The sequence below is a fragment of the Phyllopteryx taeniolatus genome, chromosome 4 (assembly GCF_024500385.1).
Source record: "Phyllopteryx taeniolatus isolate TA_2022b chromosome 4, UOR_Ptae_1.2, whole genome shotgun sequence".
Lineage (NCBI taxonomy): Eukaryota > Metazoa > Chordata > Actinopteri > Syngnathiformes > Syngnathidae > Phyllopteryx > Phyllopteryx taeniolatus.
This window is the reverse complement of record NC_084505.1, coordinates 467,544-530,035: the sequence shown is the minus strand read 5'-3', so window position 1 is coordinate 530,035 and position 62,492 is coordinate 467,544. Positions and strand designations below refer to the sequence as shown.

At 42.0% G+C, this 62,492-nt stretch overlaps 1 protein-coding gene and 3 long non-coding RNA genes across 4 annotated transcripts; 2 read left to right on the top strand and 2 right to left on the bottom strand.

Annotated features, from left to right (window-relative positions):
* Window positions 1-17,878: 17,878 nt before the first annotated feature.
* On the top strand, window positions 17,879-20,419 carry LOC133477370 (uncharacterized). Its single transcript, XR_009788319.1, has 5 exons — window positions 17,879-18,970; window positions 19,053-19,231; window positions 19,321-19,617; window positions 19,704-19,847; window positions 19,920-20,419. It is a non-coding gene; the product is annotated as an uncharacterized LOC133477370 (long non-coding RNA).
* Window positions 20,420-22,225: 1,806 nt separating this feature from the next.
* On the bottom strand, window positions 22,226-33,931 carry rpl23 (ribosomal protein L23). The gene is made up of 5 exons (XM_061771993.1): window positions 33,858-33,931; window positions 31,504-31,587; window positions 28,984-29,112; window positions 26,158-26,271; window positions 22,226-24,998 (listed from the first exon to the last, which is right to left on the bottom strand). The coding sequence occupies exons 1-5, from the start codon at window positions 33,868-33,870 to the stop codon at window positions 24,916-24,918; spliced, it is 423 nt and encodes a 140-aa protein (XP_061627977.1). The 5' UTR covers window positions 33,871-33,931; the 3' UTR covers window positions 22,226-24,915.
* Window positions 33,932-35,272: 1,341 nt separating this feature from the next.
* Window positions 35,273-40,520, top strand: LOC133477305 (uncharacterized). The gene is made up of 2 exons (XR_009788290.1): window positions 35,273-35,366; window positions 37,097-40,520. It is a non-coding gene; the product is annotated as an uncharacterized LOC133477305 (long non-coding RNA).
* On the bottom strand, window positions 39,728-41,834 carry LOC133477304 (uncharacterized). Its single transcript, XR_009788289.1, has 3 exons — window positions 41,181-41,834; window positions 40,490-40,571; window positions 39,728-39,864 (listed from the first exon to the last, which is right to left on the bottom strand). It is a non-coding gene; the product is annotated as an uncharacterized LOC133477304 (long non-coding RNA).
* Window positions 41,835-62,492: the final 20,658 nt, after the last annotated feature.

Here is a 62,492-nt window from a genome sequence, read left to right as displayed (position 1 = left end):
TTGTAATATTTCTACAGAGTTCATAAGATATCAAAACGGACATGTTACCTCCCGTTAACAAACATCAAAGGCCAGTCCACGGGTTTGAGCTTGCAGTTCCTCTCAACGCCAGGGGGTGGCGCCTTACTTCTATTTTCTATTTCTGTTCTATTTTTTAGAAAAAGCTTAATGGCAGCTACTTTAAGAACTTTAGGAAACTCACCTGACTGAAGTGAGCAATTGATTATTTGCTGCAAATCAGCTTGCACAGACTTCGTAAAAAGTCAGGTGGTATTGAGTCAAGACAGCTCGTTGATTGTTTCAGCTGCTGAACCATTTTCTCTATAGTCTTTTGGTCAACTGTATCAAAGTTTCCTGGGTGGCTACAGGTGTAGTATCATTTTGTTGATTTGTGCTGATATTTAACCTGATGGATTGTAATTTTTTCACTAAAATGACAAGCAAATTAATTGCATTTATCAGCTGTTAGGAGTTTTGGAGCTATCTGATTCGGGGGGGCTGTGAGCTTGTCAACTACAGCAAACGAGTATTGCTGAAGTTCTTACTGATGATTTCAGAAAGGTTTTGCTGTCTAGCCCTGACTAACTCTTGGTTAAAATTACAAAGACTTTGTCTGTAGGGGTCAGTCAATTTGGAGCTTAGTTTTCCCACACTTTGATTTAGAGGTCTTTACCATCATAGTGCTCCTCCACAGTGTTCTAGGTCACCTCAAGATTTTAGTCTTAGTTTTAATAGGAGTGACAGCATTCATGACATTAGACATTTTCCAGGTGAAATTATCCAAAAGTTCATCAACTCAGCATTCACAGTTTGTGGCACAGCAATGGTCTTCATAAACTTAGTGGTGGTACTCTCATTAATGTACCTTTTCTTAATAGACATAGAGGTTGTCTGAATTTTTGGAATAATCTGTAATTCAAAGAATACACAAAAGATTGTCAGAAATAGCCATATCCTTAACGTCAATTGATAGAATTTCAACATCCTTATAGATGACCAGGTCTAAGATGTGAACTTGAGTGTGGGTTGGACTCTTAATATGTTGAGAGAGGTCAAATGTGTCTAGTATAGCAGCGAGTTCTTGCGATTTTTTTTCACCATGTTATTGTCAACATGAATGTTAAGGTCTTCCGTTATGACAAAATAGTTGTAGTCAGTACAAATAACTGACAGCAGTTCCGAAAAATCCTCCATAAATTTTCTATTGTATCTTGGAGGTCTATAAATTATTAAAACAATAACCTTTGGGTCACCTTTAACTAAAAAACAGAGATATTCAAAATAGCTCAACTCACCCAGTATAATTTCTTTACACTGAAATAATGACTTAAAAATAGCACCATTACCACGGCCTTTTTTTCCTATTTATGAAATTAAAATTTGCTGCTTCATTTGAAATTACAGCTACTTTATGTTAACCACATTTCCTTTAGTAGTTTAAAGTCTCATACTCTAGGTTGTAATGATGTCATGACACGTCCTTTTTTTCCCTATTCGACATTTGTTCATAAAATTTAAATTGGCTGGTGTTCCCTCATTTAAAATGGTATAACAGCTACTTTCTGTTCCACATTTAATTTAACAACAAAAAGTCCAGACCATATGTTATAATGATGTCATTAATTAACATTAATTTATTACCCAGTGACCTGATATTGAAAAGAGCTAGTCTCGCAGAGATAACTGGAGACAATGATAGATAGATAGATTCACATTTTATCCTCACTAAGTTTGTAGTTCTACTTTTTTTGTGACATATTTCTGTCACCAACTTTCTGTCCCTTGTAATTACAGGGATGAAAAATGCCTGATCTCCATAAGGGTCTGACTTATTCTGGAAAAGACCCCGCAGATATCAGTCAGATACGCAGATAAGATTCTTCATGGGTGGAGGAAGGGCCCTTCGCATCTAAGATAGCTACCCTTAGAAAAAAAAACGATGGCGGCCCATCTAATTTTCCAGGTCACACTGAGAGCAAGCGCATCATCAGATTTACTTCAAACTTCACAGAAAATAATAATAATAATAGTGAACCACATCCACATAATTTTCTTTGTGTCCAAATGCTATAAACGTGTGATTTTGGAAACACTTTTTGCAGTAACGTAGATCACAATGTAAAATCACCCCATAAGATTCTGAAAAGTTTTCCTGTAGATGTCATCCTATCAAGTGAGAGGTCTGTCGACATTCTTTTCGTTGTTGTCGTAAGTGATCTATTGAACAGGGGGGGGGGTAGTGTGAATGTCCCCTCTCCAGTACCACAACCAGCAGCTAGGAGCACGGCCTGTGGTTGTGGCTCCATGTAAGGAATGCAGAGGTGTGGTTCGAGGGGGTACCTTTGGGCAAAAAGCGGCTGGGGAACAGGACCAGGAGGTACATCCACAGCCTGTGGAATAGAGGTTGGTTTAGGGGTTCCGTCAGGCAGGGTGGGACCAACATTGGTGTTGGTCGCTGTCTCTGTGGGGACTACTGTAATGGTGTGGGCCGATGAGTAGCCCGGCTCTGCCGGTCGCTTAGACATCTGGACGATGTGACCATCCAGGGGCCTGGGGGCACTCCCGGACCAAGTAGCCCGGTTGTCCACAGCCCTAGCTGTGGTCTTAACTGTCATCCTCCTTGTAGTGAGGCTGCACAAACCAGCTGAGTTAGCTCCTCTGCACAGGCAGGTACAATTGTGTCCATTACAGCCCCACCTGCAGCCCTCACCCTCGGTGAATCATCCACTGCGGCCACTGGGGAGCAACACACAGCATCTCCCTCTCTGACGCAAGCTGGGCAGGGATGAGTCCGTAATATCTATACACCCAGGTCGGTTGGACGCAAGCGCCTGGAAGAAGTGGTGCTAGGTTAATTCACTTTGGATGGCAGGAGACATGTGGGCATTGGTGTGGTGAGCCAGCCCTTTAATCCCATGAGCAAGATCTCCCCATGTTGTCTTTTTTGGCTGCGCAATTCAGAGCGGAACAGGCTGGCTGCAGTGCAAAGTCCAAAACGCGTCTGGAAAAAATAATACTATCCAGCTTCTGTCAAAATGATGGATGGCCGGAAGTGACATCATCATATTCTGGAAGTGGCGTCATCATTTGTTGCCAGAAGTATGCCAGAAGTGGCATCATCATCGGTTGCCGGAAATGTGCCGGAAGAGACGTGATTGTTTTTTGCTGGAAATGCACCGGAAGTGTACTGGAAGTTGTGTTGTGTGTTGTTGCCGGAAATCAGGGTGGAAGGTGCGAAAGTCCTGAACGTGTTCGGATATGTTCAGAACAAGTTCTAGACTTGTCTCGTTCCCCCCACCACCCACCATAAACACCCCACCCTTCTTTTTTTCTCCCACTCTGAAACATGCCCGAACATGCCTAAACAATGACATGACATGATGAAAACTATGATTCAAGCCTTACAATGAGAACAGTTCCGCAACTATGATCAGCGAGGCGTGTGTCAGTATCATCCGAGGATCTAATCCAGATACAACCTGTAAATATCAGTTGTTTCAGGGTTCAACAACCTCCGACAGAACTGCTTCAATGTGAATGGTGTCTGAGTTCTGGCGAGAGTGTCTCTACATGGGGTTACAGATTCTATCACGAAATTCTTCTGTACATGAAGAATCAAGACCATGAAAATGCTTTACCGGCCAATATGGGGACATTGAATTCCAATTATTGGGCTGTATTGAACCAGGCCGTGCCAGAAGTCATCATGAAAACTATACACTCATCAGAGGCGTGGACAAACCTATCTATAGTATGGAAATCTAGATCTTCAGCATGTGGGGATTGGTTTTTCGATGTTAAAATAAAATTAATCGAGGAGAAGGAGGAAGGTGAATGTGTGAAGCAGTCGGATTTAGAGTTTGCATTATCATCCTTCAATAGCGAATGTAGAGTGTTTTACAACATCTTAGTCTTACCATTGAGTGAATGGTCTGAAAAAAAGCACTCATTTCCAAAGACATCTCCTCCCACTTTACAACCAGCCGTCAATGGAAGAACATTGTGAGTGTCAAAAGATAATTATAATTTCCATAACTACGGCGCTAATCCAACCCCTAGCACTCAAAAAAATATAAAAAGGTATGACTCAGCACGCACACCAACACTTTTTCTCTGGTGCAACAAACCCTCTGTAAGAAGGAGAATGAAGGCAACGAGCTCCACTCCGAGGCGTCTGGCGACCCGTTGGGAACACCTCGATAAGGGAGATTACTATTTAAGTAAACACTTCTATCATATCATACCAGACATCTGCACAGAACACTTTCTACCAAGTATTCATCCACCATCCATTTTCTGAGCCGCTTCGCCACACTAGGGTCGCGGGCGTGCTGGAGCCTATCCCAGCTATCATCGGGCAGGAGGCGGGGTACACCCTGAACTGGTTGCCAGCCAATCGCAGGGCATATAGAAACAAACAACCATTCACACTCACATTCACACCTACGGGCAATTTAGAGTCTTATTAACGTAGCATGCATGTTTTTGGGATGTGGGAGGAAACCAGAGTGCCCGGAAAAAACACCAAGAATTCACTATATGTTAAATCTATGTCACCTGACAACGGATATAAAGACTGTCAAACTGACCAGATTTGAGGAGTTGGATGGCAACAGACACAAGCTGGTGGTTGACGACGAAAAGCGGAGTTTGCTGGAGAATTACATCAGTAATGGGGAATCTGTTGAGAAAATGTTTGACTCCCCGACAATATGTGGGGTTTGACATTTTGGATAGAACCATCAGGTACACAGCAACCTCAGATAAAGACATGGAAGTTGAAAAAAAAATTGTTAATTATGCAAAAAGTCAGATTGGTCTCAGTGTTATTGTTCCAACAACCGTGGGAATCTTTTGTAGACCAAGTCATATCTGAGCGTGATTCATGTTTGTCTGACACATTTAAAAACATTTTGCAAAGTTGGGAGGTTGATATCGGAGTAGGTCACTTGCTGGCTCTTTTCAGTTTGATCATCAATACCCTAAAATACCGTTTGCAAAACAACCAACCTGTGGACATACCCTATGAAATGATGACTTTCCAAGCTGCTTTAGAGTTAAAAGTCCATCCTATGGTGTTATCTGAGACATTTACGATTATCAGATCGTAGACCTCAGCTCTTACGTATTTTTTTCTTTGTTTTACTAAGACTGCATGTTTCATTATTACCTTTAGAACCTATGTAGACATGCTCTTTAGAACTTTATTCACTTGATTTTATGTGTGAACCAATAAACAACTTAAAGCCCTGTCTGTGTGTGGTAATAAATACTTTTACAAAACAGTATTCTACATCATATGTGACCATGAGTGAGAAGAGGTACATGAAAAAGATATATTACAACATAGCCCACGCAGCAACCTTTGGAGGTGTAGATCGCCTCCATACAGCTGTGCAGCAGGAAATGGAACGAAAAGTAAATCGGGATAAAGTCAAAGAGTTTTTAGCAAGTCAAGATGCTTACACCTTGCATAAACCAGCCAGAATTAATTTCCCTAGAAATAAGAGTTTTTATTTCCAGACCTCTAAATCAGTTCCAAGCCGACCTCTGTGACATGAAAGCTCTAGCAGAGTACAATGATGGATTTAAATATCTACTGACAGTCATAGATGTGTTTTCTAAAAAGGCCTTTGTTCGAGTCTTGAAGGATAAGACAGCTCCGGAAGTCGTAAAAGCATTTGAATCTATTTTATTAACTAGCGGTACACCCAAAAAGCTACAAACTGATGAGGGGAAAGAATTCTTTAACACAAGTTTTCAGAATTTCATGGTATTATTCATTTTCCTACAGCAAGTGATCTGAAAGCCTCTGTGGTAGAAAGGTTCAACAGGACTCTGAAAACTAGAATGTGGTGATATTTCACAGCTAAAAACACGTTATATCGATATTGTACAAGATCTAGTCAATAGTTATAACGAAAGCTATTGAGGTGGATTTTTTCACCTGTGGTTCCGAGTCGGCGGTCACCCGGGAGAACTCCGACATCCGTCGGGCATGGGATGAATGAAGACTTCGAGACACTTGGCGTTTGGGCTAATTTGATTTATTGAACAAGCCTTCGTGTCATAACAGCTGCTTACATTGCCAGAACAACGAAAAAGCCCCCGAAAACACCTGGATCTAAGTTTATCAAGGTTTCCTTTGCTGGGCGTGGCATTAGTGCCTCCCTGGGTGCACCCGGAAGGATGGTGCTCTCATGACCATATTTGGAGTGTTAAACTGGCCTCCATGTTGCGCTTTGGGGGCATGAAGTAACCCTACCGGCCTGCTGGCATCTCTTAGTCTATAATGAAAAACAGTCCTCTTTGAAGACCGGGACGCCTGTTGTAAACCTCAGACAGGTTTCGGTCAGGGAGGAGCAGGAAACCCCAATAAACATATAGCTGGTTAAAAGACGTCCTTTGATGTAGAATTACAAAGAAAAGATAGTTGGTGTGAATACAGGTCTCCAACCATTTGACCCTTGCAAAGGAACTCTGATTGTGTTACTATTAAAATATACTACACTATAATAAAAGTATCAAAATGAAACCCAATGAAGTGCATTCAGCTAATACTTTTCAAGTTTTTCAAAACCTGTACGGTAACTTTCCCGTAGGCGTTAGTGAGAGATTAAAAATGAAACTTAAAAAAGAGGATATTGTAAGAATATCCCAATTGAGAGGTGTTTTTGACAAGAAATATGAGCAGAGCTTTACAGATTAATTATTTACAATTGCGGATTGATATAAACCCTTTCAATTTCGCCATCATAACTTGGAATATTTAGCTCTATGTCAAGAGGGTCGACAAATTCCAGCCAAAGCATTCCAACCTCATTTTAACGCCGGCAATGCTGTGCGCGAGTATCATAACCTTTTTATAGCTACAGGTCGATATCTGAAAGACCAACCTCTCTGTATTGATCGTGAAGAGTTTCTTCAAGGCTACGCTCTTTATGTTTAATTTGAACCCTAACGATGACACGGGGGCTCTAACCGGCAGTTTAAGGTTAGAGATGAGATTCAGAATACCCCTCCCCCATACTACCACTCTCATCGTGTACGCTTGCTACAACTCTATTCTCGAAATAAATTTAAAAAGACAGGTTTTGGTGTATTATTACTGAAAAAATAAACGGACGTGATCTTGAAGCCCTTATGAAATGCCTGCAAGGCATATTATTTGGCAGCGTGTATGCTTCTGACGAGTTACAATTTTTACAGCCTACGCCCCCGTATTCTACATCGTCAATACTCATCCGAGAAACCTACCGGGAGAACATTGGTTGGCTCTCAACTTAGAAAAAGATGGGATAGGTAATTTTTTCGACGGATTCAATTTTTCCCCCGAATTTGAATATTACCCACAGACTATAAAATCATTCTTGGAAGACCATTCTGAACGTATATTATACCATAACCGTTATCTGCAACATGAGCTGTCAGTTACTTGTGGTCAACACTGTGTTTATTACTTGAGCAGTAGAGGCTGTGGTCTGTCTTATCAAGATGTAGTGGCTTGTTATACCGATGATGTAATTAAAAATGATGCAATGGTATCTGAGTTTGCTAGATGTCATCAGCTTTATCCACGCCCACCATGCGGCGGTCAGATGTCATGTTCTTTTCAAAAAAAATTTTAAATGCCATTGTCTGTAACCATTTTGTTGCTTTTCGAACATTTTTATTCAATAAAAAGACAAGAAAATGTACAAAATACGTTTTGTCTCATTATTAAATAATAACCATCATTAAGGGGAAAAACCTATCCGCTTTACTGTCACGGCGGGTCTCTTCCTTTGCCCCTTTCTCTTTTTACTTCCCGATGTGGTTAATTGCTCCGGCATATCATTCTGATGAGCTACAATACCTTCGAGTTTCAGTTGTCTAAATTGATGACACGCTTGGGGGTTAGAAATAGACATCTTGGGGATGTTGGTTCTGTCATATGTGTGTGTGTTCCGGGTTTTGTCTTCACCCCCTGTTTCACACACACCTGCTCATGTGAGCATCTTCATCACCTGTGCCTCGTTCACCCTAATTACCCCTTGTATATAACCTCGTGTCTCATTTCCTCTCGTTGCCAGTTCGTTGTACCTTGTCGTCGCGTTCCAGCATTCCTTGTTTCCACGTCATAGATTCACAGTAAGACTTGACCCTGTTCCGATTATCGACCTTGTCTCTTTGCCTCATGTTTTTGGATACTGTTGCCTCTCTTGGATTGCCTGCCTGTGTACCGACCTATGCCCGTCTATTAAACCTCTCTTTTTGGAAACTGTCAATTTGTTTTGGAGTCGTGCATTTTTGGGTCCTATCCTCTGTTCCGTTCATGACAGGTTCAGGTCTGCTTAATCGATCCATTTGTTGAGGAGTGATAAGAAAAATGTTTTGAGTGCTTCTCCCACTAATTATTTTAACGCTATTAAGCCACTTATTATTCCGCCTAGGACACTCCCCAGAACAGGTGCTCGTGCAGCTACCAACGGGAATACAAAACCACCCCGTTGTGTTAGAGCACTGCGTTTCTTTTTCAGGCTTGTTTTTTATCAGCCAATAGTCTGATAATTCTCTTATTTTTTCAATTTCTTGTACTGTGAAGGTGAGAGTGCTATATGACCTTTCAAAAGATTGAAAGCGATTTCGCAGAAAGCCTTAATCAGATCCGGTGGACTATATATATATATATGTCAATATGTCTTTACGCCTCTTTGGTGTGGCGTGATACAGAGCTTTGAGAAGTGACGCATTTCTTTTTAAAAGCGTAGACATGTTAGCCACTGGTCCTCAGATGGAATTGTTCTGGACAGGTGGGAGTTAAATCTACTAATAAATACCCATGGGCCTCTTGGCGTCTTCATAGCTCTCTAAAAAGTATTTTTTTCTTTGAAGGGAAAATCTGATGAGCCAAAACAGCTGTTTGTAATTTATCTCTAGGATTTTTAAACAGTATCATGTAATTAGAATTTATGCTGATGGTCCTGCTGTACTTGCCTTGATGGAACACATTTTGTGTCAGCATTATAACACTCATGTTCTTATAATGCCTATACTGCGTGAATATTTTTACCACCTCCAGATGTTCTGAGGCTTGAAAGATGAGGTCATCAAGGATTATCAGATGGCTTTGTCGAGCTGGAAACAAGTTTTCATCCTCAAAAGAAGCAGGCAGACCTTTGATGAATTTGATCTTTTTATTCCATTCTTGAAGTTCGTTGTACATGGGTTGAAAAGAAGTATAAGTCCACACAATGTTGTCGGGTTAATTTTTTAATACAAGATTACAATTTTCCACGACACTTTTTACAAAATATGTTTTCCCACATCCGCTTGGTCCTGATATCAGACAGGAAAAAGGAGGTTGTAACCTTGGGTCAAAGTCTGAGCCGCTTCTCCTCACTAAGGTCGTGAGCCAGCTATCATCGGGCAGGAGGCGGGGTACACCGTGAACTGGTTGCCAGCCAATCGCAGGGCACAAACAAATAACCATTGCCAACAGGCAATTTAGAGTCTCCAATTAATGCATGTTTTTGGGATGTGGGAGGAAACCGGAGAGCCCGGAGAAAACCCACGCAGGCACGGGGAGAACATGCAAACTCAACACAGGCGGGGCCGGGGATTGAACCCCGGTCCTCAGAACTGTGAGGCTGACGCTCTAACCAGTCGTCCAACGTACAAATTATGGTGGAAAAGTATTTGGTCAATAACAAAAGTTCATCTCAATACTTTGTTATATACCCTTTGTTGGCAATGACAGAGGTCAAATGTTTTCTGTAAATCTTCACAAGGTTTTCACACACTGTTGCTGGTAATTTGGCCCATTCCTTCATGCAGATCTCCTCCCGAGCAGTGATGTTTTGGCCCTGTTGCTCGGCAACACAGACTTTCAACTCCCTCCAAAGATTTTCTATGGGGTTGAGATCTGGATCTACCACTGCATTGCAATCAGATTCAAGTCTGGACTTTGACTAGGCCACTTCAAAACCTTCATTTTGTTTTTTAAGCCATTCAGAAGTTGACTTGCTGGTGTGCTTTGGATCATTATTCTGCTGCAGAAACCAATTGCGCTTCAGCTTGAGGTCACAAACTGATGGCTGAACATTCCCTTTAGGATTTTCTGTTAAAGAGCAGAATTCATGGATGCATCAATCACAGCAAGTTGTCCAGGTCCTGGAGCAAAGTTGAGACCATCACACAACCACCGCCATGTTTGACTGTTGGTATGATCTTTTTCTGAAATACTGTGCTACATTTATGCCAGATTTAACGTGACACACATCTTCCAAAAAGATCAACTTTCATCTCGTCAGTCAAAATAATATTCTCCAAAATGTCTTGGGAATTATTCAGATGTTTGTTTGTTTTTTTGCAAAAGTAAGACAAGCCTTTATGTTCTTTTAGGTCAGCAGTGGATTTTGCCTTAGAACTCTGCCATGGATGCCATTTTTGCCCAGTCTCTTCCTTATTGTTGTGTCATGAACACTGACCTTAACTGAGGTAAGGGAGGCCTGTAGTTCTTTTAAAAGTTGTCCTGAGTTTCTTTGTGGCCTCCTGCATGAGTCACTGCTGTGCTCTTGGGGTAACATATATATATGTATATAATATATACACACACACATATATACATATATACACACACACACACACATATATATATATATATATAGATATATATATATATATATATATATATATATATATATATACAAATATATATATCTATATATATATATATATATATATATATATATATAGATATATATATATATCTATAGATATAGATATATATATATATAGATATATATATATATATATATATATATACAAATATATATATAGATATATAGATATACATACATATATATATATATATATATATATATATATATATATAGATAGATATATATATATATACATATATATATACATATATATAGATATATATACATATATATATATATATATATATATATATATATATACATATATACATATACATATATATAGATATATACATACAGATATGTATGAGAGTAGCATCTGCTCCATTTGCACACTGATTGAGGAGTATCTGTAACATTTGCACAACCATTGTCCCAGATTATCGCACTACTCGTCACTTTAAACCGCATACACTCCTTGAAGTCTCAGCGCCCTTTGCACAATGGTCATTGCACCGGACTATTGCAATATTAGTCATTCGAACTGCTCTAAGTGCTTGAGGACTCTGCATCTTTTTGCACAATTGTCAAAAAAATAAATAAAAAATGTACCGGCATTACCAGACAACTAGCAACCCTTTACTGCTAAGTGACTGTTTTTTTTTGTCAATGTCTTTCTGTCTCCAAAATGTTCTGTAAATTGACTGTCTGTTGTCGTACTAGAGCGGCTCCAACTACCGGAGACAAATTCCTTGTGTGTTTTTTGGACATACTTGGCAAATAAAGATGATTCTGATATATACATATACATACATACATACACATACATACATACATACATATATATATATATATATATATATATATATATATATATATATATATATATATATATATATAGATAGATAGATATATAGATATATATATCTATATATATATATATATATATATATATATATATATATATATATGTATAAACACACACACACACATATATATGCATGTAAAGTGCTACGAATAAGTATTGGCCGCCTTCTCTAATTCTTATATTTTGGCATAGTTTCCACACTTTAATATTTAAGATCATCATACAAATCTAAATACAACTATAGACAACTATAACCCAAGTTAACATAAAATTCAGTTTTTAAATGGTGATTTCATTTATTAAGTAAAAAAAACAACAACTGTTCAGTTAACTTGCTCTGTGTGCAAAATTAACAGCCCCCTAAACCTAATAACTGGTTGGGCCAACCTCATAGGCAACAACTGAAATCAAGTGTTTTCTTTAACTGGCAATGAGTCTTTAACTTCTCTGGAGATATTTTGGCACACTCTTCCTTGCAGAATTGTTTGAATTCAGCAAAAGAATTGAAGGTTTTTGAGCATGAACGGACTTTTTAAGGTCATACCACTGCATTTCAATCAGATTCAAGTCTGGACTTTGACTAGGCCACTCCAAAACCTTCATTTTGTTTTTCTAAGCCATTCAGAAGTTGACTTGCTGGTGTGTTTTAGATTATCCTGCTGCAGAACCCAAGCGCGCTTCAGTTTAAGGTCACAAACTGATGGCTGAACATTCTTCATCAGGATATTCTGTTAAAGAGCAGAATTCATGGTTCCATCAATCAAACCAAGTTGTCCAGGTCCTGAAGGAGCGAAGCAGCCCAAGACCATCACACTACCACCTCCATGTTTGGCAATTGGTCTAAATCTTTTTTCTGAAACGCTGTTACATTTACGCCAGATGTAACGAGATACACACCTTCGAAAAGCTCAGTTTTCACCTCATCCCTCCATATAATATTCTCCAAAAAGTATTGGGAATCATGCGAATCATTCAGATGTCTTTTTTGTAAAAGTAAGACAAGTCTTTGTTCTTTTTGGTCAGCAGTGGTTTTCGCCTTGGATGCCATTTTTGCCCAGCCTCTTTTATTGTTGTGGCACGAACACTGACCTTAACTGAGGAAAAGGAGGCCTCCAGTTCTTTAGAAGTTGCCCTGAGTTCCTCTGTGGCCTCCTGGATGAGTCATTACTGCTCTCTTGGGGTAATCTTTGTCGGCCGACAACTCCTGGGAAGGTTTACCACTGTTCCATGTTTTCTCCATCTAAGGATAATTGCTCTCACTACTGTTTTAACCCTCTCCAGACGTGTCAGTACCCCAATGTGACCAGGGGGTGCGAGGGCCCTTAATAGTCAGCCAACAATTGTGCGAGTTCTCCCACGTAAAAAAGATGAGGCCTGTAATTTTCATCATAGGTATACCTCACCTATGACAGACAAAATGAGGGGGGGGGGGGGGGGGGGGGAAGAGAAATCCAGAAAATCACATCCATCCATACATCCATTTTCCGAGCCGCTTCTCCTCACTAGGGTTACAGGCGTGCTGGAGCCTATCCCAGCTATCATCGGGCAGGAGGCGGGGTACACCCTGAACTGGTTGCCAGCCAATCGCAGGGCACATGCAAACAAACAACCATTCGCACTCACATTCACACCTACGGGCAATTCATGCAGAGTCTCCAATTCATGCATGTTTTTGGGATGTGGGAGGAAACCGGATTGCCTGGAGAAAACCTACGCAGGCACGGGGAGAACATGCAAACTCCACACAGGCGGGCCGGGGATTGAACCCCGGTCCTCAGAACTGTGAGGCTGATGCTCTAACCAGTTAACCACCGTGCCGCCCCATTTCATACAAACAAAACAAAACACTTCTCTAATAGCCAAACGGAAGACTTTTTCCATCCGGCAGGAGCCGTCTTTTGTCATACACGACTCGTAACCTTTTCTGGAATGTTGTACTCCTCAGCTGAAAGTCTTTTTTATCACGTACAATGCTGTGCAGAGGGGTTTTGATGACTCCTGAGTCAATATCTCTAGTGTCAATGTACAACCCCAATTCCAATGAAGTTAGGATGTTGTGTTAAACATAAATAAAAACAGAATACAATGATTTGCAAATTATGTTCAACCTATATTTAATTGAATACACTACAAAGACAAGCTATTTAATGTTCAAACTGCTAAACTTTGTTTTTAGCAAATTATCATTAACTTGGAATTTTATGGCTGCTACACGTTCCAAAAAAGCTGGGACAGGGTCATGTTTACCACTGTGTTACATCACCTTTTCTTTCCGGGGTCTCCGTTGTCGTATTTTACGCTTCATAATGCGCCACACATTTTCAATGGGAGACAGGTCTGGACTGCAGGCAGGCCAGTATAGTACCCGCACTCTTTTACTACGAAGCCACGCTGTTGTAACACGTACAGAATGTGGTTTGGCATTGTCTTGCTGAAATAAGCAGGGGCATCCATGAAAAAGATGTTGCTAGGATGGCAGCCTATGTTTCTCCAAAACCTGTATGTACCATTAATGGTGCCGTCACAGATGTGTAAGTTACCCATGGCATTGGCACTAACACAGCCCCATACTATCACAGATGCTAGCTTTTGAACTTTGCGTTCATAACAGTCCGGATGGTTCTTTTCCTCTTTGGCCCGGAGGACACGACGTCCACAATTTCCAAAAACAATTTGAAATGTGGACTCAGAACACTTTTCCACTTTGCATCAGTCCATCTTAGATGAGCTCGGGCCCAGAGAAGCCGGCGGTGTTTCTGGGTGTTGTTGATAAATGGCTTTTGATTTGCATAGTAGAGTTTCAAGTTGCACTTACGGATGTAGCGCCGAACTATATTTACTGACATTGGTTTTCTGAAGTGTTCCTGAGCCCACGTGGTGATATCCTTTACACATTGATGTCAGTTTTTGATGCAGTGCCACCTGAGGGATCGAAGGTAACGGGCATTCAATGTTGGTTTTTGGCCTTGCTGCTTACGTACAGTAATTTCTCCAGATTCTCTGAACCTTTTGATGATATTATGGACCGTAGATGATGAAATCCCTAAATTCCTTGCAAGTGTACGTTGAGGAACATTGTCCTTAAACTGGTCAACTATTTTCTCACGCACTTGTTCACAAAGAGGTGAACCTCGCCCCATCTTTGTTTGTGAATGACAGCAATTCAGGGAAGCTCCTTTTATACCCAATCATGGCACCCACCTGTTCCCAATTAGCCTGTTCACCTGTGGGATGTTCCAAACAGGTGTTTGATGAGCATTCCTCAACTTTCTCAATCTTTTTTGCCACCTGTCCCAGCTTTTTTGGAGCGCGTTGCAGCTATAAAATTCTTAGTTAATGATTATTTGCTAAAAACAATAAAGTTTATCCGTTTGAACATTAAATATCTTGTCTTTGTAGTGTATTCAATTAAATAGAAGTTGAACATGATTTGCTTATCATTGTATTCTGTTTTTATTTATGTTTAACACAACGTCCCAAATTCATTGAAATTGGTCTATGATGCTATCGAAATTGACATCATGAGAACATTCATGAGTCTGCGTGACACCTTTGACCTTCATCGCATTTTTTAATTAATTCTGGTCTGATAAGCATAGCTTTTTGCACCCGCTTAAACAAACTATTGAATGCTGCCACCAGACAATTCATCTGTCAAATCCCCTAAATAGTCCCCTAACTTTAGACTTTAGACTAACTTTTATTCACCTTCTTTCACCACATAAATCAAGCTGTCTGTATTGGTGTAAAGGACTTGCTCCTGTAGCTGTTCTAGATAAGCGTACATGATCATAAGCGCCTTCGCTGTCGTCATGCATGCTCCAAAGATATAAGAGGCGGCTGATGGCGGCACAATGGTTATTGTCACGATGGTTGTACTGTACCACGGCGATCTTCTCGTTCACAAAATTGAAGTACTTGATTTCGTATACTCCAGAAAACATTCATTTGAAAAAAAATTCTGTTTTGGTTACAAGTTCAGTCTGCTTCTAATTGTCTCTTTGTGCTGTCTTCCCCCAAATCGTGTTCAGACATATTTTTGCAGTTTTTCTCCTTCCTGGAATTCCTTTAATTCGAGACAGATCTAATTGAATACTTTGATGAATCAGATAGTCATTAATGTATTTGTCCCTACCCTACTGGTCCGCGACATTAGGCGGGTAGCCTGATGTTTCACTTTAAGAAATGTGGTCACATATTATTTAAAAACGTCCGTGCACACTTTATCGAAATGCCACACCTCTGTAATCTGTGCCAACCGATAGCCCAGCTCAAGAGCCTTGGTAAATTCAAGTCACCCACACTCCGGTCAGTGCTCTTTCCTCATCATTATGCTTAGACGGCCCTTCTTGATTGTTAAGTTCACCGCATGTGCGACAGAGTGTGAATAGTAATTTGCCTTTGGCTGTTTTATGAGGAAGCACCGGAAAAAAGAGGCCGCTAGGTGGGTAAACTTTGGCTCGCATGAGCCCAAAGTACTTTTGAGGATCATCAAAATTGGCATGTATGAGGGTGGGATGCCCGATCAGATATGGACATGTACTATGAAGCGACATCTACATATAATACCCTTTCATCAGGTGCAGCTGTGTAGCGTAACGTGAACGCGCTTGTTCGCCTTCCGAAAAGAGCCTGCCGGGGAGAGAGGTTGAGGGAAGTCAAATTTACACCTCCGACAGAACTTTGCTCATGTTCCGGGGGAGACGGGGACATCGAGTCCGAGTGGACCGTGTTCCGCGCCTCCATTGCTGAGGCGGCCGACCGGAGCTGTGGCCGTAAGGTGGTCGGTGCCTGTCGTGGCGGAAACATTGTGCAATTGTAAGTGATGAAGACTTACAAAACTGGCCTTTTATTCATAGGGTCCATTGAGAAATGAAGAGACGGGGAACAAGATATATAACTTTTTAAAGTCAGGCAAGGGTGAGGTGGACAGAGTGTGAGTGAATTGCTCGTGTGTGTGCGTGAGTATCTGTGAGTGGGTAATTGTCTGGGTGTGAGCGGGTTACTCTGTGATTGAAAAATTGTTGAAGTTGGGTTTGTGTGTACATTGTGTTGTAAACATTGTTAATAAACTTTATGCGCACTTCTGTGTGCTTAGTATGTACATTGCAACAGTTAGAAACTGATTGCAATTCATTGGTCAAGAAACAAATTCATTGTCATAGTCTGTGGACCCCCTGAAATAGCCTTGGCCACACCAAGGATAAAAGTCTAGCTCCGCCACTGTATTTTAGTACTTGATTTTGTTCGTACTCTGTGAACAAATTCAGAACAGCCGCAGACCCATGCGTAAGCACAAATAATGTGTTTTTAAAAACCTAAAATACATCCTTTACCCAAAATGCACAACAAATTGATACAGTCATTCATAGAAAACAATCATTTTAATGATAAAACTAATTAGAAATTTGCTAATGAGTTGACATATTTTAACTATGAAAAGGACACCTCTTCACTTTTACCCTTGTTCCGTTTGTTTGTTTGTGGGTGTATCCACCGCTGTCTGTTGCTCGAGTTCATGCTTTGATTGCGCACCCAATTGCTTGTGACGTAACTCCGTGTGGCATGGCGTATGTTTTATGCGACTCCCAACGTTAATTTCATAAAATGCATCAACTACAAATGCCTCTTTGTTGTGCTATAAGTAGTCCTTATTATGTAACGTATGCCATGTATGCTCATTCTAGGCTCAAATAGTTTTTTTTATCGGATGTATGTGCCACATTCTGTAATTTAACTAAGAAATTAATGATGAATGATTAACATGACTTTATGTTGTCAGTTTCTGTGTTTAGCAAGCGTTCCGATTAGACCAATCTTTTAAATATCGGATAAAGATTAAGAAAGTTATTAAAGTTTTGGATCAGCCACCTCTTGTGACTTCAACCTCCGCGGGAGACGAGTCCACGGGGAAATAGGGGCGCGGTTTATGCAGATTGCAGTGCCTCCAGCACGAGCCCCTCATTTAGAATAAATTCAGATTCATTAACATAGGCACGGAGGTGCGAAAAAAATTGGCCTGTACTCACGTGTCATGAATCCAACAGTAACTGAGTATATGCTCAACCTGTTCGCAGAATAAAACATTTCTACGCATTAATTAGCAGAGGTGGGGAGAGTAGCCAAATATTGTACCCAAGTAGGAGTACTGCTACTTTAGAGTAATGTGTCTCATTCTGCTGGGGGACTTTAATGCTCACGTGAGTAATGAGTGAGACCTGGAAGGATGTGGTTGGGTAAAATTAAAAACATTCAAAATAAAGCTTGCATTCGAAGTGACTTCCTGACCACTGTGAACGGCAACGCGGTGAAATGCCCAAAATAAAGGAGGAGAGAGCTGACGAGCTGGATCAGTATGCTGCTGCCGCAGCTTGGGGGTCGGCGGAGCAAAGAGAGCGGGTGAGAGGATGACTGCTAAAATGGCTACTGAGACTGGCTTGGCCAGACTGGCTGCCCCGAGGAGGGACATGACACGCATGCGAATACAGTGACGTCCCCCCATGAAGAGCCCCATGTATGATGGCTGGGCGGATTGGGAGGCTTTTCATGCCCAGTTTGAACTGCTAGCTCGGGCAGGCAAGTGGTCTACTGAAGAGAAAGCCTTCAAACTAGCGATTTGTCTGACTGGTGATGACTGTCAAGCCTGCTGCTTCTGAGTCCGGCGGATAGGAGTGATTATCATGAAAAAAATAATACTATCCAGCGTCTGTCAAAATGGCATGAAGTGACGTCACATTGCTTGCCGGAAGTATGCCGGAAGTGACATCATCATCAGCTGCCAGAAATGTACCGGAAGTGGTGTGATTGTTTGTTGTCGGAAATGACGTCATCGTCTGTTGCCGGAAGTCTTGTCTGAAACCAGAAGCGTGCCGGAAGGTGCGACCGGATGTTGTGTTGTTGCCAGAAATCTAGTTTGAAACCGGAAGTGTACCGGAAGTTGTGTTGTTGCCGGAAGGTGTGAGCGGATATTGTGTTGTTGCCGGAAATCAGTGTGAAATGTCCTGAACATGTTCGGACATGTTCAGAACAAGTTCTAGACTTGTCTCGTTCCCCCCACCACCCACCATAAACTCCCCACCCTTCTTTTTACCACCCGATCCAGGGTGAAGGGATGTTGTGACCTTAAGGCTTCCTCCTGTTTACGTCCTGAACCAGTCGCCCATTCCCTGGGAATAAAAACAGATAAGCGAAGTCGGCACCAGATGCGTCCAATAAATGTTATTTCCGACCAGCATATACGTGGTGTTAGAGCAACATCACCTACAGATCGAGCAATGGCATTATCTACCGTTGTTTTTCAAAATCGACAACGCACATGGGGTCGGCTTACCCGGTCAGAAATATATCACCCAAATACTGAGTTGTACAACTTTAAAAGACTGAGCTCTGAGGACTCAGCACCACACCTACAGCAGACAATTTACCAAGTAGATCGCAAGACAGACAGACAAGATGGCTGGTGAGTAATTAATTATATTCTTTCAATCTTCAGTTGTTATGTATATGTAGTAGATTTTGATATCATATTCTTTACGATTCAGGACGATCAACAGCATCCGAAAACGTAACATATTTTGATGATCACCATTGCAGTTCAAGTATAATTATTTTCTCATATTCATTGCAATTGCAAACTAACACATCAACCCTTACTTTTTTTTTTTTTTTTTTAAAGCAGTTGCATCTGAAGCATCTTCCAATTATAACAGAGAAATGAGAGGTACATATGCATTAATTTGACAAGTGCCAGAGGGCTATTAGGTGTGTAGCTAACCTCTCTCCTTTTTTTTTTTTTTTAATTTCTTGCAGAATTGGTAAATAGTATTCAATCATCAGCGAAGCCGCAGGAAACTTGCTCACCTTTCACACCAGTTTATCGCGACGGGCTGTTTACGCCGCCTGACAGTGTTAAATTGGAACATTCGAGGATCGGGATTGACGACATTCCATCATTCTCGGTGCGCGGAAACTTCTGGCTTGATTCTTCACATAGTAACGGGGGGCTGCGTGCTCCTCCGCCATACCCCAGAAACCGGATCACACCGCCATTAAATGAACGACCACCTAGTTGTTACATCACACAACCGAATCAGCATTTGCCACAGGGTAAGAGTCATTCTTAGCTGCACATTGTGGCTGCACAAACACGTGCGCCACAATGGTCCCGAATCATCAGGCCTCATCCTCTGCAGAACCCTGAAGCTGGTTATAACCATAGAAGGTCACCTCAAAGCACTGTGAATACGGAGGATTTACAACACAGATGAATTGACGCCTTCATTCGAGCTATGGACTTGCTAAAATCTATGTGGACATCATAGATTCTTTTTTCAACGGTAATGTTATTTTCTTTAAATACAACTATATAACGTAATGTAGCAAGCTGATTCTAATCATATATTCCACAGGAGAAACTACTGCCGGCATGAAGATTTGATCGTGAAGACGAACCTAACCCTAAACTAACCCTCTGAGCTGTGGAGACCTACACCCGGCGGACATCTATTACGTCTCCAAGGAGCTTAAAACTTTGTCTTTTTAATATTCTTATCCTCATTTTAACCTATGTACGTTATAGGTTTTTCTCTTTTATACTCATATTAACCTAAAAAAATGTCAGGGGAAATAAGACCACTGTAGATGTAAGTTTCATATTCAAACATTCAGCTACTAAGTGGTTCCCAACTGGTTTTGCCTCAGGAGTCAGATTTTAACTTGGTCATTAAGTCGCAACTGACATTTTTTACATTCTGTAGCAACTCAAATTTATTTCACAAAAAACAGCCCAGTAATACAAAAGCCTTTATGCACAGTTGAAAACATGAAAACAGTTGATATATATGAAACATGAACAAACATGACAAATATGAAATAAAAAGGCACACTTTTTACAAATAAAATGTCTTCTTTTTTTTTGTAGTTGAAAAAGGCAGATTTCTTGAATCAAATAAAACAGACAAAATACTTAAATAAAAAGGCAGAATTTACTTGAATTACAGGTAGGCTATACCTATTTTAAACAAGCTAAATTGGTGATACTGGAGAAATTTCAGAAATCAAACTGAAATAATAAAGGTATAATTAACTTGAATTACAGTATTTATGCTTTTAAACAAGTTACACTTGTGAAGCTCATTAACAGCTCTTTTGTGATGCCCTCAAAGTTTTCTTTGAAAGCACTCCACTCGTTTGTCTTAGAAGTGTTTTTAGCTAGCCTGTTCTGCAGTGCATTATGCATGAAATAAGATTCTACATAGAAGGGAAAAAATGCAACAGCAACACTTTTTGACACTTTCGCAGTGTCAATTTTAAAGCTTTTAAACATACATTTATAGATATAACAAAGGGCAAAACGTGAAGGATAATCCCCCAACGTCCTTCACGTTATATTTCATTTAAGGCAAGAGCACAAAACAGCTCGCTGGCCGATTGTCTGCTAGTTTCATTCCTCTAAAATCACTGGAGAAACACGTAAATATAAGCAGCAAGCCGAATTAAATGTACACGTTAATGTGGAGTGGCTGTTGGAAGCTGACACTGGTCATGTGTAGAAGCTAGGAGATGTAACTTGTTCATTTGGCCATGTTTGTGTGTGCCAGAGAGCTGTTTATTGAAACACTGCATGCAGTGGGTGATGTTTTCCTTTTTACCGCCATGAGATGTAAATGTTAACTTTAGCTTGATACCCACGGCTACTAGCAAAACGATCTCCTATCCGAACACGTGTTTTTAAACAGTGACTCATTAGGACACCACCGTAAAACTTAACTTTAGAATGACGTCGTAGATTGGCTCTGTGGCAAATCCTCTTCTTCTGTGGCGATTCTTCGAATAAATGTGGATTACAACTTTTTGTGGTACAGTGCGCCAACTACTGTACAGGACGGTCTTAGCAGTCAAACGGCGTCACTGCTTTCAAAATGCAAGCGGCTATTTCGACAAGACGTGCGGTGCAGTGATATTTCAATCATCGGTGGGGGGGTCCAATCAGATTTCAGGTGTGTCCAGTGCTACCCCGGCTGCTAACATATTGAGAAAACAGGTTTGTGCGTCAAACGTGCGTACGCAAATCCGTGCATTAGTGAGTGAGGCCCATTGAGTTTTCAAAACAACTTTCAAAATCTCAAGATAAAATAATAGACTACACCACATGACCCTTTATGGTCAAATTTGCCCTGCGATTGGCTGGCGACCAGTTCAGGGTATAGCCCACCTTTCGCCCTCCCTGGGATAGGCTCCAGGATGCCCGCGACCCGAGTGATTATAAGAGGTTCAGAAACTGGATGGATGATTATCTGCTTCGATGCATGACTTAAAAGGCGCTCCATCTGTTGGCTAAACCTTCGAATTGCTTTTCATGGGACACATTGACAAAGCCTTCATGTCTTTTTTACTGTTAAGTGTTCAGTAAAGACCTAGTTGTTTATCATTTTGATTGTGTTCTTTGGTAGATAAATGTTCCAAAGTGACAATTTCACAATAATTTGATGTCTCATAATAGGTGCTGATAGATTAGGGGGTACATTATTATTAATACTATTATTTACAAGTTATACCAAGATCAAATTTATTTATATAGCACTTTTCATACATTCGTCCATGGCTTTTATCCACTCTTTTAATACTGAGTTTAATTCATAGCCTTCTGAAAGGTAACAGGGAAGTTTGACTGAATTGTTATTGTCAATGGCAACTGTATCTGAGGCAGATGTGATGATGAACTGTTTTATTATAAGATCTGGCATGCAATTGTTGCAACATCAAATGTTTTTGCTTAATATAAGCTAGAGCCAACAAGCAACCTTATGTTCACAACTTCAAGTAACGGTGCCGGTCCCACCACATAACAGTCTCTTCCAGAAGTATTGGAACGGAAAGGTCTATTCCTTTGTTTTTGTTGTATATACTGAAAACATTTGTGTTTCAGTTCAAAAGATAAATATGAAACAAACGTTCAGAATTTCACCTTTGAAAATTGCATGTTCTGTTAAGCAACAAAGACCAGAGAGCTGTCTATGGGAGAAAAGGAAACCATTTTGAAACTGAGTGAACCCGGGAAAATCAAACATTGGGCATAGCCAGTACAGCAATTTGGAGTGTACTGAGCAACAGACATCCAACAGATCAGCCAAGGGTATTAAGAGCAGTTGACAGAAACATTGTGAGAGCTTTGAAGAAACACCCAAAGCCAACAGTCTGTGACATCATTGCCAACCTCTGCAGAGCAGGGGTGAAGGTATCACAATCCACTGTTTGAAGACTGAGAGAAAAAATTAAAACACCATACCACAAGATGCAAACCACTCATAAACAAAAAGAATCGGAAGGGCAGATTGGATTTTGGAAGTCCAGAAATGAGCCACAAAAGTTTGGGAACAATCTTGGACTAATGAGACCAAGATTAACCTTTGCCAAAGTATGGAGTGAGAAAGGATCTGCTTATGATCCAACACACAAGCTCGTCTGTTAAGCATGGTGGAGGTAATGTCATGTCAAGCCCAAGGGCTTGCATGGCTGCTTCTGGAACAGGCTCGCTAGTCTTTATTTATGATGTATGTGCCTTTCGGCTTGTCCAGTTAGGGGTCGCCACAGCGTGTCATCCTTTTCCATGTAAGCCTATCTATCTCCTGCATCCTCCTAACACCAACTGTCCTCATGTCTTCCCTCACGACATCCATCAACCTTTTCTTTGGTCTTCCTCTAGCTCTCTTGCCTGGCAGCTCCATCCTCATTACCCTTCTACCAATATACTCCCCCCCCCCCCCCTAACTTTGTCTCCAAAACATGCAACCTTGGCTGTTGCACATCACCCATGTTCTTCAAAATGGGCACCAGCAGACTTTTCCTCCATTCCTCAGGCATCTGCTCACCTGCTAGAATACTGTTGAACAAGCTGGTCAAGAACTCCACAGCCATGTCTCCTACATGCTTCCATACCGCCACAGGAATGTCATCAGGACCAACTGCCTTTCCATTTTTCATCCTTTGTCTTTCTAACTTCCCCTTAGTAATCATTGCCACATCCTGGTCCACCACACTTTGGTCCTCTACTCTTCCTTTATCATTTTCCTCATTCATCAACTCATTGAAGTATTCTTTCCATCTATCCAGCACACTGCTGGCACCAGTCAACACATTTCCATCTCTATCCTTAATCACCCTAACCTGCTGAACATCCTTCCCATCTCCATCCCTTTCCCTATCATAGTCCCAACATTCAATTCTAGGCTTTGTGCTTTCCTCTTCTCTTTCTGCCTAAGAACCTGCTTTCCACCTCTCCGACTGGAGTGTCTTTGAAAATTCAGCTGGCAGCCTGGATGAATATTCGGACACTGTCACATCCTATATCAGTTTCTGTGAAGAGCTTTGTGTACCAACAAAGTCATTTCGCACTTTCAACAACAACAAAAAGCCGTGGTTCACTGCCAAACTTAAGCAGCTTCGCCAAGCTAAGGAGGACGCATATCAGAGCGGGGAGAGGGCCCTGTGTAATCGAGCTAGAAACCAGCTGACTAAAGAAATTAACATTGCAAAGAGAACTATGCAGCAAAGTTGGAAAAACAGTTTAGCACTAACGACTCTAAATCAGTCTGGCATGCATTCCAATCGCTGTTAAATACTTCAATAAAGTACAACCGAACTCAGTTTTGCTCCCGCTGTCTTTTTAAAAACATTGTTTTAGCGTGCATGCATGCTACCGTATGTTTTAAGCTAGCGTGTTTTACCATGCCTGCGCCCTATGTATGTTAAATACAGAAATAGACCTCGTAATTGAGTCTGTGCCTTTTAATAAGGTGCGCCCTATGGTCGAGAAAATACAGTAATTGAAATATATATCACCCTACCTTGTTTTTTGAACATGATTGTGATGTACTGTATCAACAACACTTTAAATCTCTCAAAAAAGCCATTTGGCGAGTGAGATGTCAGTAATCACGTTTGAACATGTACTGTATCAACAAAGCTTTAAAGCTCTCAAAAAAAATATTTGGCAAGTCAAGTCTCAGTGATCATGTTTGAACAAAGTGTCGAAACACTGCTTCGCCACTCCCCTACTTTGTTTGGTCGAATCAGATTCGAGCAGACAGGCTCGAGCCTAACATCCCTAAGTTACGGGTACGTTATTATGCAAGTGCATCTGAAAACGTAGTGCTTATCAAATCAAGAGGATTCTGATAAGCGGTACAGAAAATGGATGGTTGTACTAATGTTAGCTGAATAAATTTGGAGTCACGGGTTTCTATGTACGTCAGCAGTGAGGTGCGAATACACTGCTCGTGTATATGCTAGCGTTTGAGAGAGCCAATCACTCTTGAGGAGTAAGTGATTGGGGGGAAGCTTTCACATTGCTACAGTCATTTTTTTTCTCTCTTTTTTTATTGAAACTGAAGGGTTGAAGTAGGTTCAGGCAATGCTGCCAGCATTGGAGGCAATCCTGGGCCAAAGATCAGCACACTCCTTGGCTACTGGACCAGTGATGGCAGAACCTGAGGAAATAAAGGACAAAATAATTCACTTATCACATCTGTTGAGCAGTCTTAAGGACCAGTTCAAATACATCTATACGCATCGTTCCTTATGTAATGATATGCACCTTTAATAAACATTGCAAATTATTATGCAGCCTCCATGAGACTAGAAACCTAACAGTGGCTACAAAATTGCACCTCTTTTCAGTACAAATTACAAAATATATGCTACACGGTGCACTTCATATTATGCCACATCACAACACACGCTGTAAAACAGCTTACTGAAAAGCTCCAAAAACATGATTCTGTCAACAATTTGGAATCAACAAGTGCAATGTAACCACAACATTGCTGGATCCTAGATTCAAGTATTGGCTTTAGTCCATCTTAAAGCCAAAGATGCCATAAAACTCATACAAGCAGAAGTGCTGGTAAAATAAGGAGGATTGACAACAGGTTTTTTTTTTTCCTATGAAAATGTCCCAAGTACATCCACTTCTATGCCTTTATGTGATTCTTCCAGTCACTGTATCTGTTGACACCTAATGACACTCAGTGACACTAAGCTCAGTGTCCAGTAAGGCACTGGCTGAGCAATTCTTAAGTTTTTGTTGGAGGTGCATTAGGAAGTTTAGATAAATTAATTCCTTGCCAATGCCGTCCAAAGACGTCATTAAGAATCAATTTATTCCCTGCCAATGTCGTCCAAAGACATCAATGGCGTTTCTTAACGGAGATGGGTGGGGTCTTGTGCAGTTTGTGTGTGATCGTCAAGCCTCTGGATAACTGCAATGAGGATTAGCACCCTGTAGATGGCAACAATGCCTTGAGGTGAACGTCCCTTCCTCAGATTGAAGAAGAGGAAGAAAAGGGAGGGGGCGGGCCGGCAGGGTATAACATACAATGAGAAGAGACAAACAATGGTGGAAAAGAGAGAAGACAAAATGGAAACAAAATCTTAAAAAACAAATAAATAAATAAAACAGCAGCACTTGCAGTATTAGAAATTTATTGCGCCAAGGCAAGAAAAATATTCCTGCGAGGGATGACGCCTTGGATCATGCGGGGAATAAAGGATGATGCTAAAGCATACATATGGCGAGATGCCTTACAAAATGGTGATATCAAAGTTAGGCCATATCGGCCGGCACTAATCAAAACTACTATAACCCACCTTTCATTTCTCCTTTATTATTCACGATGACACCTGCATTGTCCTCAAAGTAGAGAAAGACTCCATCTTTTCGCCGATAGGACTTCCGCTGCCTGATTACGACTGCAGGGTGCACTATGGAGAGGGGACATTGTTAGTACAAGGTTTAAGAGTAAAAAAATTAAACTAATTCACAAACTTCCTGCAGTTTGACAGTTTGTAAATCTGTAATAGGTCAAGTTTTCATCCAATATTGCATTTACCCAATTTAAATTTAAAAACGACAATCTAAAATAAGGTATCTATTACGTTCCAGATTTTCCGGCCAAAATTGGCAACTCCCAGCTCGTCTTTAAAAAACTAATTCCTGGTATTATCCTGTTCTGTTGAAGTATAGGAGAAGTCATAAAACCCTACCGCAGAAAACAACGCAGTAGCAGAAGCCTAAAAGAAACTTTCAGCTTTGTCACAAGCACAGTAAAGTCAGTAAAAATAAAAAAGTAGAAGTCAGTAAACACATTAAAGTCCAAGTTTTTGAACATTTAAGTGAATGCAAGATTAAGTTTGAAAAATTGTTCTGTTGTATAAACGATCTTGCGGAGCAGGCAGTTGTTAGGCTTCTGATGTGCCAATTTGCCACAAAGGCAGTGTGAAAGGGGCTCATCTGGCTACAGACTTCAGGCAATAGCAGTAATCTCACTCGGTATGCTTTCATGTCACATTGGTAGTAGTGCTGGGCAATATATCGTGAAGCTCAATTTGATCAATATTTTATTACTGCTTGGTATTGAATATCAACATTAGGCAAAAAAATAAATTTATATTGTGATATCAAATTTAGGCCATATTGCCCAGCACTAATCGGCAGTCATCAAGGATGAGCGTGGCGAAGTTTTTTTTTTTTTTTTTTTTTTTTTTTTAACATACCTTTTGGTACTCACTTCCTGCTCGTCTTGTTTTCATTGGTGATCTAAAAGTAAATGTATTTACAGTTGAACCTCCGTTTACGAACAACTGCGTACGAACAATTCGTGTTACGTACAAAAAATACTTCTAGTTATATATTTTTGGGTTACGTACAAAAATTTAAATATTGTTTCATCACTGATTAAGATTAGTCAGTCACAAAGTGTCACTGTCATCTCACCCACAGTGATGAAATCACTATGCCCTTCATCGACAACTCACCCTGTCACAGAACAGACAGAGAAAGTGCTTTTTTGAAGGGGTGATATGTTCTATCATTGTATACCAGGTTTTGACTCATTAGCAACTAACAGTTTGTGGACAGATTTAGGAATGGCACTTTTAGCTGGGACAAATTTAAAGCAGATAATTGCACCGACCCACGAAAAATAGGCTTTACATGATCAGGATTTTTGGGGCCGATCACAGAGTAAAAAAAAAAAGTACAAAAATTACCTCGAGTTACGCATTTTCGGGTTACGTACAAAAATTACCTCTGGTTACGTATTTTCAGTTTGCGAATGGTCTTGGTATGGACGAACGGAAGGATCTATGTTGTTACTTGCACTGTGACGAACATTGACTCTGTGCATAACGCTTGAATGTAAAGTGAAAACTAGTCTGCTCCGCGGAGTAAGGCGGAAATCTGTTCTTGGCGGAAGTTCCGCCTCCACATCCTTGATCATCCAATCAAAAATCTAATAGCATTTGTGATTGACATGGTAAAAAGAAAAAGTCTGGTACCATGGTATGTTCGTCAAAAAATACTGTTTACAGTAGGTATGTTATTTATTGAATTGTAGTGTCTCTAATTAAAACAATGAACAGTTAATGTTGGAGTAATCACATCAAAATAGGTCTCCACGCACGCATTCACTTGGTGGAAGTTCCGCCTATACGCACATTCGGCCAATCAAATGCGACCAGCAGCCGCCACTTATGAAGACTGAAAGAGGTGCACTATCGTCACGCAAAACTTTTTCTGAAAAAGTAAAGGGCTAAACAGTCAAAATGGCACCGAAGATAAAAAAGGAAACTGCTAAAGATAGTGTCAGGATGCACTTATCACAGATGAGCAGAAATATGTGCGTTTGTGCAATCGTCATTGACTGTGAATCGTGCAATGCATTTAAGGTAGGAAACTATCTTTGTTTTGTTTTTTTGCTCTTTATTAGACTGACAGAAATGAGAAAGCGCTCAATGGTGATAGCATGATTGAGGCAAAAAAAAAAAAGAGAAATATGCAGAAAATTTGTCAACAGAGCAATTAATCTTTTAAAGGACAATGCTACAAACTTTCTGCTTTTTTTTTAACATAAAAAGTCAAGTTTCAAGTTGTGCCAACCAATGAATTAAAAAAGAAAGTTTTATTTTATTAGTTTTATTTCTTTAGAATAGTGTTTATGTTTAATATATTTCTATATTGCCCTATATTTTTCAACACACACTGTATAATTTAATTTTGGGGCTGGAACAGATTAATTGCTTTTCAATTAATTTCAATGGGGAAAATCACCTTGGTTTAATAACGTTTTGGGATAAACATGGGGTCACGGAACGAATGAAGTCCGTAATCCGAAGTTCCAATGTATTTTGCCGCAAAACAAATACACCTTGGGTAATAAGTAAGTAAACCAGGTACATTTTATGAAAAATAGTTAACCTTTAATTGTGTGACAGTTAATGTTTAAAACAATGCCATTAAATACCTGTAGGTAAAGTATTTTAAATTTGAACAATTCACAGGTCATTTCGGATGAATTTTGCAATGATTGGCACTTATTATAAATCAGTATACAATCCTGTAGAATCCAAGTTAAAAAAATGTTTTTTAATAATAATTAAAAAAACTTTTGTTACCATCAGTCCGCTTTCACTCACCCTTCTTCCTGAGCTCAGGCTTGCCCTTCTTGACTGTCGCCATCACCATGTCACCCACTCCAGCAGCAGGCAGACGGTTAAGACGCCCTTTAATGCCCTTCACAGAGATGATGTAAAGGTTCTTGGCACCTAGCAAAGATCAGAATTAAATCTGGAATTTTATGGGGCAGGAAAAACAATACTGCACTTGGGTTAAAACTTTGTAGTATCTATGCTCATGATGACTTCTCAGAGCTTCTCTCTCAAATTCAAATCACATCATAATCATATTTATCAGCTATATTGTTTCATCACTGATTAAGATTAGTCAGTCACAAAGTGTCACTGTCATCTCACCCACAGTGATGAAATCACTATGCCCTTCATCGACAACTCACCCTGTCACAGAACAGACAGAGAAAGTGCTTTTTTGAAGGGGTGATATGTTCTATCATTGTATACCAGGTTTTGACTCATTAGCAACTAACAGTTTGTGGACAGATTTAGGAATGGCACTTTTAGCTGGGACAAATTTAAAGCAGATAATTGCACCGACCCACGAAAAATAGGCTTTACATGATCAGGATTTTTGGGGCCGATCACAGAGTTAAAAAAAATAAAAAAAAATTAAAAAAATTAAAAAAACGATAACCGATCAGATCACAAGCTGGAGCAATGTGTCTATTTAAATGACTTGCTCATTTACTGTATATACTTGTGTACTTAATTGCTCAAAAGATTATATTTACAAAAAATAGTGGATCTTTGTTCATCCATTTATGCCAGTGAGGCATAGTGACAGACAGAATGAATGGTCTTCTATTAGATGGCAGGAAGTACAAACAGTATACACTTTTTGTGAAAATTTTTGTTTGTTGGTGTGCCATGAGATTTTTCAATTGTAAAATATGTGCCATGGCTCCATAAATGTTGGAAATCACTACTCGTCAGATAATGTATTGTAATCAGTCAGGTCAAACCAAGATTACAAACTGACAGAAATAATGGGTGCTAACTTACTGCAATTAAATTACTTCACACACACCAAAATTGAGAGCATGTCGGTTACAACCGTTAGTGCTAGCACTAGCTTGCTAGGCTACATAACGTTTTGTTGCCTGCTTGCGAGCGGTATCACATTAAAAGTACGTGAACATACCTCAAGCAAGCCTTAAACGAACATCCTCTGCTGAGCACCGGTGACCACCAACACGCGTTTCCCCCCCATTTTGTTCTTATAAACACACGGCACAATCCATTAGCGTTGTCATCGCCATGGTAACGAGTGTATCCGGTCGACATAGTGCAATCGTGAAAGACCAAATTTGTCTTGTCGTCTGATTCGGCCGGGCATTACGTGTTCTCTCTCCCACACCGCCGACATGTTTTTTCAAAATAACTATTGGTATCTACAGATATATATCAGATATCTACAGTACTACGTCAAAAGACATGTGACAAGACTAAAAATAAACTAGCTTTTGGATTTTAATATACTGCAAACGACAGCGACCAGGAGTAAATGTCTTTTGCGGAGCCGATCAATGATCACCGAATTATGACAAAGCCGATCAGCATAAAAAACTAATTATCAGCCGATACGGATCAGATCGGTGCAAAGTCTGCAAAACAGGATAAACACCCTTTAAATTGCTGGTCTTTGTGCAAAACTCGTCAAAAAAATGTGCATTACAATGTTTTCATTCTATATAAAGCGTTAATGTAATTTTCTATCTTTTTCCTCTTTAAAACGTATCTCAGCAAGCTGCTTTCTGTTGATCAATTATAGTTTGCGAGTTTGATGTCTTTTGCACAAAAATTACTCATATCAGACTACAAATTGTTTTTTTGGTGTTTACCAGCATGCCGACAGCATTTGATCTTTTCATAAGCATGTCCACTACAATGACTTATGTTCTTTACTTCTCTCTCTTGCTACGGGATGTCTGCATTACATGACGTTCAACAGACAGTCTGTATAAAAGTGGCGTCTTCCGGGATCACATGATGTGTTCCTGTCCAGGTGAGAGTAGTACTGATGGAGCATGGACATGTTTTAAAATAAGTGGCAACTTGGAATTAAAAATTATGGAAAATCTAATTGCAAATTTGTAGCTGTTGACAACTTGGCTGGTGGCTGCCATCTTCAAAACGTGACGTGGATGTGTTTTGATTTGCCCTCGCTCAAGTAGCACGCACGCACAGTCTTTTTTACCTCACCAGGCAAAACATATCAAACATGTTAGATATTCACCTGCTCTGCTCCCACTGACCAGTCAAATCGCCTTTGGGGTCATAAAAAACTCACGTTTTGTCATATCACGATATTGCAAATGCAATGAATCGCTCGGTACTAGAGGCAACCTCAGAAATCAGGATGAATGTGACACTGGGAGGTAGCAACAGTGTGGACCCTGGAAAAGGTTATCGATACTAAAATACAACATAGCTGAGGAGGATCAGCATCGCAGAACAGATTTGGGTTCAACCTTAGGAGGTGGCACTGTCCTGAAATTATGATAACCATTACTTCAAGCATACCAGTGTTGTCGGCACAATTAATAACTGCTCCCACTGGAAGACCCAACGAGATTCGGAACTTCGCACCGGATGAACCCCCACGTCCTGTAAAAAGAAATATTGTGTTCAGCACAGACTACAATCAGGATATCACTCGGTTCAGATCAACCTTTCAAAAAAAAAAAAAAAACATGTTCAGAGATGCCGACTTCTCAGATATTTTGTCAAGAATATTTTGATTTTGTCAGGAACATTAATGTCTCAGCCAAAACAAACAAGCCATCAGAAACGCTCGGGGGGGGGGAATGCAAATATTTTCGTTTGTGCCGGGACTCGCTCCTAAAGGGTCTATCTCACTGGCCTCGAGACTAGTTGGTGACCTAAATGTGACTCGAGTCTCTGCTGGTTGAGAAGACATCTTCGTGACGTCTCTTGGGAGTCCCCTGAAGACTAGCAGTGTCGCCAAGAAGTCGCGCTGAAATCAAACATGTTCAATTTCAGCTGAGACCTTTTGGAGACTGCTCAATACACACGAGGGCTGCAAAGAGTACTCGAATGTTTTGAGTAGAAAAAAATGCTGTAGGATTTTTTTTCCACCTCGGGGATCTGCTTATTTAAATATTAAACCTGTTCAATATTTACAACCAAAAATGTGTGTGGGGAAATCAGACTACTCACAAGTCATGAATCTGTGAATTGTGCCATGAAAGGGAATCAAGAAGCGACCTGAATAAGGAAGTGGGCGTATATAAAAACTAACATGTCCTACCAGATGTCGTATTTTGTATAAGTGGGTTCACCAGACTGCAACAAGTATTTTCCAAAGCAAGTCTAGAGCTGGGTTTACATGGAGACATTTTTGTTATTCCAATTGAAATCATTTGGATGGAAGATTTCCATCTTACATTTACATGTGATGTGATCTATTCTGATTGGATGTATAAATGTGCACTATATTTAAATCGGAACAGCCGTGTGACATGCATGCATTGATGTGAACGTCACATCATTAATCAAGATGGTCCGTCTATTTAGCACAGTAGTTATGATTGTTTTTAAATAAAAACAACCGCTTGATAAAAACAAGTTTTATATATATATCTATATCTATCTATATATATATATCCTGTTCAGCTGCATGGCCATGCAGAGTGGTGGATCGGTATGCCTTTTGTGCTGAAACGCTTTTGCTGTGCAACAGAGGAGTTTGAAATACTCCATTTATTTATTAATTATTTTTGTTTATTGAAAATGCAGCCGGACAGAAAGGGGTTTTAGGGGACAGACAGAGGGACAGAACGGACATGGGTAATAGGGGTGCAAACCACAGCAGAACAATAGTTAGTCTAGATATTTGACCCGAAGTAACGTTACAAAAGTCAAACAGTTGAGGACATGCAATAACTAACCAATAAGACAAAATGAGTGAGGACAGAAAAGGGTAAGGCGGGACAGGATGTGGGACCTGAGCAAGGCAGTGATATGAGTGTTGACGTCAGGACAGATCATGCGCAGATAGCGTGCGTCCCAGCTCTATTCCGATTGAGAGTTCACATGACGAAAATTTATTTCTGTTCGGTTTGGCAGAAGCAATTGGCCACCCCCGTGCAGCCGGCTTAGGCTTGTTTATTCCGATTGAGATGTTTCTCCGGAACATTTTCATTCGGTTTGGGCTTCTAAACCGACAACAATCGGAATAGAAGGCTCCATCTAAACTCCCTTATGTTGATGACATCACCATTCTACAACGCTTGCGCCTCCGGTAACTTCGCAACGCTCAGGAAACATTGGCGCAAACATATATGTTTGCCTGTAAAATCAACCTTCAAAACAAAAGCATATCGTAACACGGTTCACACAGCCAAAACACAAAGGTGGACCAGCTCGTGGAGCCGTAGGAAGCCCCAGAGTGCTTATTAAACGTCTCTGCCAAGTTATTTCGCGGTCTTTTTTTTTGTTTGAGAATTTTTTAACTAGTCCCAGGCCACCATCATTAACCCTCTCGTGTGTCCACTCATACACGTTACGTCGGATACACACGTATGCCGACGTTACATCGACAGAGGGGTTTACCGGTTAGCACAAATAACATTTTAGAATCATGTCACTATTTCATCTTCGAATACTCTTTACACAGCACATAGCGCAGCATTGAGAACGCTTGTCTTCCTACTTAAGCGTGAACATGGCGTTTACCGCGAGGCCTAATATGCAATCCTAACTGCTATCCAAAGTACGAAAAATTAAAAGACCAATGGAAATAAATGCAATAATAGCTCATCAATTTGATAAAGACCATAACGACTACAAAGTATCATTCGATGGGAAACGAAAAATAGCTGATGACTGCGGATTTAAAGATGTATCTTTCTTACCTCTCTTCGACATGGCTGCAAAAGGAAAAGAGGGCGAAAACAGAAGGGATTATGGGAAATAAAGAATTCTACATCCGGGTCGTGTTTGACTGCTTTCAAGAGCTGTCACATAGGTATGATGGATAGATACACCAGTGTAATGACGCTGCCCGGATAACCGATGTGCCTAAAGAGCGGCCATGTTAAGGAGGTCGACGTTCCCATAGAAGGCTTTAGATTCTAAAGTATTCTAAAGTTTAGAATAATACGACTCAAGTAAAAGTAAAAAGTACTCCTCCAAATAATTACCAAAGAGCAGCGTTGTTGTGTTGGGAAGATTACTGTGGAACTGTAGAAGTTACCTTGTTGAAAATGTAACAGGAGTGTAACTATTTCAATTACTTTCTCAAAGTAACAATTACATTTTGAATGAATGCATCAACCTTGGATGTTTTTTTCCCACTAAAAAGAGTGTATTAAAACCATATATCATTAATTTGGAATTCACCACATAATTGTTCTTTATACAAATAAATTGAAAACAAAAAATGATGAAATGTAAATACGAAATAATGAAAATTTGTTGCATGATACATATACTGTACAGCATGTGGAAAACGCGATACAGTGTTGACCAAGTGACAAATGTGCACAATTTAGACAATATGATTTCATATGATCAGATCAGTAAATGTTCCATAGAAAAGTCCAAAATTATAAATATATAAATCAATGTTCTATGTGTTCAAAAGTTTTAAAATGAGTCTAAATTTGTCAAAATCTCAGACAAACTAATCGATTACACCACAAGGTGGCACTTCGATGTCACATTTGGAAAAATATGTCATTTGAGATTACAGCAGAATAGCACATGACCAGAGAAAGACAATCACAAGCGTCAGTTTTTTACGGAGGCCCCCTGGTGCCAAGGTATGAGAAAAATAAAAATCATTGATACTCTGTTCCCTCAGTTTAGTAAACTGTACCCTCAGTTTAGTAATCTGTACCCTCAGTTTAGTAATCCGTTCCCTCAGTTTAGTAAACTGTACCCTAAATTTAGTAATCCGTTCCCTCAGTTTAGTAAACTGTACCCTCAGTTTAACAAATGTCTGGGGCTCCATATACCTATGTATTTCTGTCAAGTGAAGTAAGTTCTATTTGTATGTTATATTTTTTCTGTTGTGAATTCTGTGTATAAATTGTCATGTCGTGATATATCCTACATCCCATTTTTACAACTGAAAGGCAATATTGCTGTAGTTCGAGGGGGTTGATCATTATATAGCAGTACTTGCAGGACCGGCTACAATTATCCTGTGTGTTTCCTTTCACTTTCCGTGCTTTTAAGCATTCGCTCGCTGCAATCACGCTATCATGACAACCTTCTTATCCCCGATGTGTTGACGTTTGTGTGTTTTTTTTTCTTTCTGGCACATAGCGGCCACCAAAGGGGTCCTAGTTGAGTTGAGTTCTCGCCGCAGAAGTGAAAGTTCGCAGACAGACAAATGCGTCTGTGATGGATCAAGCAATGTAAGTATCTTGTCTGCAGTTATTCATCTTTTTGTTTCATGATAACAATTTGTTGGGGCTATTTACTGCCGTACTGAGCTACCAGATTTTCTTTTTCAACTGAATGACAAAGTTTGAGGGGGTTGATATTGGCAGTGGCCGGCTATAATGAATGCACGTTTCTCTGCAACGATGTTTTTATCGGACTTTTAAGACATTCACTGGAGTCATGCTATCATATAAAGCTCGTCTATACCCTGCATGCTCCGATTTAAGGAGTGTTCAGGAAGAGATTTTGAGCAGCCGTCTAGATATCTTCCTCATTCCTTATCACAGGGGTTCCCAAACGTTTAGGAAAGAACCCCCCACTGCCCCCTCCAAAAAATAGCAAACCCGCTCACTGAGGACCCCCCCCACACACACACACACACACTTGTTTGGATAGGTGGTTAAAGCTAAACATAACACTGACATTTTTTCTTCAATGATTTTAGCAAATGGCTGCAATGTAACAAAGAGTGAAAAATTTAAGGGGGTCTGAAAACTTTCCGTACTCATTGTATGTAGGCAGCACGGTGGACGACTGGTTAGCACATCTGCCTCACAGTTCTGAGGACGGGGGTTCATGTGCCGGCCCCGCCTGTGTGGAGTTTGCATGTTCTCCCCGTCCCTGTGTGGGTTTCCTCCGGGTACTGCGGTTTCCTCCCACATCCCAAAAAAATGCATGCTAGGGTGAATTGCCCGTAGGTGTGAATGGTTGTTTGTTTCTATGTGCCCTGTGATTGGCTGGTGACCAGTTCAGGGTGTACCTCGCCTCTCGCCCAAAGATAGCTGGGATAGGCTCCAGCACGCCTACGACCCTTGTGAGTATAACCGGTACAGAAAATGGATGGATGGGTATGTATGTATTTAATTTACAGGACATTTTTATTTCTGTTAATACAGGTAAGGAGAGGTTACAAAGGATATAAAGGATATACAAAGGTTACAAAGGATATAAAAAGTCAACACACCCCTGTTCAAATGGCAGATTTTTGAAGAGAGGGGATGGGGGAAAGTGGGAGCATATGTGGAATCCTCCCAAGGACTCAAATAAATGCCCATCAGATTTCAAAACACTTGATAAAATTGTGGACAGAGAGGGTTATTTATTTATTTGATTGGGGGGGGGGGGGCTCCAGCAAAAAAAGAGCAGGTGCTTGAGCAACACCTAGTGGGTATGTGTGCACGCGCCTGTTCCTTGGTGAAAAGTTGAAAAGGATGGAGTTGTCAGTGGTGAACTGTTAAGATGTCAGACATTACTCTACTGGTCTGGATCTGATGGCTATGCAAGTCTCTGCTGATTGAAAAGTAAATACATGCTACTTTTTAAAATAGGTTGTTATTACAAAGAGGATTATGTCTAGCCAAAAATATGGTCGTGCTCTAACAGTCAATTGTTCGAACAGTCATTGTTTCAACTATGATTACGGTATACTTATAAAAATGTACAAGTTTACCTCAATATGGACACGGAAGCTGGTTTGACCTCAGTAAAGTTTTTATGAAAGATGTTGAAACTGCTGTCAGTTTTTTTCCTTCACTCTCACTTTGCCACAAGATTACAGAAGGCATCCATCCACATTAGTAGAGGTGCGATTGTACACTTAAATGAGATGCTACTTTAATAAAAAGGTGTCAATTTTAAGTTTTTATGATCTATTATTCCGTTAACCAATTTGTTATGAGAATTATTTTTGTAACCCCTGTAGGATGAGTTGGATTCCACCAAGTAAGTGTGGAACAGCCATCTGATTCGTCCATCCAAGAACGAGCGGGTGCCTCATGGTCGGCCTCATGCAATGTTCATGGTACCTGAGCTGTATGGCACCCAGGACTTTTTGTGCCAAGTTGGTGAGGAGGACTTTATGAGGTGTGAAGATGACTGCATCCACCGCAATGATGATGCTGATGTGTTCACTCTCTGTACACATATAATGGCACAGAACAACCTTCAAGTCCCAGTCGATGGATATATGGCCATGGACAACTACCTCTACTTGAGAGAGGAGCTCATTTCACTTTTAGGCCTTAGTAGATAAAGGTGTAAAGGGTTTTAAAGTCTTATACAATTTCTAACATGTCATATCACCCAACCAATGTATGTACCTCTTAACTCCTAATGACATGCATGCATCCTCTCTTCTGGATGGTACAACACCTGATTTGCCTCTGTAATCCAGCAACCAGAATGTAAAACCCCTAGCATATTTTGAATCCACTTGATCATTTAAAAAAGCAGGTGGACATCCCAGATCCAGAAAGTAAAAATATAATGGGTCTAACCATTTATTATACCAACTGAATTTAATCACCACAATATCTCAACAGGGTAGATGAGTTCTCAACTGGCATTCTGTGAAATTCTTGAGATGCTCAGATGGATCCAAATTATGGGAGGGTTTTTATTTCCCGGACCTGGATTGTACAGTTCTCTGCCCCACCAAGCCTCTTCAGAATCAGAATCAGAATCATCTTTATTTGCCAAGTATGTCCAAAACACACAAGGAATTTGTCTCCGGTAGTTGGAGCCGCTCTAGTACAACAGACAGTCAATTTACAGAACACTTTGACATCTGTGGTCATGAAGTCCTTTGAACGTCTTGTGCTGGACCACCTCAAGAGTGTCACAGGTCCCCTGCTGGACCCCCTGCAGTTTGCCTACCAAGCGAACAGATCTGCGGATGATGCAGTCAACATGGGACTGCACTTCATCCTAGAACACCTCGACAGTGCAGGGACCTATGCGAGGATCCTGTTCGTGGACTTCAGCTCAGCGTTCAACACCATCATCCCTGAACTCCTTTCATCCAAGCTTCTCCAGCTCAGCGTCTCACCTGCCATCTGCCAGTGGATTTACAGCTTTCTGACGGGCAGGACACAGCAGGTCAGGCTGGGGGAGGCCACCTCATCCACACGCAGCATCAGCACTGGGGCGCCCCAAGGTTGTGTCCTCTCTCCGCTGCTCTTCTCTCTCTACACGAACGACTGCACCTCAGCGAACCCGACTGTCAAACTCCTTCCTCATTACTCCACTATTGAGCCTCCACCTCATTTCACCATTTATGAGCCTCCTCTTCATTTGACCTTCGATGGACAAGCTCCTCAATCTTCCGCCAAACAAGCGTTCTTTTCATGCCTCATTTGACCGGCATCCACTGATGGAATTCAGACCCTTTTTTGAATTGTTCAGAAAAAAAGGTACCTGGACAGACAGCTGTCTTCAGCCATGAAAATTTCTTTCAGCTCTTCTGGTTTGTGAAATGTTTTGTTGTTGCAGTTAATTTCACAGCATACTTTTCATTGTATATATTCTATTACATCATTATTATGTGTATTTGCCTTGATATTGCCACTCAAATTGCTGATGTATACACATTTTTGTGATCAACATATGTAGCTATAAACCTCAATCAGGCATGTAGTGAGTAATTCAGACAACGTCACAATCAGGCGGCACGGTGGCCGACTGGTTAGAGCGTCAGCCTCACAGGTCTGAGGACCCGGGTTCAATCCCCGGCCCCGCCTGTGTGGAGTTTGCATGTTCTCCCCGTGCCTGCGTGGGTTTTCTCTGGGCACTCCGGTTTCCTCCCACATCCCAAAAACATGCATTAATTGGAGACTCTAAAATTGCCCATAGGTGTGACTGTGAGTGCGAATGGTTGTTTGTTTGTATGTGCCCTGCGATTGGCTGGCAACCAGTTCAGGGTGTACCCCGCCTCCTCCCCGATGACAGCTGGGATAGGCTCAGGCTAGTGAGGAGAAGCGGCTCAGAAAATGGATGGATGTCACAATCAGTAATTGTTAATGAAAGCAACATTTAAGTTTGTTGCTATAAATGTGTGTGGTAATTAAAATAAGTTTAAAGAATAAAACCAACTGTCTTCTACTGGTTCAGGTAGCTAAACCAGCTGGAGTTCGAACTGTATTTTGACCCTTAGGTTATCCTCAGTATACTGCACATTTCTGGGAGGATGGCGCAATGACCAAGTGAAACGAGGTGGTCAAATTTACGTTAATGCACGGTGGCAAATCAGGCGGTAACAAGGTGACGAACTTAAAGCTGCAGACTGTAGACAATATCGACATAGCCTGTGTGAAATGAGTGAATTTGGCTTTCTCCACACAGAAAAAAATTTCAGATTGGAATATTTGCAGACTTTATTTTTATACAATCCGTGTACAACAAGGCACCATGGTAGTGCAACAAACAGTATTACCCTGAAACCTGCTTTATGAAAATATGCATAGTACATTGCATAAAAACTTGCAGTAAGAGCGGTTTTATAAAGGGAGGGGAAAAAACTACTTAAAACTTGCATGACAATACCAGTTAAAGTTGTGTGTAACCACACCAAAAGGGCTTCTTTTGTCAAAAACAATGTGCAAATGTAATGTAAACAATGTCAACTCAGTGTAAACAAGTAGTCACTCTGGCTGGTATGAATAGAGTCATTGCATGGACAGCGTAGCAATCAATCTGAGGAAAAAAGAAGAACATTTGTAATTCAACAAGAAGCTGTAGCAATACCTAAATAGCATGATCATCAATAATTCTGAAACATAATGAGTTAAAAGTCTACAGAGTAAAACATGTTTGTTACAGCCAGGTAGATAAATGATTGACAATAACAGAGCTCTTTTTTTCTGATCTAGCTGCCAGCAGCTACTGTATGAAACAGCTGATCAACATTTCCCACTGTTCACATTGCAAGATTGCATTGCCATATAGCACACTGTATATAACCCATACCTAATGTACATTGTAGTTCACATGACTGCCTTGCCACACACTTACATTGATTACAGAGATATTCACAAACGAGGTCATTGGTGCATGCACTCAATTACTACAGTTAGGCTATTTATTTAATGTAAAATAGTTTATGTACTTCTTGATTTACACTGTGTACTAGATTCACTACCTGGCAAAAATAATTTGTGTGCAAACTCACTTCGCCACATAAACCCTGATTACTGAGACTGATATTGCACATTTACAAACTCAAATATCAACCATATCACACTACACGTATATGAAGCAAAAACATTTTCTTGAATATACATCTCGATGAAATGACAAATGTTTACAAGGGGATACATACCTTCTCTTCAATAAAGGTGGCAATGACATCATCATCTAACCTTCTTTGCTCTTGAAGGAATTTTCGAAAATTTTAATCCATCCTGTGAAACAAAAATAAGGTTCCTGTCAAGCTCAACAATGTGCAAAATGACTGAATCTGCCCTGTGCGTATATTAGCACGTCTGGAGTTCAATCTCTGCATTCCATATTTGTAGTATAGTTTGCAGTTTAGTCTATCACACATAGCATTGGTTTCACAATTCATGTAACTTTGTGTCTTTTCCATAAATTCAGTAAATGACCACACATATTTTATGGGTATTGGCATAATCATCGTGGTCATTATCATCAGACCACAGCCTACCTGCAATTGATTAGAATGAAATGGCTTACACTTGACAACCAGAGGACACTAAGCTTCATTGAATAACCATGGCAAACTTTGAAGACACAACAAGATGAAAAGTACTTGAACTTGGCAACATGATTCTCCTAATTTGTAAAAGGGGCATGTAACGCAGACAACATTCCTCAATCAATCAAATGAATATTTGAATCTGAATGTGATTCTCTGGGTGTGTATTAGCCATATGTTTTAGCATATAATGGAGCACCTCAGCAGAACCCAGTAGCTCAGTACGGCAGTAAATAGCCCCAACAAATTGTTATCATGAAACAAAAAGGTGAATAACTGTAGACAAGATACTTACATTGCTTGATCCATCACAGACGCATTTCACTTCTGCGGCGAGAACTCAACTCAACTAGGACCCCTTTGGTGGCCGCTATGTGCCAGAAAAAAAAAACACACTAACGTCAACACATCGGGGATAAGAAGGTTGTCATGATAGCGTGATTGCAGCGAGCGAATGCTTAAAAGCACGGAAAGTGAAAGGAAACATGCAGGCTAATTGTAGCCGGTCCTGCTAGTACTGCTATATAATGATCAACCCCTCGAATTACAGCAATATTGCCTTTCAGTTGTAAAAATGGGATGTAGGATATATCACGACATGACAATGTATACACAGAATTCACACCAGTAAGAATATAACATACAAATAGAACTTAATTCACTTGACAGATATACGGAGCCCCAGACATTTGTTAAACTGAGGGTACGGATTACTAAACTGAGGGTACAGTTTACTAAACTGAGGGTATGGATTACTAAAATTGAGGGTACGGATTACTAAATTGAGGGTGCGGATTACTAAATTGAGGGTACAGTTTACTAAATTGAGGGTACGGATTACTAAACTGAGGGTACGGTTTACTAAATTGAGGGAACGGATTACTAAACTGAGGGAACAGATTATCAATGAATAAAAATTTTTCTCATACCTTGGCACCAGGGGGGCTCCGTAAATTGATGATGTGTCCATCGGCATAATTTATGTGCGTTTGGGGTGGGGACATGTCCCCTGCAGTTTTTTTTACTGTCCCAAAACAATGTAACACGAAATTAAACTGAAATAAACATGGTCTTGGACCACGAGGAAACCACTCGCCAATTACAGCAGTGCATTTGTCAAAACTGTATCGGCTGGCCCAATCACGTCGCTTAGATGTTTTAACAACTGACGTTATATCATAGATAAGAAGAGTAGATAAGACAACGTGCTGTAGCAGCTCGGCTAGGCGACGTGCCTACGTGGGAGCCATGTTGGGGAGGTCGACGTTCCCATCAAAGCCAATACATGGTAATTGAAAGTAGGGACGCAGAAACCGAGGCTTTCGGAAGCAATGAATCACTTTGAGACAAATGACCTCAAATAATTCAATGCGTCAAAGCATTTGACACCCTTAAAAAGAGCTCTATCAATTGGCTAAACGTGTATTTGTCATGAACGGAACAGAGGATAGAACCCAAAAATGCACGACTCCAAAACAAATGGACAGTTTCCAAAAAGAGAGGTTTAATAGACTGGCATAGGTCGGTACACAGGCAGGCAATCCAAGAAAGGCAACAGTATCCAAAAACATGAGGCAAAGAGGCAAGGTCGATAATCGGAACAGGGTCAAATCTTACTGTGAGTCTGTGACGTGGAAACAAGGAATGCTGGAACGCGACGACAAGGTACAACGAACTGGCAACGAGAGGGAATGAGACACGAGGTTAAATACAATAGGTAATTAGGGTGAACGAGGCACAGGTGGTGAAGATGCTCACAGGAGCAGGTGTGTGTGAAACGGGGGAAGACAAAACCCGGAACACACACCCATGACAGTACCCCCCCCCCCCTTAACGGCCGGCGCCAGACGGCCCTGGGGCCCCTGGATGCGGAACGTGGAAGTCCCGAATGAGCGAATCATCCATGATAAACGCAGACGGCACCCATGAACGTTCCTCAGGCCCATAGCCCTCCCAGTCCACCAGATATTGAAACCCCCTCCCCCTCCGACGAGACGACAACAGCCGCTTCACATAGAAGACAGGGCCCCCATCCACAAACCGGGGGGGAGGAGGGGGCCTGGAAGGCAGGACCAGAGGGGACTCCCGGGCTGGCTTGAGTAGGCTGACGTGAAAAGCAGGGTGGACCCGCATTGACCTTGGGAGCCTCAGCTTCACGGTGACAGGGTTGATGATCTTTGTGATGGGGAAGGGCCCAACGAACCTGGGAGCGAGCTTCTTGGACTCCACCCGGAGTGGAATATGTTTGGTCGAGAGCCAAACTCGCTGACCCACTTTGTAGTTCGGGGCCAGTGTCCTCCGACGGTCAGCAGCGGCTTTGTAGGACCGCCACTGGCGCAGCAGCATCTGGCGGGCTCGCTTCCAGGTCCTCCTGCAGCGTCTCACCAAGGTCAATGCCGCTGGAACTGTGGACTCTGGGGCTATGGCAGGAAACAGAGATGGTTGGTAACCATGCACAACGTGAAAAGGCGATAGACCAGTGGATGCAGAGGGGAGGGAATTGTGGGAGAATTCGACCCAAACCAGTTTCTGAGACCAGGATCGCGGCTCCTGTGAAGCGAGACTATCAGACACCACATTCTTGGGGAAACCATGGAATTTGAATACGTGATTGATCATTAACTCTGCAGTATCTTTAGCTGAGGGGAGTTTCGGGAGTGCAATGAAGTGAGCCATTTTAGAGAACCTGTCAACTACGGTGAGAATTGTGGTATTACCTTTTGAGGCCGGTAATCCTGTCACAAAGTCTATGGAAATGTCTGACCAAGGACGTTGTGGTATTGGCAGGGGTCGCAACTCCCCAGAAGGACGTTGACGAGAGGGTTTGTTAGCAGCACATACCTGGCAAGCGTTGACGTAATCGATAACATCCCTCCTAAGATTAGGCCACCAAAAGCGCTGTTCGACCACTGATTGAGTCTTGGCAATGCCTGGGTGACATACCGTTCGGTTCGTGTGAGCCCAGTGGATAACTCTTCCCCTTAAGGTCGGAACCACATAAAGCCTGTTTTCAGGGCAATCTTCAGGGCTAAGAGTGTTTTTCAGAGCCCCTTTAACCGCAGTTTCAATGTCCCAAACAAAAGCGGAAATGAAACATGACTTGGGCAAAATAGTCTTAGGGTCGGACAAAGAATTCTCTTCGCAGAAAATACGTGACAAAGCATCTGACTTACCATTTTTAGAACCAGGTCGGTAGGATAACATGAAATTAAATCTAGTGAAGAACAGAGCCCATCTAGCCTGCCTAGCATTTAATCTTTTAGCAGTTTTAATATACTCAAGGTTCTTGTGATCTGTCCATACTAAAAACGGAGTCTGTGCCCTCTCTAGCCAGTGCCTCCACTCCATCAAAGCCACCTTGACTGCCAGCAGTTCACAGTCACCAATCTCATAATTTTTCTCAGCTGGGGTCAGTTTTTTGGAGAGAAAAGCACAAGGATGTAATTTATCATCCTTGAGAGATTTCTAGGAGAGCACTGCTCCTATTCCGGCATCAGACGCATTGACTTCTACCACAAACTGCTGTTTGAGATCTGGCAAAGTAAGGATGGGAGCGGAGGTAAAGCTCGATTTAAGTTTTTGAAAAGCTGCCTGACAAAGCGGGTTCCATACAAAAGGTTTGTGTGGCGAGGTAAGATCATGCAATCACGCAGGACATCATTGACAAGGTTTTGGAAAACAGCTGGAGCGTTAGTAAGCCCAAAAGGCATTACCAAATACTCATAATGTCCCGTTGGTGTGTTGAATGCTGTTTTCCATTCATCCCCCTCCCTTATCCTGACTAGATGATATGCATTTCTTCCAGTTTGGTGAAAATCTTGGCTCCCTCCAGGAACTCAAAGGCGGTGGAGATGAGAGGAAGAGCGTACCTGTTTTTTACAGTGATCTCGTTGAGACCCCGGTAATCGATACAGGGTCGCAGGGTCTTGTCCTTCTTGTCCACAAAGAAAAATCCTGCTCCCGCAGGGGATGAAGATGGGCGAATGATCCCGGCTGCCAGTGATTCTTCCACGTACTCCTTCATGGCCTTGTGTTCCGGCCCTGAAAGAGAGAACAACCTCCCTCGTGGGGGTGTGGTTCCAGGCAGCAAGTCAACAGCACAGTCATAAGGTCTGTGCGGTGGAAGGGATTTGGCCTTGGCCTTGGAAAAAACGTCTTTAATATCCTGGTAACAGGTGGGCACTTGAGATAAATCAGGATCCCCAGATGGGGTCTGTGGATTGTCCTTAGAAACATAGCCCTGAACATCACATGGCAGCTTGAAACAGTTGCTGGACCATGGGTTCCCTAAGATAAGGTCATGATTCATGGCGTCAAAAACATGAAAACTAATGCGTTCCGAGTGAGAATCAGGAAATGTCAATGTGAGTGTTTGGGTGCGGTGAGTGATCTTGCCCATAAAACTGCCGTCTGCAGCATAGGTGTTGCGGTGGCGTTTTATTTGAAAGGTTCTAAGGTGCATACGTCTAACGAGGAGGGAGTTAAGTAAGTTAGCGTCAGAACCAGAGTCAATTAATACAGGTGTATGAATTTCTTGATCAGGAGAGCATAGTGTCACTTTAGGAAGAACCCGTGTAGGGTCTTCCTTAATTAAATTCAGACTCACCTCTCCCGTGCCCTTGCTACCGGCACCGGCAACTTTGACGTGACAGTTGCTCACGGGATGACCCAACTGACCGCAGTAGAAGCACTGCCCTTCCCTCAGCCGGCGTTGACGTTCCTCAGGGGAGAGACGGAACCTGCCCAGTTGCATGGGTTCATCCGTGGGGACGCTAGTCAGTGGGTTGAGAGCGGAACCAGGGGATCTGCCTTGGTTTGGCTGGTCACCGAGGCTCGTCCTCCAAGTGCGCGGTGACGCAGCCCTCCGCCGATCTCCATCCAGCTCGCGATCCAAAAGCCTCTTGTCGATTTTTACGGCGAGAGCGATGAGTGTCAAAGTCGGTCGGCAGATCTAGCGGGACTAAATGATCCTTGACGGCGGGGGATAGTCCTTGAAAAAAGGTATCGAGTAGCGCCCTATTATTCCAATGACTCTCAGCTGCTAGAATGCGAAACTCAATCGCGTAATCTGACACCCTGCGCTTGGCTTGTTGTAAGGTGACAAGGGAGCGAGCTGCCTCACGATCTGGTGTGGAAAATTGATAAATTTGCTCCATAGTCTTTACGAAAAAAGCTCATGAATGACACGCGGCGGAATTGCGGCTCCATTCAGCAGTAGCCCACACCTCCGCACGACCAGTCAGGTGGGAAATGACGAAAGCGATTTTTGCCCGCTCGGTGGCGAAGGAAGCTGCCTGCAGCTCAAAGTGGAGTTCGCACTGCGTGATGAACGGCTTAATGTTCCCAGAATCTTCAGAGAACCTCTCCGGTCGAGAGAGCTGTGGGCAGACAGCAGCGGCGGTGGCAGGTGGCTGCATGGTGACTGCTTCACATGGAAATACCGCGGCGGTATTGGGTGGTGTGCCAACTGCTTCCTTCTCTTGAATAATTTTCATAAGAAGTTCAAACTGCGAGGCCACCTGTCTCATCATATTGTCCTGATGCCTTGACAGTCCTCTCGATGAAGGTGGAGGGCAGCAAGCTGCTCATCCTGCTTCGATAGGCGTTGACCCTGCGCTTGAAGGGCTTTGCGCACCGGGTCTGAGTCTGCTGGGTCCATGTTATGGCCAGTTCGTTCTGTCATGAACGGAACAGAGGATAGGACCCAAAAATGCATGACTCCAAAACAAATGGAAAGTTTCCAAAAAGAGAGTTTTAATAGACGGGCATAGGTCGGTACACAGGCAGGCAATCCAAGAAAGGCAACAGTATCCAAAAACATGAGGCAAAGAGGCAAGGTCGATAATCGGAACAGGGTCAAATCTTACTGTGAGTCTGTGACGTGTGAAGGGAATATAGAATACTTTATATTCTAATATGTAATTCTATATGTAATAGAATATAATATAGAGTTTCATGGTGTAACTAGTTTGCAAGGTGAGCAAGGATGTGTATTGCAATATAATCAGATAAGGGCGTAGGAGTTTATTGCAGGGAAAAAAAAACCATCAGGGTGTATTTGGAAACAATGGGAAGCAGATGTCAATGAAGAAAAAGACGGCGGGGAGCCACGATAAACATTGAATGCAGGAATGTGGGTCGGAGTCTGGAGCCAGATCAAATGGTCATCATTCTGCAGAACAACGATAACGTCAGATTACGGACCAATCAGACGACAGCGATTCCATTCTGGCCCGTTTGAAACATTGTTTCAGTCTGGGGTAGATCAGATAGTTTTGGTTCGAATAAGATAGGGGTAGTTACGGACCCAGAGCTCTGCAAAATGTATAGACTCCTCTGTCAGGAATAAATTGGTTGGTTTTTATACATTGTTGTGAACGTAGTTCTTTCACGAAAACGAGCACGCTTGGAACCATCCTGGAAGAACATTAGATAAAAAGACAGAGGAGCGGACAGGAATTCAGTTGGACTGCAAATCTCCCCGGTGCACCGAAATAAAAAAGGTGAGCAGAATCCTGTTTGATTATATCACGAATTCTGCACATTGGAAATGGCAAAATTTGGGAGACTTGTGGTACAGTTGTTTTGTTGTCAATAGTTAATAAGACGTTGTGTTGTTAAAATTGCATAATTAGAAGTCAGGGTAACGGAGGACCTGACGTCAGGGTAACAAGGTACCTGACAGACCAGGATCAGAGAAAATCCTGGGAGTAGGGTAACAAGGTACCTACTTGTCCCGTCGTAGACTGACTTGAAATCGGACGCGGTTTCAAATTGTAACGTTTCGGTAGACGTTGGGGATTTTGGGACCCCAAAAACCAATTTAGAATAAGATGAGTGTGCCACCAAAACTCGGGGTTGTGAATTGGACAGTCGAGTGTAGAGGTAATGAATGTGATATGTGTCGGAGTGAAATGACCAGAAGTCATTGGAGGATTTGCGGAATGAAATAGAAAGTCAGTTGTTAGCGGGCATTGAAAGGAAGAAGCATAAAAAGAAACGAGTAGAATTTAGAAGTGTGTGGGCAATGTGGAAAAAGGAAAATATGATAGAAAGGCAGAAATGTACATTGTTTCATGTAGCGGATGAGTTTCAGAAGGAAGAAAGAGTAGTTATTCAGAAGGGAAAAGAAATGAAGGAGAAGTTGGATGCTGCAGGGTAGAGAGAGAAAATATATTTGAATAAGAAAATAGAAGAGAATGAAAAATTGAGGAGAAAAAATTTATGAGATTTGTCTGGGGTGCCCTGCCATGGCAGCTGTTCAGCGAAAAAAAAAAAAAAAAAAAGAGCGACAAATTCCCCCGCTGAATACAATTTACGGACCTTCCTGAAAACGGCCCCAGTGACGTCACAATGACCGGCATTGCCGGTCAAGGGAGCTGCTCAAATGGCAGACCAATTGTAGAGGGGAAATAAAACTATGAATTCCGCACAAGCCCACATTCAAAAAGGTGGGTAAATATACAAAAATTGTCTTTAAAAGATTTTGAGTTTTTTACAGAAACGGCTGCCCGGATTGCCTCCTGTTGGTGTAATTTTGGATCCAGGGGCTGAAAAAGTTGACGGACAACATGAGCCTGGCGTGTGGTGACATAGTGATATTGATACGCGCCTGTTGCATTTCGGTTCACCAATCGGATGATATTTTGACACGGTCGGGTCTGAATAATGTCGAACCTGAAATTTTATTTGCCCCTTTTGCTCCTATAGTAGTTGCAGTCATCCGTGACATGTTCCCGTCCTCTTCCCCAACGGTGCCGAAGCTTCCGGACTTCAAACCTCTCATGGATCCCAGTTCTCACTTCGAAAATTGCCTAAGTATTTGGACAGATAAGACAGGGTCACATCCCTCCCGTTTAAGGGAGGCAAATGTTATTTATAGAATAGCTTTACTTGACACCTTGCCGGTTGAAGTTAGGACTGAACTTTTAAACCCTCTTCTTCTTTTCCTTTCGGCTTGTCCCGTTAGGGGTCGCCACAGCGCGTCATCCTTTTCCATGAGAGCCTATCTCCTGCATCCTCCTCTCGAACACCAACTGCCATCATGTCTTCCCTCACGACATCCATCAACCTTCTCTTTGGTCTTCCTCTAGCTCTCTTGCCTGGCAGCTCCATCCTCATCATCCTTCTACCAATATACTCACGATTTCTCCTCTGGACGTGTCCAAACCATTGAAGTCTGCTCTCTCTAACTTTGTCTCCAAAACATCGAACCTTGGCTGTCCCTCTGATGAGCTCATTTCTAATTTTATCCAACCTGGTCACTCCAAGAGCGAACCTCAACATCTTCATTTCCGCCACCTCCAGCTCTGCTTCCTGTTGTCTCTTCAGTGCCACTGTCTCTAATCCATACATCATGGCTGGCCTCACCACTGTTTTATAAACTTTGCCCTTCATCCTAGCAGAGACTCTTCTCTCACATAACACACCTGACACCTTCCTCCACCCGTTCCAACCTGCTTGGACCCGTTTCTTCACTTCCTGACCACACTCACTATTGCTCTGGACGGTTGACCCCAAGTATTTAAAGTCCTCTACCCTTGCTATCTCTTCTCCCTGTAGCCTCATTCTTCCCCCACCACCCCTCTCATTCATGCACATATATTCTGTTTTACTTCGGCTAATCTTCATTCCTCTTCTTTCCAGTGCATGCCTCCATCTTTCTAACTGTTCCTCCAGCTGCTCCCTGCTTTCACTGCAGATCACAATGTCATCTGCAAACATCATGGTCCACGGGGATTCCAGTCTAACCTCATCTGTCAGCCTATCCATCACCACTGCAAAAAGGAAAGGGCTCAGGGCTGATCCCTGATGCAGTCCCACGTCCACCTTAAATTGACCTTCTGTCACACCTATAGCACACCTCACCGCTGTTCTGCTGCCCTCGTACATGTCCTGTATTATTCTAACATACTTCTCAGCCACTCCAGACTTCCGCATGCAGTACCACAGTTCCTCTCTGGGTACTCTGTCATAGGCTTTCTCTAGATCTACAAAGACACAATGTAGCTCCTTCTGACCTTCTCTGTACTTTTCCATCAACATCCTCAAGGCAAATAATGCATCTGTGGTACTCTTTCTAGGCATGAAACCATACTTTTGCTCGCAAATACTCACTTCTGTCCTGAGTCTAGCCTCCACTACTCTTTCCCATAACTTCATTGTGTGGCTCATCAACTTTATTCCTCTATAGTTGCCACAGCTCTGCATATCACCTTTGTTCTTAAAAATGGGCACCAGTACACTTTTCCTCCATTCCTCAGGCATCTTCTCACGCACTAGAATTCTATTGAACAAGCTGGTCAAAAACACCACAGCCACCTCTCCTAGATGCTTCCATACCTCCACAGGAATGTCATCAGGACCATTTTTCATTCTCTTTAATGCCTTTCTAACTTCCCCCTTCCTAATCATTGCCACTTCCTGGTCCACCACACTTGCCTCTTCTACTCTCCCTTCTCTATCATTTTCCTCATTCATCAACTCCTCGAAGTATTCTTTCCATCTAGCTACCACACTGCTGGCACCAGTCAACATATTTCCATCTCTATCCTTAATCACCCTAGCCTGCTGCGCATCCTTCCCATCTCTATCTCTCTGTCTGGCCAGCCTGTATAGATCATTTTCTCCTTCTTTAGTGTCCAACCTGCCATACATGTCATCATATGCCTCTTGTTTTGGCTTTGCCACCTCTACCTTTGCCCTGTGTCGCATCTCAATGTATTCCTTTCGCCTCTCCTCGGTCCTCTCAGTGTCCCACTTCTTCTTAGCTAACCTTTTTCCTTGTATGATTTCCTGTACTGTGAGGTTCCACCACCAAGTCTCGTTCTCTCCTTTCCTGCCAGAAGATACACCAAGTACTCTCCTGCCTGCTTCTCTGATCACATTGGCTGCAGTGGTCCAGTCTTCTGGAAGCTCCTCCCGTCCACCGAGAGCCTGTATCACCTCTTCCCGAAAAGCTGCACAACACTCGTCCTGTCTCAGCTTCCACCACATGGTTCTCTTCTCTGCCTTTGTCTTCCTAATTTTCCTCCCCACCGCCAGAGTCATGTTACACACCACCATCCTATGCTGTCTAGCCACACTCTCCCCTACCACTACCTTACAGTTGGTAACCTCCTTCAGATTACATCGTCTGCACAAGATGTAATCCACCTGTGTGCTTCTACCTCCGCTCTTGTAGGTCACCCTATGTTCGTCCCTCTTCTGGAAAAAAAGTGTTCACTACAGCCATTTGCATCCTTGTTGCAAAGTCTACCACCATCTGTCCCTCCAAGTTCCTTTCCTGGATGCCGTACTTATCCATCACTTCTTCATCACCCCTATTACCTTCACCAACATGTCCATTACAATCTGCACCAATTACGACTCTCTCTCTGTCTGGGATGCTCAGAACTACATCATCTAGCTCCTTCCAGAATTTCTCTTTCACCTCTAGGTCACATCCTACCTGTGGGGCATAGCCACTAATCACATTACACATAACACCCTCAATTTCAAATTTCAGCCTCATCACTCGATCTGATACTCTTTTCACCTCCAAGACATTCTTAGCCAACTCTTCTTTTAAAATAACCCCGACTCCATTTCTCTTCCCATCTACACCATGGTAAAATAATTTAAACCCTGCCCCTAAACTTCGAGCCTTACTGCCTTTCCACCTGGTCTCCTGGACACACAATAGATCAACCTTTCTCCTAATCATCATGTCAACCAACTCCCGAGATTTTCCTGTCATAGTCCCAACATTCAAAGTCCCCACATTCAGTTCTAGGCTCTGTGTTTTCCTCTTCTCTTTCTGCCGAAGAACCCGCTTTCCACCTCTTCTGCTTCTTTGACTTCGACCCACAGTAGCTGAATTTCCAACGGCGCCCTGCAGGTTGACGCCGCCGTTGGCGGACGTTGTTAACCCGGGCCACGACCGATCCGGTATGGAATTCTTTGGATGAATGCTCATATTTGTTTGGCAAGGTTTTAAGCCGGATGCCCTTCTTGACGCAACCCTCTGCATTTATCCGGGCTTGGGACCGGCCTACAGTTTGCACTGACTTGTGCCCCCCATAGGGCTGCATTACTTTTAAAGACCCTGACCTCATGAAAGGGGGAGATAGCTTCTTTAATTGTCATGTGTCACACCATTTGAAAATTTTTGTCGACAGACAACACAAATCATCAGATGAGGTAAAGGACATGCAGGAACAACTTTTGAAGCTACAATTGGCCCAGGCCCGTAAAGTGGCCATTAAAAAAAATAAATAAATAAAAAATAAAAATGGAAGCAGAAAAGCAGATGTGGATGGCGCAGGGGTCAACGAGGAGACGAGGCGGGAGTCGTGACAGAGTACACCAACGGAGGCAGGGGAAGCGCTCGCCGACCTCCAACGGACCAAGCGTGCGTCAATGGTGGTCAGTATGGACACTGGTATCGCCAATGTACTGCTTACCCAATGATTCAACAGCGACCTCCAGTGAAACCCGGAGAGGCCACACCTCAAAGAGGAGGCTACAGAGCTCCACGAGGGAGAGGTGGGCGCGGCCCGACACCCTGACCACAGCATCCGCAGCAGGCTCCACAGCAACAAGAGCCATCTCGCCAGTATTACTGCGATGAGGACTGGTCCGAATGCCCAATGAGCCCGGAGCCAGGGGACGGAGGAAAGACAGAGCCTCTGAACCCCGCTAAGGGAAGACAACCACCTGAATGAGCTGTGCAGGAGTGCCCATGAGTCTGCCGATTACGACACCATTAAAGACTGAAATTGCTGGACAGACACATGAACATCAGTTTGTCGTCATGAAAGGAGGGGCTCCAGTGAACCTGATGGGCAGAGATCTGCTTATCTAAACCAGGGCTACCATCCTTTGTAGCCCGGACGGACTGACGATATGAACTGAGAGTGGAAAATTGTCCACTGCATGGAACTTCCGGAAGCGACCGCTGCAGAAACCAAGGAGGGAGGAGGCGTTTACTCGGCCTTCCTGCGGTGGAAGCCCTGGATCGACGCTCTTGCCCCCTATCGCCCTCCAATTGATCCCCTCCATCTCACACTGTTTTATGATAAAAATGACGATTTGGTTTATAGGGAAGCTTTCGATACAGGAAGAAAATTGGAGGCTCAATGGTACAGGTATTTACATAGGAAAACAAGGTGTGGCGGCTGCCTCCACCTTGGCGACAGAGCAGAGTGAGTGGTTTATGATGAGCTTTACATCTTTTCCACACATTTCACTTGCACTAGCATTAGGTCATGAAGCCCGAGAACTGGGACCCATGGTGAGAAAATGCCATTTGGCAAATGATTGGCAACAAAGTCAAATACAATGTGTTGTACTTTCCTAGTACTGAATGTTTTGTATTCAGGGTGCCACGGTAGACGGGGAATGTTGGAGCATGTGACCTTGGCGCGATTCCATGGCAGAGAGCTCTCGGACCATGAGGACGCCGCACAGCTGTTGAACTCGCTGCCGGACTCACTGTGGTCCGAGGGGGTCTGTGTACATCCGTGACTCCGGTAACATTCGAGGTAGACCCGACTGCTTTTGTTAACGTGCCGTAGTATCCTTGTAAACAAGAGGCCGTAGAAGATATCGCGGAAACACAAATTCTGAAATCCAAACGCTTTGGTCCATAAATTATGTTATGAAACCCTCCGCTCAAGCTGCAGAACTGCTGGCCATTTGCAAGGCACTGGAAGTATAAGAAAGTCATAGTGTTACTATTTATTAATGGTGCTGAAAAAAGTAGCAGGCTAATAAATGGATCCTGAAGGAAAATATGTTGTTAAACAGGATCAGTTAATTGACTTTCTCCCTGCAGTAACAGTTGAGGCGGCGCCAGAGGAAGACAAGCATAAAAGACAGGTTCTGAGTATGATGACAAGGAGAAACTGTGGTTTGGCCCGAAAAGAGGACCTAGGAGAATGGTGTTACCTGCAGGGAAGTTCATGCGGTTAATGGTTGAGGAAGCACATGCCCCGACACATGAAAGTTATGTGTCAATGCTGAACAAGCTGCGCTTTTGGTGGCACCCTGATCTTCTGCGTAAGGTAAAAGATTTTTGTGTTTTTTGTGATATATGTCAAAATTTCAGTGTTTCCCCTACAACGAAGAGGGAATTGCAACACACTGAGAGGAATGATGTGGTAATGGACCAAACTGACAATGGTGGTCCCAGTCCAAAGCATAAGGTACTTATTAATGATTGTCGGCACTTTTTCTGGATGGCCCAAAGGCTATCCTTGTGCAAAAGAAAACGTGCCGTCTGTCGACAAAGCGCTGGTTAACCATTATATTCCGACGTATGAGTTTCCACGAGTAATCAGATCGGACAAGTGATGTGATCAAGCAAGAGTGGCATCGTGACTTTCTATTTCCGGGTCAGCAGAGCGGACCAGAGCGGCTCTGCGTGCCTGGGATAAAAGCCTGAAAACAGTACGGGAGGTTTTTGGGGTAAGAAAACGCTTCGGAGTTTGAATAAATGACGTGCAAGTTGCTATCTGAGCTGGTGAATGGGATTTGCATGTTCTTCCTGTGCCTGCGTGTGTTTTCTCCGGGCACTCCGGTTTCCTCCCACATCCCAAAAACATGCATGGTAGATTAATTGGAGACTCTAAAATTGCCCGTAGGTGTGACTGTGAGTGCGAATGGTTGTTTGTTTGTATGTGCCCTACGATTGGCTGGCAACCAGTTCAGGGTGTACCCCGCCTCCTGCCCGATGATAGCTGGGATAGGCTCCAGCACGCCTGCGACCCGCGTGAGGAAAAGCGGCTCAGAAAATGGATGGATGCTTAAAGAGCACTTGAAGTGATAGAGGATTGTGAGAAGCACATTAACGCATACGATGGCTTTAATCTTGTTTATGCCTCAAAGAGGAGCTTTGACATAGGTTGCAAAGTAATGAAAAATGTGTTAACTTGTGTGTCAGAGGGAATAATTTTTTTTGGAGTGGCACACAAGTAAGTTGCAGGATGGTTGTTATTGGGAATATACAGGGAGGCTGTGATTTTTGTAAATAGATATACATAGAAGTGCCTGTTTGTAGCAAACCGGATTAAGAAAATTATGCGAGGTACACCAGTCAACTAAAGACATCCTTACAATATTTAGTTGATACAGTATAGTGACTATTAATAAAGCATAGTGAATGCAATTCTTTTCATCACAGAAGTGAAGGATATGCCAGAGGTGTCAAGTTGAGTTGCTACTTATAGTACATACTTCATGAGACTGTGCCTAAATTACATCATGTACAAGGGAAATGTGTGGAGTACATGTTTTTGAGAATGGCTAATATGGTATGAGGATTAATCTGTTTGATTGTCTCCCCAGATTCAGCACTAGAGCAGGGAGGACAAAGAGGATTTTTCCATCTGTCTGGATAGTCAATTTTGAGGAGGTTTATTTATTTGCATTCTGTCTCCTAAGTCAGGATGATTACAACAAGTTGTGGACAAGCGGAGAACTACTTTTTGAGCAAAAGGTAATAGTGAAGCACCATATATAGATTAATAAATACAAGTTAAGTTTTATTGAGGAAATAGCTAACAGAATAATCTGGGAGGTCCTTCTGAGACCCAGAGCTCTAAAATTCACAGGGAATGGGCACCAAATGGTTTATGGCAAGACACAGGCGTCCTCAGCTGGGGGGGGGGAAGCTTTACGATGGGCGTGTGTGAGTTTTACGAGTTTATGGTATTGCAAAGGCCAGGGAGATTTAAAATAGGATCGTTTAATTAATGCAATGGATAGAAGCCTGGTCTGTAGTGGTTTAGGTTGACTTGATTTGAGAATTTGTCAGATGTAATATTGGGAATTAAGGGACTTAGGCTAACAGTTGGTTGCAGTAATTATTATTAGCCTGAGCTATTTTAAATTGTCACTCGATTTTACTATAATATCGCTTTACTGAGGAGGAAGACCTAGTGTGGTGATGGTAATATTTATTTCAAACCTAACAACCTTCAAATGCAAGCTGAGTGGTTGCAGGAGTTGGGTGTTTAGGTGTTATGGTTCAACCAATAAGTGTGCTGTGTTCAGTTTTGTCTGTGTGGTATATGTGAGAGGAGATTCACTCCTGGGTCCAGGTTAATGTTATTGTCTGTGAAGTCTCGCTTGTCATGACATGTTAATTGTTTATGTTTTGTGTTTAATGTTTGTGTCGTCTTAATTAAAAGCAGAAATGGAGCACTACTGAGCTGGCTGACAGGAGTAAGGAAGGATGTGATCACGTGAAAGAGACCATAGACCTTTAGTTACCAAGGACAGTGTGACTGACGAGAGAATACGGTCTACAGACTGTTGAATGACTGATTTGTTGAAATAACATTATTTTACTGGACGCCCAGGAGGATGGAGCTTGATAGTGTTGTTGTTGTATTGCAGGATGTTGGTGTGCTGACTTAACGCTGATTTTATGTGATTCTCGGTTTATTGACATTAACACTTTTGTGAGAAAAATTAACAATTGGTTGGGGAATAATATCAATGTTGGGTGACAATTGCCGACTTGTCCCTTCTCTGGAGTATGTATACAGGAATTATGTAGTCCATCCCTCTGGCACGGGTATCTTTTGCAGAGTTGTGATTAATTTATATAAGGGTTTGTTTGCAGGTCTGGTCAGGGGCCTCTCCGACGAAGGAGATGACCTGCTTGTATGTATATGGTGTTGTGTGTGGATACTCTGTTTTGGTGTTAAATGAGTCATTTAACAAAGGGGGAAATATGTACATCCTGTATGTCTGGTCAAAGAAGGTTAGAATCATGACTCTGGTGATCTCCCTGATTATAGTTACAGGAATCTATTTTGGAATGCCTTCAATACAAGGAGAAAGAGTGACCAAGAGGGCCGTGAAGCCAACAGGGGCCCTAGAATTAAACTACACATTGGGGGAAAGGACGGTATACCAATTTGATTTGTGTAAGGTGGTAAATTGTGCACGCTGGGGCGACCCGGCGGGACACGATATTTACTTGTGAGCTTTGAGTACAGGACATGGGGGAGCTGGCCGGTATCCGGTGAACCATAGGTTCAAAGCGAACGAGCAGGTGGATTTGTGTTACAGCTGGAAGCAGGTGATTATCCACTCGAAACCGGGATACTGGGAGCCGACGAAGAATAGAAATTGGCGGTGGAAGGACAGGATCAAATTGGAAAGAGGTAGTATGCACTCGGTAACCCCGGGGGACAGACATCCCGTACTGTTGACCTTGGGTATAGATGTCTCAGGGGCCGATCCCCTAGGACTGATTATTATTAATTGGCTACGTCCGACAAAAAGTTAATCTAGTCCGATAATGAGAAAATTTGCTAAAGTACCAGTATAAACAAAAAGTGCGGATCCAGTGGTTTTTCGAACCTCCAAAGTGACGGGATATGACCTGAATAATGAATTAATATAGGTAATTTTTGGCTTAAGGAAATTACTATGGAAGGGTAGGGACGCAGTCAAAATCTATCAAAAGGACTGTCTTGTTTGTGCTACGATGAATAACCTCAATTGGATTGCATCTTTCAAAATAAGAGTAAGATAACTTTAGGTCCCAATAACAAAACTTTCCTGATCAATTGGCCACCTGGATCCACAGTTTTGTAAATTCACACTTTTTATTGGTTATTAGGATGCGGCCCGATTAAGTAAGATGAGGTCTGATTTGTGGTGGATGTGTGGTGTTGTTCTGTTGTGGGACTTCCTGCCCGGGGAATGGACAGGCACTTGTGCATTGGTTTCTATGATAACCCCCACTGTGATCAAGCCTCTCTCTCAGCAGGAGATCAACCATATGGCGGATTTCAACTGGGAGAGTGACTGGTGTGGGGGGTGTTTTATTCATTTTCTCAGGAGTCTTGTCCTCAGGTTTGCTCTCAAGGCCTTTGAAGAGAAGAACCCCCACTGCCAAGATCTGCAGCTGCCGCTGAAAGAGGACGGGGAGACAATGAGCACGCTCGCTGCCTTGATCGACGGCTTTGTATCCTCTTCACAAGTTTTTTTTTATTCAATTTGCTGTGTTTTAATTAGGTTTTGTTGAGTATTGTCGTGAAATAGGCTGCAGGTATAGGGGTTGTTGATCTGATTATCAAAAGATCAACTTGGGGGATTGAAGGGAATATAGAATACTTTATATTCTAATATGTAATTCTATATGTAATAGAATATAATATAAAGTTTCATGGTGTAACTAGTTTGGAAGGTGAGCAAGGATGTGTATTGCAATATAATCAGATAAGGGGGTAGGAGTTTATTGCAGGGGAAAAAAAAACCATCAGGGTGTATTTGGAGACAATGGGAAGCAGATGTCAAGGAAGAAAAAGACGGCGGGGAGCCACTACAAACATTGAATGCAGGAATGTGGGCCGGAGTCTGGAGCCAGATCAAATGGTCATCATTCTGCAGAACAACGATGACGTCAGATTACGGACCAATCAGACGACAGCGATTCCATACTGGCCCGTTTGAAACATTGTATAAGTCTGGGGTAGATCAGATAGTTTTGGTTCGACTACTTTATCTGCTAAGGATAAGATAGGGGTAGTTACGGACCCAGAGCTCTCTAAAATGTATAGACTCCTCTGTCAGGAATAAATTGGTTGGTTTTTATACATTGTTGTGAACGTAGTTCTTTCACGAAAACGAGCACGCTTGGAACCACGGGAGTAATAGGAGATTTTAAACACAGGTTCCTTCACGTGGAAACAAGGAATGCTGGAACGCGACGACAAGGTACAACGAACTGGCAACGACAGGGAATGAGACACGAGGTTAAATACAATAGGTAATTAGGGTGAACGAGGCACAGGTGGTGAAGATGCTCACAGGAGCAGGTGTGTGTGAAACAGGGGGGAAGACAAAACCCGGAACACACACCCATGACAGTATTGTTCAATGTGCTTTACATGATTAAAAGCATTTCAAAACAAAGAAAACAATTGCTTATAAACATTTAAAACAAAGAGAGAAAAAATTAAAGTACAATTAAAACAGTGTACAGTGCAAGAAATATCATTGAAAAGTGGAAATGCTCTCAAAACAACAAGCCGTGGTTCACTGCCAAACTTAAGCAACTTCGCCAGGCTAAAGAGGACGCATAACGAAGTGGGGATAGGGCCATGTATAATTGCGCTAGGAACCAGCTGACTAGAAATTATGCAGTAAAGTTAGAAAAACAGTTTACCGCTAATGACTCAAAATCTGTCTGGCATGCACAAGCGACCATCCCCCCCAAGCTGAAAACATTAAAGAATGAGCCGACGACTTGAACACCTTCTATTCCAGATTTGAAAAGGACACTTTTCCTCCTCTCCTCCAAGCTTCTTCGGCTCAGCGTCTCTCCTGTCATCTGCCAGTGGATTTACAGCTTCCTGGCGGGCAGGACACAGCAGGGGCCACATGTACAAAGACTTGCGTGGATTTCCTACTAAAACTTGGTGTACGCTCAAATCCAGAAAATGTCGTACGCACAAAAATATCCAGATGTATGAATCTGTGCGTACACATGAATCCAAGCACATTTCCTTCGTACATTCTAATCAACGTGGAAATGAGCGCACATTCTGGAGTAGTCGACTCCTCCCTGTCCACGCCCACATTTAAATATGCAAATCATATTTAAATGAACCTAAGATCCCGATCTCTGCATGATCAAGAAAAAAGGAAAATGACAAGGTGATGAAGAAAAATAAATTTTCTGAATGAGAAGCTGCTCAATGAAGTGGAGGAGCGAATGGGACATCGTGTGTGCGGCTGTCAATGCTGTGGGGTCGGAACAGCGCACGCACACTGAACTAAAAAAGAAGTGGTCAGACATTAAGGTGGATGTGAAGCAGAGGACAGCTTCCCACCGCCAAAGTGTGCCTAAAACAGACGGAAGAACCTACGCGGAGGGCCTCAACCCGTTGGAGGAGAGAATCGCTGCGATCATGGGTGACACTACTCTTTTCGGGTGGTGGGAGCACATGTGGCTGACTCTGATCACCCCACAAGGTTAATACCATGTATTTTTATAACTCATAACAAATGTGTTCATACAGTAACCTACACTCAACCCTGTTAGATAATGGTTCATGTGTAAATGTTGTATGTATGGTATTTGTAATAAATCTTTTGAATTAAAATAGACACACATCAGCATATCAAAGCGGATATAAAAAACTTTGAGTCATTTTTGATGACTCAATTTATTATTTTAATACACAGGAGAGGACACGCACACTGAATTTTTATTTTATTTTTTTTTTAGGAGAAGGGGGAAATTATGTCATTTCAACACATTTTAATCATGTGCAACCGATGTACATGTTCAAATTAAGGAAATTCAAAGGACTTTTTTTATGTGCAGTCGCAGCCACATGCTACATGTTCAGGGGAATCGTCCACAGTCCCTGTCGTCTCCGCCGGCATCCCCAGGGTATCCGACGCAATTACGCTCCAATAGATGTATGAATCTGTGCGTACGCATGAATCCAAGCACATATCCTTTGTTCATTCCAATCAACGTAGAAATGAGCGCACATGTTGGAGTAGCCGACTCCTCCCTGTCCACGCCCACATTTAAATATGCAAATCATATTTATATGAACCCTGCACCTGAGATCCCGATCTCTGCATGATCAGGAAAAAAGGACAATGTCAGAATAAAAGTATAAAAGTTATCTCATGTTTACTCTAATCCTATTTCAAAGCATGCATTTAGCAGTATAATGTTGATTGTATCATGTAAATTGAAGTTGTCTGTGAGTCTGTTTACATGTTGCTGCTATGTGCTCCCCCAACTTCATAGCAGCAACAGCTGTGTAACTGGGAACCACCCTAAGAAAATAAAGAGAGAGGGATCGGCAGAGTGTGTTCAGAGCGGTAAGAGATTGTAACTGCGAACAACTCTTTCCGTTCTCCTCGCGAGTATATAAACCATCTTTTGTCTTCCTTCCTTGTTTATTGTTTATTAAATGTTCTAGGTTGTTTGAACCTGACATTAACTTGGTCCTTCGAGCCGGATGCCAAAATACCTAAGGATTCCAGCGGGTGTGGTGGACTCCAGAAAGATCGTGGCCACGGTAGGCTCCCTAGAGTTAGCCTGAGATCCTTTTCCAGGACTGGACCTCGACCCACCAGCTGGGATCTGACGGTTGACGGCATTTTGACGGAGGGAAGACAACAGTGGTGAGTTAAACTTCCTTCAAGGGGGGAAGTGAATGGATTTCATTGTGCGTTAATGACTGGAGATCATTGCGTGTTAGAAAACCCTGTGAATACTAGTAAATGGCAGGTAAATGAGGGACGGCGGAGTCCGATAAATTCCGTAGAAAAAGGACGGCGGAGTCCTGTGTGCACTTAAATTCCGTGAAAATCGCAGTAATAAAGCGCTTGTGTGACTGAGAAGTGAATGAATGAGATAAAATACCACTAGGTATTTATCTCATATAAAACAGTGGGATTGTAAACAGCAGACTGTTGTGGATGCAAAGGCAAGAATTCTCCACCTGAAAAGGTTGAAGTGAGAATTACCACAACAGAAAATTTGAGTTGCTGTCCTACTGATAAGAAACCAGTTTTTAGAACATCCTAGGTGTTGACAAACTGGACCAAATTCTCTAAAATGGGGAAAGGAAGTGGTAAAATAAAACCCAGGGATACACTGCAGTGTAAAGATTGGAAGTTCATTAAAAAAAAAAACAGGATCCTGATAAAAATAAAATATTTAGACACATGGATAACTGAACACGGCTTTAATGGTTAGTTAAATACACAAAAAATAGCCGCGTTGCAGGAATCAATCATGAAAAAAAAAATGAAAAAAAGAGAAACCTTTAAAAAAATGAAGGAAAATGGTTTTGAGGAAACAGAATACTGGATGAGAATTTGAGAGGGAGACAGAGAACGGAAAGAGAATGTAGACAAAATAAGAAGGGAAAAAGAATGTGAAAAGAAAGACAGAATGTGTAGAGAAGGAAAAAGAACAATTAATGTTCCATAGAAAGGAGGATGATCAAACAGGGTCAGTGTCGAGGAGAAGAGAGAGTTGTTGAAGTAAGTGAAAACGGGGGAGGTGCAACTGCCCCCCCTTTATCCTAAATTACCACCACCTCCACATTAGAAGGACTGACACCACATAAAGCAGACATAAACCAGTTTGTTGAGGAACTGGAAATTTTAAGGCAATCATATAACTTAAATGGTGCAGAAGTCCAATAAGTGTGGATGGCAGCCATGGGTCCAGATTGGCATAATATTAGAGGATCGTGGAATCCAAGAGATGCAAATGGGATTTTGTCCCATGATAGTAGCAAATTGGGACACCGGGTGCAAGGATTAATTATCAGAGCAACCCAGCGTTTCAGACAGAGAGCAAATTACACTGAAATAGGAAGAGTAAAACAAAAGGATGATGAGCCTTTTGAGGAATACAGAGTAAGAATGACAACTGTATTCAAGACTCACAGCAGCCTGCAGGAGGATGGAGATGTAAATGAGCCATTTCAACAGCAGTTGAAGAATGCTCTCCATGCAGGTTTAAAAGACGCAATTCGCAGCTGGGTTAACAAACATTACATTGGCCTGCCTACAGGCACCTTGGAGGAGTATGTATATCACGCCCTCCATGCTAAAATTTTTT

Excerpts from the sequence above, each read along its gene's own strand:
- rpl23 (XM_061771993.1), bottom strand. Across the intron at positions 29,113-31,503 it reads TAATTGTGCCGACAACACTG|GTGCCAAGAACCTTTACATC; the intron begins GTATGCTTGAAG and ends GATCTTTGCTAG. Across the intron at positions 26,272-28,983 it reads GCCTGAGCTCAGGAAGAAGG|TGCACCCTGCAGTCGTAATC; the intron begins GTGAGTGAAAGC and ends CCCTCTCCATAG.